The sequence below is a fragment of the Euleptes europaea genome, chromosome 13 (genome assembly GCF_029931775.1).
Source record: "Euleptes europaea isolate rEulEur1 chromosome 13, rEulEur1.hap1, whole genome shotgun sequence".
NCBI classification, from domain to species: Eukaryota; Metazoa; Chordata; class Lepidosauria; order Squamata; family Sphaerodactylidae; genus Euleptes; species Euleptes europaea.
In genome coordinates, this window is record NC_079324.1 from 60,256,078 (window position 1) to 60,326,237 (window position 70,160).

The 70,160-nt window shown below is 46.1% G+C and overlaps 3 protein-coding genes across 3 annotated transcripts; 2 read left to right on the forward strand and 1 right to left on the reverse strand.

The window, feature by feature from the left end:
* Positions 1-636: 636 nt before the first annotated feature.
* Positions 637-9,075, forward strand: CDK2AP1 (cyclin dependent kinase 2 associated protein 1). The gene is made up of 3 exons (XM_056859690.1): positions 637-743; positions 4,067-4,193; positions 8,993-9,075. The coding sequence occupies exons 1-3, from the start codon at positions 666-668 to the stop codon at positions 9,058-9,060; spliced, it is 273 nt and encodes a 90-aa protein (XP_056715668.1). The 5' UTR covers positions 637-665; the 3' UTR covers positions 9,061-9,075.
* A 2,010-nt stretch (positions 9,076-11,085) lies between these two features.
* On the reverse strand, positions 11,086-13,030 carry MTRFR (mitochondrial translation release factor in rescue). The gene is made up of 2 exons (XM_056859675.1): positions 12,752-13,030; positions 11,086-11,314 (listed from the first exon to the last, which is right to left on the reverse strand). The coding sequence occupies exons 1-2, from the start codon at positions 13,028-13,030 to the stop codon at positions 11,102-11,104; spliced, it is 492 nt and encodes a 163-aa protein (XP_056715653.1). The 3' UTR covers positions 11,086-11,101.
* A 2,022-nt stretch (positions 13,031-15,052) lies between these two features.
* On the forward strand, positions 15,053-50,947 carry MPHOSPH9 (M-phase phosphoprotein 9). The gene is made up of 24 exons (XM_056859666.1): positions 15,053-15,071; positions 19,798-19,930; positions 20,798-20,945; positions 22,335-22,424; positions 25,722-26,224; positions 28,542-28,662; positions 31,151-31,238; positions 32,371-32,474; positions 35,450-35,572; positions 35,897-36,357; positions 37,999-38,154; positions 38,776-38,863; positions 39,263-39,478; positions 40,842-40,889; positions 41,685-41,749; positions 43,058-43,159; positions 44,551-44,688; positions 45,096-45,277; positions 45,562-45,726; positions 46,096-46,219; positions 46,908-47,008; positions 49,308-49,558; positions 50,064-50,132; positions 50,340-50,947. Exons 2-24 carry the CDS (start codon positions 19,827-19,829, stop codon positions 50,439-50,441), a joined length of 3,549 nt encoding a protein of 1,182 aa, XP_056715644.1. The 5' UTR covers positions 15,053-15,071; positions 19,798-19,826; the 3' UTR covers positions 50,442-50,947.
* The last annotated feature ends 19,213 nt before the right edge of the window (positions 50,948-70,160 follow it).

Here is a 70,160-nt window from a genome sequence, read left to right on the forward strand (position 1 = left end):
GTGAGTTGATGCTTTAAAAAAAACAACTGTTGGGAACCACCTTGAGTGCCATTGGCCGAGAATCTGCAGGGTATATGTTTTAAAGTTTCCTGTGGGAGGGAGTTCCAAAGTCTTCACCCACTTCCAGAAGCAAGGCAGGTAAGCACAAGGGAGAGGTCTTTTTTTCTGCCACTATTCTAAGACTTGGGAACTCCCCTCCGCAAGAATTCACCTAGGCTCTGAATCTGCTGTCTTTAGGTGTTGGGCAAAGACTTTAATTTTTTTAAGTCTTTTTGCTTGGTTATGCCCCTCCTTCCTTTTGCCAGTTGCTCTGTTACCACTTTTACTGGTGGTTCTCTGGTCTCTGCCAGTTTTACTGCTGTTTTTATGGAAGTACTGAAACTTTGAACTACTGCTGTCTTCTTTCTTTTGTTAGTGCCACTTTATTAATGATCTTATTGCTGCTATTATTGATTTGAATGCTGCCAGCTTTAATTGTTTTAGTCTAATTGTTTTTCTTTCTGTATATTGTAATCCACCTCAGAAATATTTTCATTGGGAATATGGGATGGGTAATGTACATAACAAAACGACGACAATACATTATTCTGTAACAATCCTGACTTTCTCCCCCCCCCCAACTTTCGTTCTGCAAAGGTGGGAACGTCCACTCTCCATCCACTAGCATGGCCGGTTCTGGACAATACAGGCAGCTTATCAATGACTACGGACCCCCGTCTCTAGGCTACACACAAAGTGTGCAGGTAAAAGCCTCCTATTTGGTTTTAACCTTTTTTGTTGAAATTGTGAGGGGACTGCAGGATGTTGCATGGAGAAGCGGCCCTCCAGTTCATTGTGTGTGCTGTAAAGTCACAGCTGACTTATGGCAACATAAGAACATAAGAAAAGCCATGCTGGGTCAGACCAAGGTCCATCAAGTCCACCAGTCTGTTCACACAGTGGCCAACCAGGTGCTTCAAGGAAGCCCACAAACAAGACGACAGCATTATCCTGCCTGCGTTCCACAGCACCTAATATAATACGCATGCTCCTCTGATCCTGGAGAGAATAGGTATGCATCATGACTGGTATTCGTTTTAACTAGTAGCCATGGATAGCCCTCTCCTCCATGAACATGTCCACTCCCCTCTTAAAGCCTTCCAAGTTGGCAGCCATCACCACATCCTGAGGCAGGGAGTTCCACAACTTAACTATGCGTTGTGTGAAGAAATACTTCCTTTTATCAGTTTTGAATCTCTAAAACGATGACCCCATAGGGTTTTCAAGGCAAGAGACTTCAGAGGTGGTTTGCCATTGCCTGCCTCTGCATGGCTGGGAGAGTTCGGAGGGAACTGGGACGGGCCCAAGGTCACCCAGCAGGCTTGATGTGGAGGAGTGGGGAATCACATGAACACATGAAGCTGCCTTATACTGAATCAGACCCTTGGTCAATCCAAGTCAGTATTGTCTACTCTGACTGGCAATGGCTCTCCAGGGTCTCAGGCAGAGGTGTTTCACATCACCTACTTGCCAAGTCCCTTCAACTGGAGATGCCGGGGATTGAACCTGAGACCTTCTGCATGCCAAGCAGATGCTCTACCACTGAGCCACAGCCCCTCCCCCCAGTTCTCCAGATTAGAGTCTGCTGCCCTTAACCACTACACCACACTGGCTCATTAGGGGTTAAAATATAACAGAGCTTGCGCTGTGATATTTTAAGAGGTTGGGTTAAACTGTTAAGCGATTGCACAATCTAATTAATCAGTGTGGTTGGCGCAGATGCGAACGAGCGGCGTTAGAGATGCTTAGTCACCAAGCCTTCTGTTAGCACTGGCAACTGGTTTGACTGCCCCCACCCAATTATGCAGATTTACGAAAGGATGCCTCTTCTTTCGAACACTATTTCATGTAGCCCTGCCCACTACAGAAAGTTGCTGGATATACATATCTGGCTTCCCTACGTCTGGCAAGTTCTCCAGCAGTTCTGGCACACATCCCGCTCACATCTCTTCTCTTCCACCTTGCCCTTAAGGCACACTTGTGTTTCTCCTTTTCAGTCATCCCACCTGAGGTTTGCAATGCATTCGTTTATTTACGATATTTGCGCCCTGCCTTTCTGCCCCGTCAGGGCCACCGAGGCAGCTTACAGTTAAAGCAAGCATTATAAAAAAAATCATAAAGCAATTAAAGTCAAAAGGACATCTTTAAAAGCAAAAAAGAAGAGTTTATAAACATAGGGCAGGAAGGAGGGATTGCTGGGCAGGAGTGTGAGATGAAGCAAAAAAGTCTTTGCCTGCTGGCAGAAGACAAGGCCCAAAGGGGACAGATGAATATCCCTGGGGAGAGAGTTCTCTAGTTTTGGTGCCTGATGATCCTAGCTGTCTCCTATGCAAGTACCAACGCTGCTTAGCGTCCAAGATCTGCCCTGACCTCTCCTTAGAAGCAGATCAGATCAGCTGTGCCAGTGGCAGCCACAGAGCTATTTGCCTGCCTACTCCTTCTGTGACATCACAGCAGCACAGCCAATCTCTGGAAGAAGCATATCAACACTACTGCCACAAAGTCCCTTATAGTGCGTTAGTAACTTGGACAGCCCTAATAGGTGACAGTGATCGTGTGGGTTAAGATAAGTAAAACCTGGTCTTTTTTATTCTTTGGAAAGTTATTTCAAATGCATTCATTTATTTAGAATATTTCTGTGCTGCCTTTTTGGTGTCCTGCTCGAGGAAGCTTACAATTGAAAACACAGTATAAAAAACAAGCTGTTAGACAGAGGTATGTACATTCGTGCCATCAAGCTGCAACTGACGTGGGGATGTAGCTCAGTGGTAGAGCTACATGCTTTGCATGTATGAGGCCCCTGGTTCAATCCCCAGCATCTCCACTTTTAGGGGAGGGGCCATGGCTCAGTGGTAGAGCCTCTGCTTGGCATGCAGAAGGTCCCAGGTTCAATCCCCGGCATCTCCAGTTAAAGGGGCTAGGCAAGTAGGTGATGTGAAATATCTCTGCCTGAGACCCTGGAGAGCCGCTGCCCATCTGAGCAGACAATACTGACTTGGATGGACCAAGGGTCTGGTTCAGCAGAAGGCAGCTTAACGTATTCATGTGTGTGACTTTTGGTGACTGCAGCAAGGGTCTTTCAAGGCAAGTGGTGGTTTGCCAGTGTGCCTTCAGAGCCTTCCCATCCAAGTACTGACCCTGCTTAGCTTCTGAGATGTGACGAGATCGGGCTATACCCTCCTCATCAGACAGAAGCCGAGAGCCAGCGTGGTGTAGTGGTTGAGAGCGGTGGTTGGGAGCTGTGGACTCTGATCTGGAGAACCGGGTTTGATTCCCCACACCTCCACATGAGCGGCAGAGGCTAATCTGGTGAACTGGATTAGTTTCCCCACTCCTACACAGGAAGCCAGCTGGGTGACCTTGGGCTAGTCACACTCTCTCTGCTTCAACTACCTCACAGGGTGTCTGTTGTGGCGAGGGGAAGGGAAGGTGATTGAGAGGAGGTTTGATTCTTCCTTAAGTGGTAGAGAAAGTCGGCATGTAAAAACCATCTCTTCTTCTATTTAAACTGCCCATAAAACAGAGCAGACCGTTAAAAAACTGATAGGATAAACCCCTAACTAAAAGATTGGGTAAAAAGGGGTATTTTAGCCTGGTGCCTAAAACAAAGTTCTAAATATACCCAATGGGTAGCTGTGTTTGTCTGTAGCAGTAGAAAAGAGCAAGAGTCCAGTAGTCCCTTAAAGACTAGTAAAATTTCTGGCAGGGTATGAGATTTCGTGAGCCATGACTTACTACTTCAGATACAGCTATACCTGAAGAAGTGAGCTGTGACGAAAACTCCTACCCCACCAGGAATTTTGTGTCTTTAAGGGTCTACTGGACTCTTGCTCTTTTCTACCGAATATACACAGATTGTCTGACATTACACTTTGAATCAAACACTTTCCCCACACCAGGCAGCTCTGATTAAAACACACACTTTAAGTTGCAGTACATACGTTTATTGATCTGGGGCTGATTTGACGTTTGCTGGTCACTGGGACTTTTTGCCTAATTTGGATCCTGTGTCTTTCCACCCTGTCAGGGTACTAGTAGCAGTCAAGTTCCACAGAGCAAGTACGCAGAACTTCTGGCCATCATAGAAGAACTAGGAAAAGAAATTAGGCCAACGTACGCCGGAAGTAAAAGTGCCATGGAGCGGCTAAAACGAGGTAATCAAGCTAGTTCGAGGGGGGAAAGATATAAGAACATAAGAAAGGCCCTGCTGGATCAGACCAAGGCCCATCAAGTCCAGCAGTCTGTTCACACAGTGGCCAACCAGGTGCTTCTAGGAAGCCCCCAAACAAGACGAGTGCAGCAGCACCGTCCTGCCTGTGTTCCACCGCACCCAAAATAATAGGCATACTCCTCTGATACTAGAGAGAATAGGTATGCAGCATGACTAGTATCCATTCTAACTAACAGCCATGAATACCCCTCTCCTCCATGAATATGTCCACTCCCCTCTTAAAGCCCTCCAAGCTGGCAGCCATCACCACATCCTGGGGCAGGGAGTTCCACAATTTAACTATGCCTTGTGTGAAAAAATACTTCCTTTTATCTGTTTTGAATCTCTCACCCTCCAGCATTAGCAGATGACCCCGTGTTCTAGTATTATGGGAGAGGGAGAAAAACTTCTCCCTGTACATTCTCTCCAATCCATGCATAATTTTATAGACCTCTATCATGTTTCCCCTCAGCCGCCTTCTTTCCAAGCTAAACAGCCCCAAGCGTCTTAACCGCTCCCCATAGGACAGTTGCTCCAGTCCCCTAATCATTTTGGTGGCTCTTTTCTGCACCTTCTCAAGCTCTGCAATATCCTTTTTTAGGTGTGGTGACCAGAACTGTACACAGTATTCCAAGTGTGGTCTCACCATAGATTTGTACAAGGGCAGTATGATATCAGCAGTTTTATTCTCTATTCCTCATGTAATTATAGCCAGCATGGAATTTGCCTTTTTTACAGCAGCTGCACACTGGGTTGACATCTTCATTGAGGTATCCACTACCACCCCAAGATCCCTTTCTTGGTCTGTTGCTGCCAGCACAGATCCCATCAGTGTGTATGTGAAGTTGGGATTTTTTGTCCCAATATGCATCACTTTACACTTACATTGAATCTCATTTGCCATTTTAATGCCCATTCTTCCAGTATGCAGAGATCCTTCTGGAGCTCTTCACAGTCCGATTTTGTTTTAACCATCCTAAATAATTTGGTGTCATCTGCAAACTTGGCTACTTCACTGTTTAACCCCAACTCCAGGTCATTGATGAACAGGTTGAAAAGCACCGGTCCCAACAGAGATCCCTGAGGCACCCCACTGCTTACATCCCGCCATTGTGAGAACTGACCATTGATTCCTACTCTCTGCTTCCTATTTTTCAGCCAGCTCTCAATCCATAAGAGGACTTGTCCTCTTATCCCTTGACTATGAAATTTGCTTAGCAGTCTCTGGTGGGGGACTTTGTCAAAAGCTTTTTGGAAATCCAAATACACAATATCCACAGGCTCATTCCTGTCCACATGCTTATTGACGCTTTCAAAAAACTCTTAATAGGTTAGTGAGACAGGACCTACCCTTACAGAAGCCATGTTGGGTTTTGCCCAGCAGACCTTGCCCTTCTATATGCTTGACAATTGTATCTTTAATAATGCTTTCCACTAATTTACCCGGAACAGACGTTAAGCTAACTGGCCTGTAATTTCCTGGGTCCCCCCTGGAACCTTTTTTATAAATGGGTGCTACATTGGCCATTCTCCAGTCCTCTGGTACAGAGGCTGATCGAAGGGACATATTACATACCTTTGTTAGAAGTTCAGCAATTTCCCATTTGAGTTCTTGAAGAACTCTAGGATGAATACTGTCTGGTCCCTGTGACTTGTTAGTTTGCCGTTTGTCTAGACCAGTGGTTCCCAACCTTTTTTTGACCAGGGACCACTAGGACTTTTTTGTTTGGTGCAGGGACCCCAAGGTTCAAAATAAAAATTCTGAGAATTTGAAAATAAACTTTAATCATAACTGTTAGTTAAACATTAAACTTAGAATAATATTTGAATATATATTTTTATAATAGAGAACTTTTAATTGAAAATATTAATTTATTATGGGTTTATAACTTTGTTTCGCAGACCTTAATTTAGTTCTCGCGGACCCCTGGGGGTCCATGGACCCCCGGTTGGGAACCAGTGGTCTAGACGTTCTAGGACTTCCTGCCTTGTTACCACTATTTACCTCAGTTCCTCATTTTCCCCTCTCCAAAATCTCTGTTCAGGAGAAGGAATCTGCCCTGTATCTTCAACAGTGAAGACAGATGAGAAGAATTTGTTTAGTTTTTCAGCAGTCGCTTTATCCTCCCTTAGAGTTCCTTTACTCCCATTGTCATCCAATGGTCCAACTGCTTCCCTAGCTGGTTTCCTACTCCTAATATACTTAAAGAATTTCTTATTGTTTGTTTTGATGTGTTTAGCAATATGCCCCTCAAAATCTTTTTTTGCATCTCTAATCTGTTTGCATTTCCTTTGTGCAAGTTTGTGTTTGCTTCTGTTTGCCTTGTTTGGGCAAACTTTCCAGTCTCTGAAGGAAGACTTTTTTTCTCTAATTGCTTCCTTTACCTTACCCGTTAGCCATGGTGGTGACCTCTTGGACTTATTACTACCTTTCCTGACCTGCAGTATACAAGCTAGCTGAGCCTCTAGTAATGTGGACTTGAGTAACCCCCAAGCCTTTTCAAGAGATTTAACCCTCCTAACTGTTCCTTTCAACTTCCTCTTTACCAGTTTTCTCATTTTAGAGAAGTTCCCTAAAGTCAAAGTTAATTGTGTGAGATTTCCCAGTCACTTTCCCATTTGCATCTAAATTAAATTTGATGCCATTGTGATCACTATTACCAACTGGCTCAACTACATCCACATCCCGCACTAAATCACTGGCAGCACCACAGAGTATTAAATCCAGGATCGCCTCCTCTCTGGTAGGGTCTATGACCAACTGTTCGAGGGCACAGTCATTTAGGATGTCTAAAATTTTTATCTCTTTGGCTTGACTGGAGCATACATTTATCCAATCAATATGAGGGAAGTTGAAGTCTCCCATTATTACTACTTCATTACCTTTACATTCTTCCCTAATTTCATTCTCCATCTCAAGATCACCCTGAGCCATTTGGTTAGGGGGCCGATAGAAATTAATGGAAAACACGGAATAAAGTATTTAACTTCGCAAGATACTGGGGAAAGCTCGAGGAGAGGAGAACTGGCTCTTTCTCCATTTTTATTCTGTCCTCCAAAATGCTTAGGATAGCATATGTGGTTCGCCCTCTTCCGTTTTGTCCTCACAACAGCCCTGTGAGGTAGGTTAGACTGGGTGACCAGCCCCAGAGAGCTTGATGGCCAAGTGGGGATAGTCCTGATCCGACTCAGGCATCATGCGCATGGCAACTGAGGAGAACCTGCAGTTTACATGTGACTGTTGCAGAAGGTGAGGGACCCCCAGATCCAACCTGTACAGCGTAAGGACATGAGATGGGATCAGATTTGGCTCCTGCTGTGAATGTGCCAGGGGGGCTTAGGTACGCCACTAATCTTTCTGTCCCCTACCTGCTATATGTATGTAAATGCCATCAAGTCACAGCCGACTTCTGGCAACCCCAGCAAGGGCTTTCAAGGCAAGTGAGAAGCAGAGGTGGTTAGCATCATAGAATCATGGAAGGGGTCACCAGGGTCATCTAGTCCAACCCCCTGCACAATGCATGAAATTCACAACCACCTCCCACACACACACCCAGTGACCCCTACTCCATGCCCAGAAGTTGGCTAAGATGCCCTCCCTCTCATCATCTGCTTAGGGTCATAGAATCAGCATTGCTGACAGATGGCCATCTAGCCTCTGCTTAAAAACCTCCAGGGAAGGAGAGCTCACCACCTCCCAAGGAAGCCTGTTCCACTGAGGAACCTCTCCAACTGTTAGAAAATTCTTCCTAATATCTAGACGGAAACTCTTTTGATTTAATTTCAACCCGTTGGTTCTGGTCCGAGAACCAATGGTTGGCCATTGCCTTCCTCAGCAGAGTCATCCGTGGTGGTCTCCTTTCTAAGTACCACCCTACTGAGCTTCTGAGATCTGACGAGATCAGGCTATACCATGCTGCCTTCCCTCTCACCTGCCTGCAGTATGGGTGTAATAATGCCAACCTTAGATGCCTGTTATAAAGAATACTTGAAATTTTTTGAACACTATACAAATGTCAGCCCAATTAAACATACAATGCATTTATTTATATCCCACTCTCCTCCCCATTTGAGACTTACTGCTTTTAGAACATTGTTCTTCGCTCCACCATTTTCCTCACAACAACCTTGTGAAGTAGGCCAGACTAAGAGATTGTGATGGGCCCAAGTTCACCCCGCGAGTTTCCATGGTAAATGTGGGGATTCGAACCCAGGTGGCCCGGGGTCCTAATCCATCACTCTATCAACTGCACCACATTGGCTCTCAATCTCCATCCGTTTCAGTATCCTCTACTTCAGTTTGCTGACAACTCCCAGGCAGAGAAAGTTCTTTCCCACTTCACTCCGACAATTTTTAGTTTTGAGATTATCAGGGAATCGAACCTGGGACCTTCTGCATGCAAAGTGTGTACTCTGCCTTGGAGCCACTGTCCCACCTCTTTATAGAAATGTTGTGATAGCCACAAAACAGTTTCAGTGGATAATTTTCTTTAAAAGCTTAAGATAAAATGATCCCAACCAACCAAAGTGTGTCTAACAAAGGCTCACAAACACAAGTGATCCAGGCTAGTCTTAGTGGGACAGAGAATCTCTCCTGCATGAGAGCATTTAAACATGGTTTGTGCAGGAGAATTCTATAGTGGCTGGAATTTTCCTTGGCAAGAACTAACATCCTCACCTATTTCCTAAACGTGGGATATTTTTAAAGCCAGTCCAAACCGATCATATGTATCTGTTTTGCAGGCATAATTCACGCTAGAGGATTAGTTCGAGAGTGTTTGGCAGAGACCGAGCGGAACGCAAGATCCTAGCTCACCCTCTCAAGAGGCAAGGTTTTCCATCGCTTTATGAACAAGACAGAATTCCATTGGAGATGACGGAAATGTTCAGACAAATCCCTTAATTTGACTGTTCTCCCCCTCCCTTCTGCCCTTTTCAAGAATGTGGGCTGGGACCCAAAGAGCTACTTGAGACGCACCCGAGGGCTTTGTGTGCCCGGTGGAATGTTCAGACTTTTTTTTTTGCTTTGAGTAACAGATTCTCCCCCCGCCCCAGCCTGTTTTTGAAACTCCACTTTGTTTCAGAAGCAGATCGGCGTCCGACGACGAAGGCATCTGGGACAGATGCAAAGTCCAAAGCCCCCTCTGGCCACATGGAACTTGTGCGGTTCTTTGGATCCTGGCTGTAAAGAATGAGATTCCTCCTTCCTCCCTTTTAACAAGGAGCTGGCAACATTTCAGTTTGGTTGGACACTCTCTGAATTTGTTTGGGATATTTTTTTTTTTATAAAAAAAATTGCACTCGGTTTACTTTTCCTCTAGTCTTATTTTCTTGTTTCTTAATGCATTTGTTTTCAAGCAGCATTCCAGGGAAGCCCCAAAGGTTCCTGGTGGGGGGGTGTCAGTAAAAGCAACCTGCCCATGAAATTTATAGCTGCAGAAGTGTTTGGTGAAAACGCTGTAGCCTGTACCATGTCCCAGAATCCTTTGCAAAGCAATGGGATTCCACAGCACATGCACGGGGGGGGGGCTTTGTAGCTGGGCCAACATGGAAAAGGGTCCTTCAGGTTAAAGTCTGGAAAACACTCCCCTAATCATCTGTATGTTCACCTTCCAAGGAAGGATTTTATGTTAAGGACCGAGATAATTTCCCTCCCCACCGTTAAGCTTCCTTATTCATGTAGTCTGATACATAAACTCCATTTAACCCCCCCCCCCATCCTATTTGTTTTTGCATGACTGTCCTTGTTTCAGAAACCATTTAAAGTGCATGAGTTAGAACGCAGTCTATTAAATCCTGTCAGGCCCCCCCGCCAAAAAAAACACTAACCTGATTTCTTCCAAGATTTAAAACGGTAACTTTGCCAAAAAAAAAAGGAAAAAAATCCAAATGGGCTACTAAAATTTATTTGCATCTTTGTATGTATTTATTACTTGATGTAATAAAGCTTATTTTCATTAACAGTCTTTATTATTAAGAAGTGTGGACAAATATTTGTATTATTTTGCAATCCTGCAAAAGTATCTTGTGTGTAAATAGTTCAGGGGATCAGAGATCCCAGCAGAGGGCAGCAGAGGCACAGGAACAGAGCCGCTGAATGAAAATTAGGGGCCTCTTGAATTGCCAGTCCTTGGGGGCAGGGGACCTCTTGGGTCTCCTCCCAATTCCAAGTGGAGCCACGGCTGTCTTGTGACTACTCCCAGTGTTTGCATCAACACCTTTCTTCTGGTTTGTCAGCTGACACAAGGGGCACAATTGCAAGAAATAAAGCAAGGGGTATGTGTTTTGGCTGCCCACGGTTCTGATTGTGGCCCCCTCTGCCCCAGAAATACCTAAAAAACTGCGCCGCCCTGAAGAATGGGGGAGTGGTAGGAACCTCCTTACAAGTTTCAACTCTGCTGTGAAGTGAACCAATTCAGAAAACAGTAGAGGTGCGGAAGTCCAGCCCGCAATCTAGCCACAGGTCTGGAAAGCATGCGGGCATCCTAACAGCATACTCAGGCAACCAGACCCAGGGCCTTCTATACCTTTTCAGTCTAGAAAAAAGATGTCCAAGGGGAGGATATGACAGAGGTTTATAAAATTATGCATGGGGTAGAGAAAGTAGGAGCATTTATTTATTTATACTTTTATCCCGCCCTCAACCAGCCAGCGTGGTTTAGTGGTTAAGAGCGATGGTTTGGAGTGATGGACTCTGATCTGGAGAACCGGGCTTGATTCCCCACTCCTCCACATAAGCGGTGGTTGGTAATCTGGTGAACTGGGTTGGTTTCCCCACTCCTACACATGAAGCCAGCTGGGTGACCTTGGGCTAGTGGTGGGTGGGACACATCACAGGTACCTAAATGCTCCTTATTTGTCCTCCAGTGCTTTCAGTTCTTTCAAATGCCTCTTCCTTTCAAGATTCTCCTTCGCCTGCTGCCTCTTTTCTTGCTTCTTCTTCTGCAGTTCCTTTTTCTCTTTAATAACCTCGCTGGTATCCCCTTTGTAGAAGACATCCACTTTCTCCTGCAGGATTTCTCTGGCTCTCTGGCGGTTCTGCTCTACCGATCGCGTTTGATGACACTGGTGGGGAGAAAATTCATTTATTGGAGAGGCGGCAGCTGGGCCTGGCCTAGAGGTTAGATATATTTCTGCAGTTCTATCAGGATGAGAAATATGAGGTTATTACTGGCAAGAAACTTGCCCGGCTACAGTCCTGGAGGAAAAGGACAGATAAGAAGAAGCACACAGGGACTGCAGTAGCCAGAGACTATTTATAGGAGCCAAGCAAACAGAGAGAAGAGTTGGTTGTTATATGCTGACTTTCTCTACCACTTAAGGGAGACTCAAACTGGCTTACAATCAGCTTCCCTTCCCAAAAGACATCCTGTGAGGTAGGTGGGGCTGAGAGAGCTCATAATAGAACTGTAACTTGCCCAAGGTCACCCAGCTGGCTTGGTGTGTAGGAGTGGGGAAACCAACCCGGTTTACCAGACTAGCGTCCGCCGCTCATGTGGAGGAGTGGGGAATCAACCCATTTCTCCAGATCAGACTCTACCGCTCCAAACCACTGCTCTTAACCACTATACCGCGCTGGCTCCACAGAAAGAAATCCTGTGGATATATAAAGGGAAGGGGTTACAGGTAGAGCATGTCTGCTTTTCATCCCTTTCCTAACTTTGTTTTCTTTGGGGAATGCAAGTAATTAAGAAAGCCAGAGGGTGCAGCAAGAGCTAGTGCCTATTCTGCAAAATGCTGGTGTACTTTGGGGAGGGGCTGTGGCTCAGTGGTAGAGCATCTGCTTGGCTTGTCATGCACAAGGACCCAGGTTCAATCCCTGACATCTCCAATTGAAAGGATCAGGTTGTAGGTGGTGTGAAAAACCTCAGCCTGAGACCCTGGAGAGCCACTGCCAGTCTGAGTAGGCAATACTGACTTAAATGGACCAATGGTCTGATTCAGTATAGGGCAACTTCATATGTTCATGTAGAGTTGTACACTGTAGTCACTTCCTTTGAAATGCAGCCAGACTGTTGCACTCCATTAACTTCATAACAGTTCAGTCTTTTATATGCCGACTTTCTCTACCACTTAAGGGAGACTTAAACCAGCTTACAATCACCTTTCCTTCCCCACAACAGACACCCTGTAAGGTAGGTGAGGTTGAGAGAGCTCTAACAGAGCTGTAACTTGCCCAAGGTCACCCAGCTGGCTTTGTGTGTAGGAGTAGGGAAACAAATCCACTTCCCCAGATTAGCCTCCACCACTCATATAGAGTGGGGAATCAAACCTGGTTCTCTAGATTAGTGTCCACCACTCCAAACCACTGCTCTTAACCATTACACCATGCTGACTAGTTCAGATGCCCACAAGTATTTGTGTTAAATATTTATGGGACCACAGCTTCTGGACTGTGATTTTTATTCACCACTCATGATAAGGGGGCTATTTAAAAACATGCACTGCGCTAAATTTCAGATTATGTGAAGTGACATACAACCATGTGAAAAAAAGTGTCACCTTGACCACAATCCCAGAAGGAATATGCTTGAGGACCACACAGTTGCTACTTTTATTTGTCGCCTGGCCACCGGGTCCAGAGCCTCGCACAAACTGCTCTTCCAAGTCAGCTTCATTGAGAGGCAGGAGGTCTTCAGAGCTCTTTTCTGCTACAAGGAATAAAAGGCCAGGCCGCCGAGGCAACAGAAAACGGTGCCTCCCCCAGAGTCTCGGTGCCTGAGGGACACCACTTAGTTTAATGAATGAATGCGTGAAACACAGTAAACTTGAAGGAGGCATAGAAAGCTGGAGACGAGGACTCTGTCCTGGAAAAGAAGGCCATGAAGACGCTGATTAGTGCCGTTCCATAAAACCAGCCACTCTACGTTCAATACATTTTTCAGGTTTGTGCGCTTATGCTGTGGGGCAAGGGGGCAGACCAGCTTTCTCTGGCTACTCTCGTGCAATGCAGAAGGAATGTCAGCTGTCTGCTTTTATTAATCCCCCCCCCCTGCATTATGCAGTGGCATTCTGCTGTATCAGGGACAGATTTACTGTCCAAAGCAATTAGAGAATGTCTGGTGGTCTAAGTCCCACCCATAACACAACCAATTCTGCTGCTTTGCCTGCCTATGCTGCACATCTTGTGCTGTGTGTGAAGCCAGAGCTGAGCTGCGTCTACTGGACAGCTTTGGCATTAGCTCTTGCCAAAGTCAATCTTCCCCAAGCCATGTTCTTCACTCTCCCCATCCCAAACAGAAAACCGGCATGTTACTAACCAGCAGAAGAAGGTGTTTTTCCAGTGCTCACTGCTGCATGTCTTTTATTGGTAACAATTCCACAGGGATACATACACATGACACATGAAGCTGCCTTCTACTGAATCAGGCCCTTGGTCCATCAAAGTCAGTATTGTCTACTCAGACCGGCAGCGGCTCTCCAGGGTCTCAGGCAGAGGTCTTTCATATCACCTACTTGCCTGGTCCCTTTAACTAGATGCCGGGGATTGAACCTGGGACCTTTTGCATGCCAAGCAGATGTAGCCCTGTTATTTCTGTTATCACCAAAACAAACAAACAAACAAGGGTTTTGTGGCCCCTTTAAGACTAGCCACCCCTTGATCAGTTGCAAGGTGGTGATGAAGGGGGGCTCTGTAGGTTAAAGTTTGTGCTAGAATAAACATTTCTTATTCCTTAAAACGCCCTGACCTGAATTGCCCAGGCTAGTTTGATCTCGTCCCCCCATAGAAGCTATGGAGAGTCAGCTGTGGTTAGTACTTGCATGGGAGACCACCAAGGAAGTCCAGGGTTGCTACGTAGAGGCAGGCGATGGCAAACCACCTCTGCTCATCTCTTGCCTTGAAAACCCCACAGGGTAACCATAAGTCGGCTGTGACTTGACGGCCCTCTGACCTGGATGGCCCAGGCTAGCCCAATCTCATCAGACCTCGGAAACTAAGCAGGGTCAGCCCTGGAGATCAGTTGTAATAGCAGGAGATCCCCAGCTAGTACCTTGAGGTTGGCAACCTTATTTGGAGGATTCACAGCGTCGCCATAGGTTCGAAGCGACTGGGCACCCAGAGAGGTCAATTCCCCTGGAGGACAGGGCAGCTTCATCCAGTGGGCTCTAGGGCGTCCTACCCTGCAGGGGCGTCTTCCCCCCCCCCAGAGTCCACCTTCCAAATCTCCAGGAATTTCCCACCCTGGAGTTGGCAGGCCTCTTTTCTCGAATAGCCCGAAGGCCTCCGATCTATAGCCGAAGGGAACCCCCGCAGCTCCGGGGACATGGGCCCTTACCTCCTGCGGGCCCCTGTCGAGACGCCTCGGAAAAGGCTAGGCCTTGCCGACGACCGTCCTGCGCATGCGCCCCCCCATGTTTACTAACCAAGCACGAGCGCGCCCTGCCCCCAAAGGGAGGGAGGGAGACCCGCCCACCGTCCAATCGCAGAGCAAAACGGCCCCCTTACGCAACGCCCGTTCTTCCTATCTCAGCCCAGGATGCCCAACGGCGCGCGCCCGAACGGCCCAATGCCCCGGCGGCCTTCCCCCCGCCCCTTCCCCCCAGCCCCGAGCAGCCAATCGCGTCACAAGGCTGCCCTGGCCGCGCGGCCCTCGGCAGCCAATCGGCCGGCGGGGTGAAACCGCCTGTGCGAGAAACCCCTTCGAATCTCAACCGCCAATCCGGTGCGGGAGGGGGGGGGAGGAAGATGGAGCCCGCGTCGCTCGAGTCTGTTGTTGACAGTTTCTCAGCCGCCTGAAGCAAAGGAAAAGGGGGGAGGGAAAAATAAATACCCGTTGGCCAGCCCCTCCCGCCTCACTCGGACCCGCAAGCCGAAATGCAGGTAAGGGCCCGGAAGTGCGGCCGTTACTGCGACGATGGGGGGTGGGGGGTTCCGCCTGGGCTCGGTCGCCTTCGCTCGCACCTCTCAAAACAGGCGAGTGACGTTCCCTGTAGCCAATCGCCTTCCGGCTATGCTGTCAATAATTCGAAAACGACGGGACGGGCTGTCCAATGACGGGAGGGGGCGGGGCTTGAGAACCGGAGGGAATGGAGGGGGAGGGGAGGACCCCAAAGCGGGGCTTTAAAAATAAAAGGAATGAAGTTGGCGTCTTTAAACGACGACGAGGAGAGCCTCGGGCTTTTATACACTGCGGAGGAGCCCCGTTACCCGAGAAGTGCCTCAGAAATGAAGAACTGTATGCACGACAAGTGCCATTCAAAGTCAAGAAAAAGGAGAATGGGTTTAAGAGGGAATAAGGGTCGCCGTGAGTGGGAAGCGACTTGACGGCTCTTAACACACACACACACACACACACACACACACGCAAGGATGCTGAGTATTTGTGTAGCGTTTTCAGTTATCCAAAGTGATCCTGTTGCATGCATTAGTGGTGTGATTTTGCAATGGCAGCCCTGCAAGGTAGGCCGGTACTGTTATTCAAAGAATCATAGAGTTGGAACGGACCACCAGGGTCATCTAGTCCAACCCCCTGCCCATTGCAGGAAACTCACAACAACTTTCCCCACACACACACCCCTAGTGACCCATACTCCATGCCTGGAAGAAGGGACCATGTTACAGGAGGGGATGGTGGCTTTCATAAGAACATAAGAAAGGCCATCCTGGATCAGACCAAGGCCCATCAAGTCCAGCAGTCTGTTCACACAGTGGCCAACCAGGGGCCTCTAGGAAGCCCACAAACAAGATGACTGTAGCAGCACCATCCTGCCTGTGTTCCACAGCACCTAATAGGCATGCTTCTCTGATCCTGGAGAGAATAGGTATGCGTCATGACCAGTATCCATTTGGACTAGTAGCCATGGATAGCCCTCTCCTCCATGAACATGTCCATTTCCCTCTGAAAGCCTGAACATAAGAACATAAGAAAGGCCTGCTGGATCAGACCAAGGCCCATCAAGTCCAGCAGTCTGTTCACACAGTGGCCAACCAGGTGCCTCTAGGAAACCCACAAACAAGATGACTGCAGCAGCGGCACCTAAGACTGTGGCACCTAAGATAATAAGCATGCTCCTCTGATCCTGGAGAGAATAGGTATGCATCATGACCAGCAGTCATTTTGACTAGTAGCCATGGATAGCCCTATCCTTCATGAACATGTCCACTCCCCTCTTCAAGCCTTCCAAGTTGGCAGCCATCCCCACATCCTGGGGCAGGGAGTTCCACAAGTGAACTATGTATTGTGTGAAGAAATACTTCCTTTTATCGTTTTGAATCGCTCACCCTCCAGCTTCAGCAGATGTCCCCACATTCTTGTATTATGAGAGAGGGAGAAAAGCTTCACCCTTCCCACTCTCTCCTTACCATGCAAAATTTTATAGACCTCTATCATGTCTCCCCTTAACCGCCTTCTTTCCAAGCTAAACAGCCCTGAGACCAATAAAGTGAGCTTATGGCAGAGGAGAGATTTGGACTTGGGTAGTATGTAGATTGTCTTAGCTAGTGATCTGGCTCTAAAAGATGAGAGAATGCTTGGATGGGGACTGTTGAAAGGGGAATTTCTGAGGGGAAATGTGGAAAGAATTTTCTATGGTTTTCACACGTATTACCTTACAATAATTCTGTAAGGTAGGTCAGAATCTTGATCCCAATTTTGCTGATGGGGTTTTTGCCTTATTTATTTGTTTACTTTGTTTATACCCTGCCCTTCTCCCCAATGGGGGCCCAAAGTGGCTGATATGGTTCTCCCTCTGTTTATCTTCACAACAACCCTGTGAGGTAGGTTAGGCTGCGAATGCAACTGGCCTGAGGTCACCCACCATTCTGCTGTGACTGAGTGGGGATTTGACCGGGATCTCCCAGATCCTACTCGGACACTCTTTTTGAGTCACAGTGGCATTCCTAAGGCCATGTAGTTCATGGCCGAGGTGAGCAGTAAGCCCCACTGAGTTTGATGGAAGGGCCTGTGGCGCAGTGGTAAAGCATCTGCATGGCATGCAGAAGGTCCCTGGTTCAATCCCCGGCATCTCCAGTTAAAGGGACCAGGTAAGTAGGTGATGTGAAAGACCTCTTCCTGAGACCCTGGAGAGCCGCTGCCGGTCTGAGTAGACAATACTGACTTTGATGGACCAAGCGTCTGATTCAGTATAAGGCAACTTCATGTGTTCATGTGTACCCAGTTCACTGGACGGTATGGCAGCCTCAATCTCTTTGCTGCTTTGCTATGCTAACTTTTAAGACTTTTTTAATAGACCCTGCTCCTGTGCCTTTAACAACACTTTCACAGGCAGCAATTCAGTAGGTGAATCATTTCCCATCCTTTCTGTCAATGTGCCAAAAGAGAAACGGTTCCAGATATTTTTGTATCAGGCTATTGCTAAAGGTGCTGGAAGAAGACCAGTAAAACAGTGACCATCCTAATGTGGAGGGCAGGCCTCTGCCTAAGGAATGGGTTATATTTTCTCCCTTGTTCACGTCACAGGGACGATAAACTATATTAGGAATTTCTTGGTTAATCATTTTTAAAAGAAGGGTTCTAGAAGGCATCACTGCAATTTCTTGCATACACGTTTTGTTTTCTCGTGCTTTCTTTCATAGACTGTTTCAGATAACATTTATCTCAGATACCTAAAGCCCAGACTGTATTTCAGCCTGTTGGCTCTCATATAATAAACATCCCCCCCCTTAGCTTCTCTGTCCAATAATGACTTGGCAATTTATTATCTGTCTTGTACAGCTGGGCTGTGGGTATGTGTGTATTTGGAAGTATAGTTTCAAAACCCTTTGAAATGAAAGGAAGTAGCAAAACAGGTATCTTTCCTTTGTTATGGTTAAATTATCTTCAAGGATCTTCCTGTTATTTCATTCCTTGCTCTTTTCCTTTTTTGAGTGGGGTGGGGTACATGTGCTTTATATTTCAATTTCTTCAAAGACCTAACTAAACTTATGTTGAGCGATATTTTTATGTACGTTTGGCTGGGAAAGAACAAGCGGCAAATGTTTCTGCTGGGAAGTGCTGTGGAAAAAGTAGGTTGAGAATGAATTGCAGATGTAGTACAAATAATTCATGTGCAAGAAATTGTGGAAGTGAAAAAGTAGGTCAGGCATAATGCACTAGAAAATTGGTATCTTCTTTTTTTTTTTTAATTGGCTCTCTTTGATTATGATGTGGAGGGGGAAGGAGGGCCCAAAGATCAGACATAAAGCTAGCAGAAGGCTTCAGGTTCCGTCTCTGATATCTCCGGGGTTTGCTTTAGCAATCTAAAGTAGCAATTGTTGGGAAAGATTCTGCTTGAGAGAGCTGTTGCCAGACAGAGGAGAAAACATTGACCTAAATGGCAAACCACCTCTGTAAGTCTCTTGCCTTGAAAGCCTTACAGGATAGCCATAAGTCAGCGGTGATTTGATGGCACTTTACACACGGATGGGCCAATAGTTGGACGTGATATGAAGCAGCTTCACATGTTCATGTGGAGTTTATATGTAAAACACTGACAAGGGAACAGCAAGTGGCCAATATGTTTCAGATATTCACATACTCTGCTAGTCTAATTTGGAAGCTATAGCATGCTCTTTAAATGGGACTGATTTGGAAAGGCCCTCAGAAATGTAATTTAATCCAAAATGGGTTTATTGTCAGGGCTAACCACCATGATTATATTGCACAAGTTTTCATTCAACTTCATTTGCTGCTAGGGTTGGCAGGTCCTCCCTGGCCACCGGCGGGGAGTAGGGTTGCTAGTTCCAGATTCAGGAACTCCTGGAGATTTGGGGGTGGGGCCTGGGGAGGACAGGGACCTCAGTGGGTTACAGTGCCAGAGCCCACCTTTGAAAGATCAATTTTCTCCAGGGGAACTGATTTCTGTAGTCTTGAGATGAGCTGTAATTCCAAGGGATTCCCCGGGCCCCACATGGTGGCTAGCATCCCTACTGGCTGCCAGTTTGTTTCTGAGAACAATTTAAAGTGTTGGTTTTGACTTTTAAAGCAGTACATGGTTTAGGATTATAGTTCCTGCCCTCTGCAGCAGGAGCCTGCCTGGACACTTGTGTCGACTGGTGAGGCGTCACTTTCAGTTCCACCATTGTTGGAAGTTCAGCAGGCAGTAACATATGACAGGGCCTTTATAGTGGTGGCATCAAGGCTACAGAATGTGTTCTCCCGTGAAATACAGCTGACACCTTTCTTTGTGATCTTTCAGAGTGCTGCAAAGACCAAGTTTTCTTCCAGGCTTTTAGATTAGTGTGAGATTGTCTCTGCTGGAGTATTCAGGTGTAGACTTTTTTTTAAATATTGGCTGAGGCTGATTTGATCAAATGTAGTGGTATAATCATTTACTGCCAAACTGTTGTTTTGTGTATTGTTTCTCTCTGCTTTTACTGTTATCATGTATTTTTGTTGTGTTTTTAATGTTTTTACCAAACTGTTTTTGGAGGCAGTTATTCTTAAAAGGTAGGATAATTTTTACAAATTAAAATTCTGTTTTGAAGTTTAGATACAGAAATTTCCCTTAGGTAATAGGGTAGAATGGTTCATCAGATTTTATTTCAAATAGCGAATTCAAGTTACCAATGTGAAATTTGTGTGTCTGTGGTTTTTTTTTATTTTTAGGATAACATTATTTTCCGTGAGCATGAGATATGGAAAATTTGGGATTGGTGAAAATTGAGCAAGACACCTCTTCTGCGGATACCAGTGTCAGAAATGCTCTCAGCTCTGTTGGCTGTGACTTGAGTAATAACAGGTAAACATCTGCCACATTCTGATTCTACAAATAGGTAGCAGTATGAGGTAGGTCTAGCTTTTTACCCAAAGTAAATATGTGAAATTATAAAACTTTATATGATAGTTTAATTTTCAGCACCTGTTCAGCCTGGGAAATGTGGATATTTGTGCATTCTTCCCTTCCTCCCCATTTTTAGCAGAAAAGCCGAAGTGGGGAAGAAAGAGAAGCAGGATAGACAGAGCTCCATACAGTGCAATGCTAAGCAATGTCATACCCTTCTAAGTCCATTAAAGTCAATGGGCTTAAAAGGGTGTAACTCTGTTTAGGGTTGCACTGGTCTTTGACCAGGTAGTAGGACTGCTTTGTTTTGCCTCCTAACTTGAAGAAAGTTGAGGAGTATGGAAGGAAAACTGCAGCTCTTTGACAGACTCTGAAAACAGTCTATGTACTTAACCGTCCCTGATTTTTGGGTCTCTGGAGATTGGCTACTAAGTACATCATGTCACTTATTGGCTATTTTTATATGCCAGTAAAGGCTTGTGTTGTGTTGTGTGTACTGGCTATTTTCCTTATTTAAAAAAAGGTCATCTCTAATAGATATTACTAATGGATATTAGTAGCACTGTAATACATTTTCATATTGGATGCTGTTCCACATTCCCATTAAGCAAGGCCGTTGTTTTTTTGCTGAGTCTGCAAGGTAAGATTTGGGTAATCCTTGAGCCTCGGTTGTGACAAATGTGTCCTTGTCTGCTTTCAGCATAAAGCAGTTCAGAAATGAAGGATTAAATGTCAAAGATGTTTCTGTTTCTCACAAAGCGCTTCCCTGTTTGGTTAGGCATTGTGGCTCAATAAATAATTCACGTCCTTTTCTCCCTTGAACAGAAGCGGTCCCTCTGCCAGCCCAAATGGCATCTCCAGTTTCTCAGGGAAAGCCAGCCCTGCCGTAATACCTGGCGAGGTTGATCTGCTGGCCTCTTTTTTGCAAGACACTGAAAGGTGTGGTGACTCTGAAATATTGAAGAACTGCGAGGTACGTCATCTTTTTTAAAAAATTAAGTTTTAGTGTAATAACCTCATGAAAGCCTTACATTATGAAAACTTATGCAGTAAGCTACTCAGGTGCCTGTGGGGTTCAGTGTATGGATAAGTAATATCCCCCCTCCCCAAAAAAATCCAAGTTGCAGTGTGTTGATGTGACGCAATAAACCCGTGCAGCCATACGAAGCGGCCTTATACTAGTAAGAATCCCCCCTCCCCAAAAAAATCCAAGTTGCAGTGTGTTGATGTGACACAATAAACCTGTGCAGCCATACGAAGCGGCCTTATACTAGTGAGAATCCCCCCCTCCCCAAAAAAATCCAAGTTGCAGTGTGTTGATGTGACGCAATAAACCCGTGCAACCATACGAAGTGGCCTTATACTAGTGAGAATGTTGATCCATCTAGTCTAATATTGTCTCCTCTGATGGAAAGTGTTTGTTGTTGTAGTTTTTTTGAAGCCTTGGGCATATGGTTATCTCAGCCCTTGTTCCCAGAATTCCAAGAAGTGAACTTGGGGCCTTTCTGAGCTTCAGCACAGGTTGCCAAGTTCCAATAGATCCAAGCAGGTGTGCAGCCCAACAATCCCCAGCTCCCATAGAAAACACAAAATATCTGGTGGAGCTTATGTGTGGACTAGTGGTTAGGAGCTGCTGTCAGTGCTCTTGGTGGTTGTGGCAGCGTTGCTGGTTATTTCACAGCCCATCCTTGGGTACAGCTTCCTCTGCTGGGGTGCACATGCAGGCCACATCACTGGAGTTGTGGGTTGCGCTATATACATCAATTGAGCCAGGAAGTTCCACCAGATGTTAGGCCATGAAGTAGAACACAAAATTCTTCCATATCTTATGATATTAGTGTACCACACTGTAAGAATTTGAATGCATGAAGATGTGTTATACTGAATCTAACCCTCAGTATGCCAAGGTCGCTACACTGACTGGCACCTGTGCTCCAGGGTCTCTGGGTCTCTTTCCCATCATCTACTACCTGATCCCTTTGAAATGGAAGTGCAGGGGATTAAATCTGGGACCTTCTGCATGCAAAGCAGATGCTCTGCCACCGAGCCTCCTCTCTGCCGTTTTGATTTGGCATCTGTTGAAATGAAGGAAAGGAAACAAATGGTGCAGAGGGAAATGAATGTTTAAATTATTTTTGCAACCCCTATGCGTTTTGAGTGCAGCTTCTTCAGGGAGAATCTTTCAGGTTCTTTTTTAGTAACGTCCCCGTGCATGCATGGGAATATTACTAAAAAAGAATCTGAACTTCTGCACCATTTGTTTCCTTGCCTTCGTTTTGCCTTGGTGCAATTCATCTAAGATGAATTGTGCTAGACACGGATTTTATTTTTGGTCTTTTTCAAAATAACTGTTTTTTAATAGGCGAGGTGGTTACACTTCTTCAGGCTGGTGGGAAAGCAATGCCAAGAACAGATAGTTGCCCAACAGAAACACTTTTACCAGCAACTCCATGTAAGTATTTTTATTTCCTTGTTTGTTTTTTAATTGTTGCAGTAGTTAAGTGCAAGACATACATGGGTTAGCGGCCGATAATGCGAACGTTTCTCCCTGTCCTTTCCCAATACATCTGATGTGTGACATGGTTTCTAAGTTGGTGTGTGTGTGTGTGTGTGTGTGTGTATCTGCCAGTTTTGAATACATTCATGTGAGAAAGTGGTGTTTATGCACAATAAATTTTTGTGTTATTGTAGTATACACAGCTGAGTGACCCATACTCTATTTTTTTTGATGCAGTGAGACCGTAGCCCAGCTACATAAGCACTTTTCTTCCATAGGTTCTCAGAGCGTCTCACTTTCTTCTGTGGGTGTACACAGTTCTTCACCTTTCTGTGATTTTTTTGCTTTTTTTCCCCAAAGAGGGAGCTCTGCCAAGTGCACTATTGGTGTTTGTGCTGGTAATAGAGAGAGATATTCTTCTCAGTCTTTTCTCAGCCAAGAAGTCTACACGCAACTTCATCCAAACTACTGCTTAACTGTTTTGTTTGATGTTTTCAGATCTAACCAATTCTGTGTATGTATACAGGTCCTGCTAATTCTATCAGTGTGCTGTCTTCTGTGTATGCTCTAGAAAGTAGGCGATGAGTGGCATTAAATATTGTGTGTTGCAATATATTTTATTATCCAAATGCTGTAACACTTTCAAAGAGGGAAGAACTCAGCTGGTATTTTGGTTTTGAATTCACTGTGATGAAAGACCAAATGCGTACTACTGACATTAAGCGGTAGGATCAAATATTTTCCCTGTAACTTGTTTCCGTTCTTTGCAGTCTTTCTCATCTTGATATCCTACAGCTGCAAGGATTGCCTTGCAAAGTTTTGGGAGTGCAGACCAAGAATAATAGGGGAGGGTTAGCTGATTCTTTGCACTGGAACAAGGGCCCAGAGAAATGTCTTCTTGGAATCTACAGGACCATAAAGTCCTGTCCCGAGAACTGTGGCACAGCTCCAGTTTCAAGTGTTTCTGCAGCAGTGTAGGACAGTATGGAGTGCCATACTCTACAGCTGCCTTTGTATTAATCCCAGGAAGAGTGCTTCAGTTTTGAGGTATTAATATCGAATGTTTGGACACCAGTTTCCCCCCGAGTTTGTAGACACATCTCAGATTCCTCCATGAAAGCATCAAACTGTTTTGAAGCTTGGGATATTTCTTGTTACGATTGTGAACGGAGTTTTATGCTTGACACCAAATATTTTTAGAATTTCAGCTTCTCCTTATTTCACAATAAAAACCACAAGTATATGTGATAAAATGTGTTTGATACATTTGAAAATAGATTTGGTACATTTTAATATTTACATCCTTTTGGTAATTGTTTTTGCCTCCCCTTTCTTGACTCTGCACTAATAGTAGCCAACAATTGCTGACAGTGAAACAAATGCTAAGAGGTACTGTTATTTTCTTCTCCCCACCACTTCCTCCTATTTTCTTTCTTGTTACTGTCTTCCTGTCACACTTTTTTCATCCATGCTTTTCTTTGTGTATTGACTTCTATGGTCATATGTTGGTATGGAGAGGCTTAACTCATTGAGTAACACTTGTCAGAGTTGCTCGTTTTCAGAATTAACCTCGAGGAAGGTCTGCCATTTCCAAGGGTTGCCTTATCTAGGTTTGGCGTTTGTTGTACAAGTTCATTGTGGTTCTTGGCATTATCCTGAAAAGTGCTGGTCATGTCTGATCAGCATTTCTTGGGATCAGAGCCTGGTTCTGTTTTGGCAGCTTTTTTGGAAGTTTTTTTGGCCTTGTGGCAAAAAAACAAACAAAAAACATTGGGAGAGTGATAGCATGTTGATTATGCTGAAATTATATGTTTGTACTTTGCTAATTCCACTGAAGCTATGTAGGTAATCAGTTTTAAGCACGATTGATTTGCAGGATGTTGTAGAAAGGAAGGAAAAAACACGAGACCATAAAACTAACTCTTTGGCTGCTAAAACAAATGGCTCATTAAAAAAAGAAAACATCTATATTTATTTCTAAGAATGAACAAGAATGAAACCCTTTTCTTTGTCTAAGGCTGCAAACCTAAGTGAATCTGCTAGGGTGTCAATTCCACTAAGTTCTGTGGGACTGAGTAACCATATTTAAAAGTCAGAGTGGACATATAACGATCAGCTTCTGGTGATCAACAAACTCAGTTCAAACCAGTGAATCCAACATGAGACTTCTGTGTCCTGGTGGCAACTCCTCTTCCAAGATGGGCTGGGTTTCGAGGAGGTGGAGGCAGCCGGGCCAAATTTGTGTCTTGGCAGGGGGCTCTTAGGCTGATCAAATTGAGATTGGTCCATGATTTTTGGGTCCCTCCACATTTGTAGCACATCTAAGGCTAAACGTGATGTCAGAAAAGCTGGATGGCTCTGACCGACATTTATTTATTTAATTAATTTCATTTAACTTATATCCCACTCTCCCCAGCAAGAAGCCAGGTTCAGGGCTGCTCACACAGGTACAAATCGTACAATAAAACACAGTAAAAACAATAAAACCATGATTAAAAACCTGTTCCATAAATCAATAAATAAAGAACTATTCCATATCTCAGATGGTGCACTTTGTGATATATCTTCCCCAGTAGGGCCTGACCTATTCCAACCCCCATAAAAATATACTTTTGAAAAAAGGGGGGTAGGGCAGAGTAGGGAGGCCAGCATGTGATGGAAAAGGAACCGTAGCTGGCCTCAACTGTAGGCCTGTTGGAATAGCTCTGTCTTGCAGGCCCTGCAGAAACCCGTAAGGTCCCGCAGGGCCCTGGTCTCATTAGAGAGACTAATTCACCAGGCAGGGGCCAGGGCAGAGAAAGCCCTAGTCCTGGTTGAGGCCAGCCAGACACTCTTTGGGCTGGGGACCACCAGCAAATTAGCATTTGATGATCCTGATGTTCTCTGGGGAGCATACCATTCTGTTAGGTCAGCTTTGCAAGGCAAGTAGCCATTCTTTCTGGGTAAGTAGCTTGCCTTGTTCTGTTCCCGTAAGTACATCTGGGAGGGTGGGTGGATTCAATGCTGTGTTAGATGTTTAGTATAGCCACCCTGAATGTGCACTCAAGCAACACTGAATAGGCACTCATGTGTTTTAATGGCTGAAGCAGAGCAACTCTCTGGTGTTCATTTGTCTCATAACACATTTCTGCATGTTATGTCTCTGTTGAAAAGTCTTGCAGGAGTGAACGTTAAAAATAACAGAAGTTCACTATTCTTGTGCAAGTTCCATATTACTCTTTTTTAAAAACTTGCTCCTGCTTTATTTTGTAGCACATACAGAATGAGATCCGGCACTTGGTGAAAGTGCAACACCAGAATGCGTGTTCATGCGCAGACCGAAGCTCTCCAGCCAAGTGTGCGAACACTCCTTTTTCGCTAAAAACCCCGATGGGGTTACAGTCTGAAACCTTTGAAAAAAATGAGCTCTCCGTCCATCAACTTAAAGCGAACAAAGCTGAGAACCAGCTGGAAGCTTCAGAGTGTCGCGCGAACAGTGTTTCGATGAGCAGCGGGTATGGCACCTGTTCCGCTACAGAACTGAGTCCTGACAAGGCTAAAGACATCCGGGCGTGCATGGAAAATACAGGGGGGATCACCAGCGGACAGGATAGCGTAGCATCAACGCAGAAGGCATTAGTCACAGCCGTAGTTCAAAATAAAAAAGAGTTTGCACACTCAACTGTAGAACATGGTTTACCACTGAAGGACACTATCGCTTTACTTGCTGAATCTACGCTTAAGATTAGTGAAGGTCGGTATGGAGGAGCAGGCTGGTAAGTGACCAACTTTGGAGTCGTTAGGCTTATCTTCATCTTTATAAGCTTGGCATGTCGCGCTGTTGCTTTTGTAGGCTGCACTGTCTTGATAGGAAAGGCATCACATTGTTAGGAGTGATGATAACTTGCCATGTTTCCAGTCAGGAGTCCCTAGCCAGCATGGTGTAGTGGTTAAGAGCGGTGGTTTGGAGGGTGGACTCTCATCTGGAGAACCAGGTTTGATTCCCCACTCCTCCACATGAGTGGTGGAGGCTAATCTGGTGAACTGGATTGGTTTCCCCACTCCTCCTCATGAAGCCAGCTGGGTGACCTTGGGCTAGTCACAGCTCTCTCAGCCCCACCTACCTCACAGGGTATCTGTTGTGGAGAGAGGAAGGTGATTATAAGCCGGTTTGGTTCTTCCTTAAGTGGTAGAGAAAGTCGACATATAAAAACCAACTCTTCTTCTTCCCCGCCTTTTTGAGTCTGTGGACACCTTCAAAGGAGAGGGGGTGGTGAGCGCCGACTTACAATGCCTGGTGCAGGAGGCAGAGCCAAACCCAAAATGCCTGGTGCAGGAAGCAGAGCCAAACACTACCCCTTTCCTTGGTGGCAAAAGACTCAAAGAAGGGGAATAAAAAGAAATGAATAAAAGCCTGGGGGAAGGAAGGGAAATGGAACCAGAAAACCCTTTGAATCAGGGCAGCCAATAACATGTCCTTCCTTACAATGCCATCCTCTTTCTGAAAAGCTCAGAAGGTGCCTGGGGAAGTACTGGCAGGCACCATGTTGGGGAACCCTGTTGTAGGAGACTGCAACTTACAGTGTATAGTCCTCAGTAGAGTAACTCTTCTCTAAGCCCATTTATTTCAGTGGGTTTGAGCAGGAGTAACTGTGCACGGGCTTGCCCTGCTAATAGTAGTAGCTTAGAGTATGGATGCTGAACAGCACCTGAGAGAAAAATTTGAGCTGTGCAGTGGACAGAACTGCTTAGCGGTCCTCTTAGAGGGTTTGAAGTCTAAATGGGAATTAAGATATGCTGCAGAATTTCAGCCTGTTCAGAAGGGAGGAGATAAATGTAGAGCCTAGATATGCTAAAACGAAATGTTTCTAGAAGATTATGAAGGATCTGGAGAAAACGGATGGAAGAGTGTGTGTTTTTTCTTCTCCCACCACTGTAGAAACGTGGGCTTGCCCAGTTAAAGCAGTATAAAAAAAGAAAGGACTTCTTTGCACAACACTTAGTTAACCAATAGAATTTCCAACCGGGAACTATGCTGATTATGACCACTGCTTAGATGACTTTAAAAAGGGACTAAGCACATTCATGGAGAACAGGTCTGTCGCAACCCAGGAACAGTAACTGTCACCTCCATCTTTGAAGGCAGTGTATCTCTGAATGCCAGATGCCAAGGAATAGATCAAGGGGAGGGCTGTTGGCTTTATGGACCTTCCTGGCAGCCTCTGCCAGAAACAGGAATCCTGGATTAGGTAGTCGAGTCCATCACAACTGTTCTTTTGAAGCAGTAATACTCTGTATTTGTGCATCAGTCTCAGCTCCTATTGACAGTTATTCACACTCAGCTCCCAAACTGATCTGGATTGGCGTAACCTGTTCATCAGTCTAGTGAATTGCCTTCTGTTGTTTTGGTCATTATCACACATTGTAGTGTGGCTCACAGCAGTTTATCTCTAGTCCATAATGCTAATGAACAATGCTCAAAGGTTTGGGTGCATCTACCAGTTTAACTGTCCTTTTTCTTTTGCTTATGGGACATGCGACTTGCCCCCAGCCATGCTCTAGATTCCTTCTGAAATTATTATCTGTTTTAAAATAGATTTATTAGCTTGCATGGAGGGCTGCCGTTCAAAAACCACAGGTCCAAGACCCTCTTGGGAATATTGAATTAGTCATATTTTGGGGGGAACCCAACCATTATATTATTTGGGTCTGGTATTAGTGATTCTGCAAATCTTGTACATACTTGTGTATGAATAGCTATTTGAAAAATTATGAATTACCAGAGCAGGGTTTGAAAAGCTAATAATGAGTTGTACCTTCTCTGCATTTCGGTACACAACTTATTTTAAACAAGTTTACAAGCTTTATGTGTTAAGCTCGTGGGAGCAGTTCCATTCTTGCCAACATCCTTGCTGAAAATAACAGTGTGGAAAATCAATTTTATATCCAATTTCTTTTCCTGAACAACGAGTGTTCAATCTATATGGTACTAGGAAGCCATAACTAAGAAAAAAAATACTTTCAAAATAAATGGAACTTTGTATTGCTGTAGCAAAATCGTTTCTCTGTGTGTCCTCCTTTTCCTTCTGTCAGTAAATCTTTAACATCATGGGCTCAAAAGCTTAAACAAACCCAGCTGAAAAGAACAAATGCAGAAGAAGAAGTGCATTCTGCCGATGGGAAAGAGCAAACAAAGACTCTACCATTTGAGATTGTAAGTGATGTATTTTTCCTCTTCAAATTATTTCACAAGAAAATTCGATTGTGCTCATTCAACACAAAATTCAGTTTAGTCAGCCAGGATCCAAAGAGCTCCTTTTTGTGAGCCCAACAACTTGTGTGTGTACTGTGGTACCTTTAGAGTTTCCTCCCTGTTGAACAGCCCAGAGAGCGATTCCCACACCCCACATGCCTTGTCACAGACATTTTGTGAAACTGTATTTGGTTTCAAAGGTGGTTTGCCAAGTTGTGTGGGGTGCTGCTGTTCCAGAAATACAAGCCAGCTGCAAGCCCTCCTTGGGCGCACCAAATTATTGGCATGGCCCTGTGCCTCCTGGCTGTCCTCTTCATTCCTTGGCCAGTGGGGTTGCACGACCACTTCTGTATGTGCCTGTGAGGAGGTGGAGCCTTCTAGTGGATATAAAAAAGATTCTGAATTGGCCTCCCTTGTTATATGAATCACTTGTCTTGATGCAAGCACTTTGCCTATACGTAATCTTATGTTCCCTGGTTCCAGAAAAAAACTATAATTTTCACAAACAATAAAGTGTATTGGTAAAAACTCCTACTGAAAATTATTCGCTTGGTGGGTAATTGCAGAGATTTGGGACTCCTAACAGTGTGATCCTGTGCGTGCCTTCCTGGAAGTAAGTGCTTCCATGTTCAATGAGACTTGCTGCCAGCTAAATGTGTATACTATTGCTGCCTTAATTGCCTCTTATGAGCCTGGTTTTTCTTAACCTGTTCTTCTTGTATTGAAATTTGCATTGTGTTATGTTTCCTTTTTTGGTTGTGTATTGAAAGCAAAATCATGCGGTGCCTTCAGAATAACATGCGGTGCCTTCAGGGTTTTTATTGCCACTTCCCATTGAAACGGGAATCTGATGTTGCTTTCTAACGTCAGCACGTGTTTTCAGCATGACAGTAGTTTCAGAGGGTAACCCCATGTCGGTCTGCAGTAGAACAGCTGGATTCGAGTCCAACAGCACCTTAGAGGCCAACAAGATTTTGGGGGTTTAAGCTTTAGAGAGTCAAAGCTCCCTTGTCAGATACCGTATCTGTCAAAGACATTGTACATTCTATTGCTGCCACTGGTCCCGCTAGAAAACTCAAAGGCCAAGTTTCAATATGGCTGTCCCCATTTGCTAGGTTAATACATGTACTTCTACCTGTCATTGTTGGGCTTCTCGCAGGATGTGTTATTAGATCTTGGGAAAACTGAAGCTTTCGCCAAAATTAAAAAGCCCATTAAAGAGCTTGATTATAACAGCACTACTTTTCATGCTCGCTGCATTTGTTCATCTCAGTTTTTCGGAATACCACCACCATGCGGTTTGCCCGCTTATTATCTGACAACTCCTCGTCTTTGTAGAGCCTTCTGCTTAGCTAGACTGAATGCTAACCCCTCTATGGTTATGCAGGGCAGAATTCTGAATATACCCTACCCAGACAGGACCTGTCCTTGCTCTTCTGGCTCTATTGATTCATTAGCTCATGCCCTCTTGGAATGCCGCTTTTATGAGGAACTTCGATCACGTTATAGCTCTCCCCTTTTAACATATAAATCTAATGCCTCTGTGTCTGACATAATGCCTTTTTTATTAAGTGACAGGAATACCAAGGCTTCATTGTCAGTGGCAAGATTTATTTCAGTCCTTATATCCCTCAAACATTAGATGTACGCTGCTCAAGATCAATGGATCAAGGAGCTTCTAAGGGATAAAGGAAAGGAAAGGAACTTCTACCTGAATGGTAGTACCTCTGTGCTAAATATTTGGGATGTAAATAACAACACCTCCAGCACAAAACATATAATCACTATGTACATCATCACAGCATCTGGTATGTCTTACTCTATCTAGCTTGTGGTAGTGCAGCAAGTCTTGGTTCAATCTGCCTTTCCAAAAAAACAAAAATAATAATAATTAAAGCAGAATAAAAAGCCATTCAAATGCTTCATAAAAGCAGGTTTACTGACTCTCAGCATTGCTTCTACCTAGCTGAATGGTAGTACCTTGCAGGATTCTTGTGGGGAGGAATGGGAACTCCTGCGCTGAGCTCCTTTTAGGAAGGGTAGGATAAAAATATGGCATAAGGTAGACAGATGCAGGTAAGAACTAGGGGAAGGGCTGGATGGCTTGGATACAGGGGAGAAAGGGAGATTGCATGGCAGTGGTTTGGTTTCATAAAATTTGAGAGGCTGTATATTAATCTCTACATAATGTGGGTTGAAAATGCATAAGCACAGATGTTTAACCTGGTGTATTTTATTTACAGCTGGCTGTTGTAATTGGCTAGACATGTAATGGGCTCCAGAGTCAACTTTGGTTAATGGCTATGTAAAAGTTTAACGTTTCTCAGTATGATTTTTGTGGTTGCTGCATGCTTATTCTTTCTGCTTTCTATTAGCCATGCAACTTTTATTTATTTGTTGGTCTATACAACTTTTGTGTTTCTCCCCCCCCCCTTTTGTGGGATTCTAGACTAGTCCTCCTGCCGCTGTTCCATCATATCCTTTTTACCTCAGTCAACCAAGTGGAAGCCAAAACTCTTTAGTGTCTGACATTTCAGGTACCAGTAATTGCTAATACTTTTTTGTTTTTTTTGTTATAGTGGTGAAATGTTATGTGCGAAGGTAAAAATGTGTGGTGATCGCCTTTGTGCGTGTGAACTTTTGTATTGTATACTGTATGAGATCCCGAGGCCTTAGGTGCTTTCGGATCGCTCTGATTTCAGGGCATCTGTAGCACAGTTCTATGCATGTTTGAATGAGAAGTAAGTCCTGCAGATTCAGTGGGACTTCAGGGGTCCACAAATCTTGGCAAGGCTTGAACACATGAAGCTGCCTTATACTGAATCAGACCCTTGGTCCATCAAGGTCAGTATTGTCTACTCAGACTGGCAGTGGCTCTCCAGGGTCTAGGGGAGAGGTCTTTCACATCACCTACTTGCCTAGTCCCTTTAACTGGAGATGCCAGGGATTGAACCTGGGACCTTCTGCATGCCAAGCAGATGCTCTACCACTGAGCCACCGCTTGATAGGCAACTGTAGTTTCTAGTAGCCAGCAGATCTTGGGTTTCTTGCTTCTGCCCTCCAAAGGAGAGCAGTAAGTACATCCAGCAAGAGTTTTGTATGGGGAAACCAGTGGGCAGATTGTGTGTACGTAGTTACCTCTGACCCTGTGTCCCGATACATGGCCCAGAACCATTTTGAAAGAGGTAGTTTCCATCTTCCCATGTTGCTGATGGTTTTTACACAATCGGTAAAGTGTACTGGTGGCTTCCTATCCGAGTCACCATAGTAGCATGTTTAGTCTCTGCTGGCAGGCTGGCAACAGTATTTGTGGACCCTAACAAGTGTGTGTAGGACTGACACCCAGCTTTCTTTAGATTGCCCTCTTACAGATAGCGAAGATGGATTTAAATGGAGGTTGTATTGATATACTGTTAAGTACCAATATTCTTATTACATTCTTGACTCCAGTTTCCCCAGAGTTCTCTGCAATATTAATATGTTACCTTTATCACTGTTTCATGTCAAACCCTGTTGTTGTTAAAGCTCAGAAGCCTAATATTTCAGACATGAGGATTTCATAAGCTTCTGAATTTATGCTTGCAATGTGAAAATTGAAAAAAAAAGTCATGTCAGCTTCACATATCCTTTTAAAACAGAAGTAACTTTGAATTTTTCTTCTTCTTTCAGGACTGACGTACTGGAAACTAGATGAAAAGGAAACGTACCTCTCTTTGCCTGAGAATTTTGGGAATGAATTTAATACATATCCAGCTACGGTGTCCCCAGAACAGGTATCTTTTTGTTTTGTTTTGCTGGCTGCTAGAAACTGCTTATTTGCTCTTAGGTTCATTTTGCTGTTCACATCAGTTGCAATGCTTTTACTGCTGATGAGTCATTTCATGGAGTCTGAGGACCAAGCCTCCTTCCTCTGAAATATACTGTCCCCCTCCCATGATTTTGGGCATCTGAAAAGGCAGACTGCTAAATTTTGAATGTTCTATTACAATGATTTTTATGGTATCTTCCTTTTAAGTGCCATTTTCAGACTGAAAGGTGGGATTTCCCAACTTGGTCTCCTAATATTGTTGGAGTCACCAGCTGATAAAGGCTCAATCATCCAGAAAATTGATCCTAGCAAGAGTGGGCTTTTTTGTTATTGTTGGGCATTTATCTAGTATTGTCAGTTGCTAGGTACTAAACAGAAAGAAGGGACCGCCTTTGCTTAGAGGAACAGAAGCTGGCTGAGACAAGAGTTAAGGGACCAAGTCCAGGCTGGACAAAATGGTAGCCTAGAGATCAAACAAAGCTTTGTTTAAGATGAGAATTATGGCTTTAAAGGAGTTCATGGAAGTGACTAAGTGGAACAGGGAAGATGTGAGAGCCAGAGGTGAGAGCCATAATGAAAACACAGAGCTGAAATAACTTGTGCTGACACAGAGAGAATGAGGGGGAGAAATGGGAGACATGTAAACACCCCCATGCTAGAAGTGGTTGATTAAAGTGACAGGGAGTTGCCCAGTGTTGAGACGCAAGAAGATCACCTCCTTCCGTCTTCACAGATGTTTCCGAGAATGTCATGGTTCTTTGTAACTGAGTATCTTTATCTGCAACAGCTCTTGTGCCACCATTTTATACACAAATCTGTGATTCACGTTGGCTGTTGCAAATTGTTCTTGTTGACAGGAGGGCTGGATGCTGTCTGGAGAGGTTCTGTTTTATACAGCTTAGCTGCCATCTTTCTGAAATCTAAAGCCAGTAATATAAAGGCAGGGAAGAAGATTCCTTCGAATAATTGCATTCTGACTTCAGATAATAAATCAGAAAGCCTGTAAAAAGAGAGAGCCGAGAGTGCCACTGAATCTCTGTATCGTTTCTGTGATTTACAATGTTATTATGTTTACCTAGCTGGTCAAATAAGGTTCAGTGCCTGAAAACTCAAGGCATAGGGGAAATTATGGCTTTTCTTTTAAAAAGTAGAGCGGTTGTGATTTGGAGCATTTGCACTTGGAGCATTGTCCTTCTGTCCGTCTAATTCTGCCAGTCCTATTTCTCCATGGATGATAGCAAAGTCCCATGTTCCAGTCTGCAATTTTGTTGTGCATTATGTGCTACTGACTTCATAGGCTGTCAGCAGGAACTGTAGTGGTAAGATTGAAGGAACCATTCAGATCTCTTCTGCCATTTGCCTGAGAGTGATTTCTGCCTCCCTTCCTTGGTTTTCAAGGAGAAGCGGCACAAGCACCCGTGTGGCAGAACTCCATTCTCCAGGGTGACTTTTCAGTAGAATTTGATGGGAACATCTGGTGGAAGCTGTCACTTATCCTTTATTTTTTATAACCTCTTCAGAAAGGGGGGGAGCTGCTGCCATTAACGATGTATGGAGCCAGCCCTGTCCAGAGATTCTTGACGGCCACATAATGTCAGAATTGGTGTGTGTGTGTGTGAGAAGATATCTGTTCTGGAAGGGGAGGTATCAGAAGTCAATGTGAAACAGCAGAGGGTTTTAAGCATGTTAACCTAAATAAAGGTGTCTATATTTAATTTTAATACAGTTTGAATGTGATAAAACTCTTAAAGCACCTATGTCTATGTCCATCCTCTCCAGGATCGGAGGAGCATGCCTAATATATTAGGTGCTGTGGAACACAGGCAGGAGAATGCTGCTGCATTCGTCTTGTTTGTGGGCTTCCTAGAGGCACCTGGTTGGCCACTGTGTGAACAGACTGCTGGACTTGATGGGCCTTGGTCTGATCCAGCAGGGCTTTTCTTATGTTCTTATGTTCTTGTTGAGTATCTGACACCTATGAGACCACAAGATGGAGGGCGTCAAGAAACCAGATACCCCTAAAATGTGCCTGTATTCCGTTTCAGCGGAGCATTCTCTTCCCCAGGGAACACTTGCACTAAATGTTAATGTCATTTGTATCTGTGTGCTTGTTGTTGCTGTAAACTACTGGGGGGGGGGCATGGAGCTTTTGCTTGATGGCAGAGCATCTGCTTTGCATGCAGAAGGTCCCAGGTTCAATCCCTGGCATTTGCAGTTAATATGATCAGGTAAGAGGTAACATGAGAGACCTCAGCCTGACACCGAGGCGGTGCCAGTCTTCCTAGATAAGACTGACCTTGATAGACTAATGGTCTGACCCAGCAGAAGTCAGCTTCCCATGGGAGCCAATTTTAGTTGAAACGTGAGATTAAAAATGTGCCTTTCCATTGGCTAGAACACTACATGGTAGTAATAAGTTTCCTACTAACCATCAGTGTTGAATACCTGCCGTATGTTGCTTATATCTCCATAAATGAAGGAGCTCCTGGGCCTGTATTGTCTTCTTCACTTAAAGTTGAATATTCTAGGGAAAGGGAAGTTTTGGTTTTTGATGTATTTTATATATTTTATTTTATGTACTTTATCTCTATTGTAAGTTGCCTTGAGCTCCAGATGGAAGAAAGGCAGCTAATAAATGTTTTAAATAAATTTTAAATAAATTCTAGGCCTAGGATATTGTGAGGTGGCCAGGCCCCCTACTTCCCCTTTCCCAGGCTACGGCCTTGTGGGGCTTCTCTGCACACAGGCTTTCCTTCAGTTGCCGGAACAGCTCTGGACAAAGGCCTCCTTGTGTATCCAGAGCTGTCACTATTGTGAAAGCCCTTTTTAATACACAGGTTTAGATTAAAGGCATAGCAGTCCTCCTCCCCACTGTGAATAATGGAAGCTGACCAACACCTTTTGACTGACACTTATTGTTGTTGTTATTGTTGTTTTAAGTCTTCTTCTGGCGATGAAGTGAAGCCCTCCTCCTTAAAGGAAATTTATCACAAGAAACAAAGGGAGAGCAAGCAGCTTGCTGACTGGAACTTTTCGCCCTCGCAATCCACCCACCCTCCTGAGGTAAGGATTGGTGCTTGGTAGCCCTGGATGCTTCATCGCGCTTTGGACTGGCAGTCCCATTCCAGATTCCCAAACACAGCTGAATGCTCCCTTGGCACAAGTCTGAGCAGCAGCTCTTGACAGCAAACTAAATTATGTTCAGTGTTGCACTAGTCACAGTGGTATCTGATTGTCCTGTGGTCTCCCTTTTTCTGATAAGATCCAGAACATAAGGCGAATAATGTTTATTTCATGTATCTTGTGTATTCCATTGTCACTGCCGCCATGAACTGCTTTATGCATCACCACTGTTTATTTGGTAAAAACACCATGTTTGTTTTGCAGATCCTGACGCTGGACCCAACGCTGCACATGAAACCAGGCCAGCAGAGTCCCGGACTTGCCCCACACGGCTTTTACAGGACCCCAGAGGAGGTTCCTTTTTCCCCAGACTCTATGGCAGATCCTGCTTTTTTCATTCATTCCGATCCAGATTCATTTTCGCGCATGAGTTCCGTAACATCTCCTCAATCTGCCGATTCTCCAAAATATGCTTCTAGTACAACTGCTTTTCAAGTGGACCCCTGGAACGGTTGTGCATTCCAGAATGAAGCGGAGGGCACCAGCGGTTTTTACCCAGTGGCGTTTTCTCACCCAAGTCATCACATTTCAAACACCGAGGATGAAGACAATCTAACACTAAAACCATCTTCAGCTGCACAGTCCCAGCTTCCCTCTGGTGGCAATAGTTTGGCAGGTTACAGTGTTTCACTGACGTGCGCGGAAGACCCTGTGATGCTGTCCAAGTAAGACTATCATCAGTAGCTTTTCAAATAAGGATTGCTATATTAAAACAGTGCTAGTTAAAAAGATGTTTTCTGTCCTTTCTTGAAGGCTGTTTGCTGAGTAATTTACAAGGACATTTATTATGGGCTTGTAAACAGCTGTTTCTGCCTGTAATTAATAAGAATTGCCTAAAAATAACCAGGCAGGAAAGCTTCAAAGTGATTTAATAGGGGTTTCCCCTTTGTTTAGATCACAAATAACTAGCCAAAAGTAAGTGTAGGCAGATGGACTGGCAAAAATATTTGTGGGCTAGTTCGTTTAGGAGATGTACTTGCAAGGTTGCATTACATCCACTTTACAAAATGAAAATAATTTAGACTCAGACTGGCTTCTGAGGCCATGTTAGCAGATATCAGCATGAGGTCCAATCTAGACATGATGGCTGTAGACCCTTTGATTGGTGTATAGTGTATTGCTCTTCCAAGCCCTTGAATCAAAGGGAGGCTCAGCTGACTCCTCTTTAGCTGGCAGAATGCCCTGAATAGAACAGCTTGATACTCCAAAGAGGGATATATGTGCCTTTGTTTAAATTAAAGAATGTTGTATGATAGGAAGTGCAACCTGTTCTTGCTGTTATGGCTTTTAGTCTCAGTGTGTCTGCTTTTCGTGGGTATACACAGAAGACCTTAATTAGAGGTCTTTCACATGTCCCTTGTGCTACTGATACCTTATTTTCCCCTGCATGTTACAATACAAAAGAAAGAAATAAGTGCTTGACTTGTGAGCAGATATTTTCACATGAAAATACCCAGACGGACAGATTTGGGTAATAGGAACTGTAGAAATTCCTTTTGCTCTGTATTGTCAGTGGGTTATAGTTGGAGCCCTGTTATAGTGGGAGCCCCGTGGCACAAAGTGGTAACCTGCAGTACTGCAGTCCAAGCTCTGAGTTCGATCCCAACAGAAGTTGGTTTCAGGTAGCCGGCTCAAGGTTGACTCAGCCTTCCATCCTTCTGAGGTCGGTAAAATGAGTCCTTCCAAGGTCGGTAAAATGAGCCTGCTGGGGGTAAAGGGAAGACAGCTGGGGAAGGCACTGGCAAACCACCCTGCAAACAAAGTCTGCCTAGTAAACGTTGGGATGTGACGTCACCCCATGGGTCAGGAATGACCCGGTGCTTGCACAGGGGACCTTAACCTTTTTTTAATAGTGGTATCATATCCATGGTGCCTACTTCAGAGAACTGCAGTGGAGCTTCCAAAAGCTTGAATATTCATTGTGGGTTTTGACTTACATTCTTTGATCAGGAGATCCTCCCCACCACCCCAGGTGCCAATACAGAAACTGCTGTTGGAACACTTTTCAGTTCCAATAGCGATTTGCTGTACAGGAAGGGGGGAGGGTGCTGCCGTTCAAGGAATCCCACCCCACAGTCCGGTTGGGCATGCAGGTCTTTTTCAGGCAGTTCTCTGGATCCTGACCCCTTTATATATTAAATTCCTCGGGAACCATCTTTGACCTCTGGGTGTAGTCAGATTTTAATAGATGGACTTCACTGTTGGTGTAGAAACAAAAGCCGTCTGGGTGTTTTGTGCCTCACAACTATGGCCATCCAGTAGAGTGCTAAGGTAGTATATGATGTATTTTTAATTTCAACAAACAGGATCAGGCAGAATTTGAGGGAAAAACACGCCCGCCACATCGCTGATCTACGAGCTTATTATGATTCAGAAATTCAAAGCTTAAAGCAGCAGCTGGAGACAAGCCATAAACTTCCTTTCAAAGACCTGAAGAAAATTAATCAAAGTCTTGCTGACAGGTAATACTGGAGGAGTTTGGAACAGCATGCATATTATTTTCCTGTCTCTCTTTTTTTTTAAGCTGTAGACTTGAAACCACCCTTATTATAGATCACTTGCTTCAGGTTTTAAAGAAGCGGGATGCATATTGATGGCTACATGAAAATGTAGCAGACCCTTGCAGGGGAAACCATGAAATGCCACTTGGTGGGGGATGGGTTTTCCATTTAAAATGAGTAGTCTGAACTGTTTTCCCCCCAAAGAGCAGTGTTTCTTGCTCATGTACAAACACAAAAAGCCCCATGTCTTATATGTCTTTTCAGTATTGCCTTATCTCTGGGAGCTTGGTAAATTCCATGTTTGTTGCGCTGTCCTTAGGCATATATTTTCTCTCACCTTCAGGGATAGAAGCAATGGACCTTTGGAAATCAGCATCCAAGTTTAGGTTCTAATTACTTGACCCAATTAGTTTTAATGTTTGTGTTAATCCAAGAATTTTTTGTTAAAGCTGTCCTGATAACTTTCCATTACAGTTTTGGCATCTATCTGGTTGCCTAGCAGGGCAAATTTAATATCTTAACAAATTTTTCCAATATCATCTTCATCATTTTTAATGGTATTTTTATGGTTTATTTTTTTAGATGTGATCAGTTACAGGCAACGTTGAACGACACTAATAATCGTATGCGAGCCCTTGAAAATAAGAATAACGCTTTGGAGATGGAAGTGGTAGGTGCATGGCAAGCAGTTCAGTTCAGCGAATGGTTCTCTAGCGAGAAGGCGCAAGTCCGATCTGTCCATCTGAGTTGTATGTTGATGCCAATATGTGGAGTTGTGGTTTGAATCGGAGCAGATATTACTTGCAAGGGGTACTATGTGTGTTTCTCTGAGCACTCCTTGGTTTCCCCCACCAAAAGACCAAATGTAGGTAGCGTCATTCTCATTCTATTTGGGGGGGCGAGAATCTTCCAAGCAAGAATAAGCCCGGGGAATGTTTTGGCAACCAGGTTTTCTTGAAAGTGTTATATTGCTGATTGTGCTCACTGTAAACTCACTCCCACTTATGCTTTCAAAGTGAGTATCCATTCAGTGCGTGCTGGCATGACCCTTGGCCTCCTTGTGCTTCAGACAGACTGGAGGGAGCGCTTCTCCATTGTCAGCAGCACAACCAAAGCTTTGCGAGAGCAGGTTGAAGAGGTGCGTGCTGGCAGCAAAGAGAAAGACAACACCATCAGCCGTCTGAAGAGGAGGCTCAAGGACCTGGAAGAAGCATTTGAAAAAGCCCACAAGCTGTCAGATAACAAAGACGCCAGGCTCAGAGCAGAAAACAACATGTTTCAAAACGTAAGTCAGAAAGCACACGATCATGCTGAATGCCTCTGGAGAGCTGGTGTGGTGTAGTGGTTCAGAGCAGCAGACTCTAATCTGAAGAACCGTTGATTCTCCGCTCTTCCACATAAAACCTGCTGGGTGACCTTGGGTCAGTCACAGTTCTCTCAGAACTCTCTCAGCCCCACCTACCTCACAAGGTGTCTGTTGTGGGGAGGGGGAAAGGGAAGGCGATTGTAAGCTGCTTTGAGACTCCTTAAAGGTAGAAAAAAGCAGGGTATAAAAACCAACTCTTCTTCTTCGGAGTTCTGAGTGAGTTCAGCAGATTGCTCTCTTTGTGCCGCAGAGCGGAATTCCGCTATTCCCTGGAGCTTGGTGACAGGGCCCTTTTATGGCCATTGGCAGTCTGGCTAGTCCTTTCACTGCACTTGTATGTCAGTTTTCCATGCTAAAACAGAAACCCTTTGTAGGAGGCAATTTTCGAAGAAAGAAAAGTATTGACTCTTGGAGGCATTATGGGAAGAGGAGTATTCTGTGGAGCTCCAGATGGCGAGGTGTAGATTTTCAGCTGGAGGAGACAAATCTCTGGCATCTTCTCTGCCTACCCCTGTTTCCTTTTGGGGAATTATTTAATTGTTGTCGGCCTTAAAGTCAGTACTATTGATACATAGGGAGATGATCTTTTGCATGCATTAGTGAATGACTTTTATGTAAAACTGGGTCCAAGGTAGAATTGTGATACCATCTTGCGGAACTTGTCTGTGGGACTTGCAAACTGAAATGGTAATAGAACATGTCCACACAACCACAGCTGGTTCACTACATGCTAAATTTTTATTGTAAATGGATCTTTCTGTCATTAATGTTAAATTAATTGTGGGAGAATGGGAGGCATGGATGACATACTGCGAAAATGAATTATATATGGGAGAATTTAAAGGTTATACATTGTTCTAATCCAGTTTTGAATATAATAGTATCAATGTGGAGATTTTTATTTTTAGGGGTAGTTGAATGTTCATTTAGATTACCATAATAATTAGAAATGTATAAAAGAAAGTAATGAAGGTTACTATAGGTAAACTATAAATGTATATTAATATTTTTACTTATAAAATTATTGGGTTATTTTTTTGGATTAGAAATTAAAATACAAAAGGGAGAACTGGTATATCAAAATGATAGAGGAGTGGGGAGGGGAAGTCCTTATTGTTATGATTATTTATAACTTTGAAAGGATAATGTTTATGTTATAAATATATGACATTTGATTGATTGAAGGATATGTTGTAATTAGAAAACAATAAAAATTTGAGTTAGTTATTAATGTTAAAAAATAACTTCAAAATTGACTACAACATGATTTTCCTTCTTTTAGCTTTTAGGAGAATACGAGTCCCTTGGGAAGGAACATGAAAGAGTTAAGGTAAGGGGAAACACACACACACACACAGAGGGTGCTAAAATGTGGTAGTAAGAGGTATTAGAATGGGGTGGACCACAAATGGAGGACATTTTAGAGGGTCAGAGCTCCACACTTCTAAGGGTGGCAGATTTGTAGTGTGCAATTAACTGGTGGGTGAAGTTGGGAGACAAAGTATGCAATTGGTTACTTCCTAAAAAATAAACCATTGTTGTCTGGATGATCTTTTAAATGGATCAGGAGTGTTGACACCCCGAAGTCACTAATCTAGCTGTCTAAAGCAGAATTTTGTCACACGCTAGCCTAGATCAGGCGAATTCTGGCGTATTGCATGCAAGAGACCCGCAGCCCAAAAGGCATGTGCTCTACACAGCTGTCCAGAAGCAAGGAATCCTTGCGTAAAATAGGCACCTTGAGCAAGTGAGCAAGGCAGTATGTGGAAGGGTGGAGAGAAAATCCAAGCCTACCAACCAGTTGAGTGTAGCAAAATTCTTCTTGATTCAGTATTGCTCACTGATGAAGGGAGCTTTGGCCCTTGAAAGCTCATACCCCAAAATTCTTGTTGGTCTCTAAGGTGCTACTGGAGTCGAAGCCAGCTCTTCTACTGCAAACCAGCCCCCCCTCCTGAAACATTGGTCACTATTGATGAAGTAAAACCGTCCGCTGAATTTTCACAAGTAATAGTCAAATTGGATCCAAATATCCAGCTAAATGGAAGATCTTCATTGTAATCTTTCAGTTCTGTGTCTATTTAACACTTTCTGTAAACCTAATGCCATTTTTCCCCCCTTCCCCCAGGACACGTTAAATGTAACTGAGAATAAGCTGATTGACGCACATGCTCAGATCTCTGATTTGAAAAGGTAAATGTGCCATTTAACTCTCAGCAGGAAAAATATCACCATTTGAGAGTGCACCGAGATTTCAGAGAGCGTAAAACTGCTGTTTTCTGCAGCCTTGCAAAGACGCCCATGAAGATGACTAACTTACATTGGCCTGGAGTGGGTGGGGAGGCAGGGGGGGCTCTGTACAATTTCTTGTTATTTGATTGGTAGAACCATGAATCAAAACGGACAAATTGCTTTGCGTAAACTGATCTGATTTGGGAAGTTCCTCTAAGGTCTTGGGTTTCCTGGTGCTGTTGGAGAAGAAGAAACGGTATTGCAGGACAAAGCAGCGAGAGCTGTGCACTAGCAGCAGCTGGGGACTGTCAGACCATCTTAACTGAGGACTGAAAGCTGACCAGCAAAGTTGTTAGGTCAAACTTCTGCCCTCCAAGAAAGATTTCTTCCCTTAGTTTTGTTTCTGGACAATGCTGTCGGCTTGTTTGGGCAGCAGATACAATTATGTCCCAGCAGACACCAATATCGGTATATGTGAGACCAAGGGAGGGTTGAGAATGGAACCTGCTGCGTCCTGTTCTGCCCTCTCTGTAGGAATCCCAGAGAGAGATTCCTCCCATGCCTCTGCTTAGGAGTATAGTTGGGCTGTTGGATTTTGAAAAGTTTTGCTACCTTTCTGATTAAGGATAGAAATGACACCTACAAGGACCGTACTTCTTGCAGTAGCAGTTAGGAAAATCAGAAGCGGTTCCTGTTTATCCCTCAAACGTGCCCTAACAAGCTTAAAGGTATGGGTAGTCCCCTGCGCAAGCACCGGGTCGTTCCTGGTGACATCACATCCCGACGTTTACTAGGCAGACTAAGTTTACGGGGTGGTTTGCCATTGCCTTCCCTGGTCATCTACGCTTTACCCCCAGCAAGCTGGGTACTCATTCTGCCGACCTCGGAAGGATGGAAGGCTGAGTCAACCTTGAGCCGGCTACATGAAACCGACTTCTGTCAGGATCGAACTCAGGTTGTGAGCAGAGCTTGGACTGCAGTATTGCAGCTTACCACTCTGCGCCACGGGGCTTTTGCATAACAGGCTTGGTATGATTTTTTTTTAGAGGCTCCGTGACCGTTGCAGTCTGTAAATAGAATGCTCCAAATTAGCCAATTGGGCATATGTATGGACATGAAACACTTTGCGCATATTTGTGAGGAATGTTGTTCTGCAGTGACCTCTGGTTTTAAGCAAACAAGTGGGACTGAGCTACCCTGTCAGAGTTGTTAGATCAAACTTATTTTAAATAGTTTTTTTGTAAAAGCATGTCTCTCTCCTTTCTTTAGAACAGTCTCCAAACTGGAAGCTCAGATCATGCAGCTGGAACACGAGAACCTACAAAAATTTCGACACCTTGCAGACAGTCACGTAAAAACACCTTCTGCCAAGTAAGTGAATACCCGAGCCCTTGACGCTAGTGTGACTTTAAAAGGTGCCTGCTGATTAGCATTCCTGTGTGCAGAAGAGCAAGTGCAGTGTTCAGAAACAAAGAGCCACTTTCTCTGTGCTTATGGAAGAAGAATCAAAGTTCCCTTTGACTGTCATTATGTAGGGTAAAGCCTGCTTTGGGTGGTGTGTGCAAATTGCTCCGGATGCCTAAATTGTGCTGTAACTAGGTGGCAGGACTCCTCAACAGGCATAAGAATATTTACCACTTCAGCTTGAATATACAGAGAGAGAGAGTGCATTCAGTCACATGCGGAGATGCCTTGATAATGCTCTCTTGTTAAGTCGATTCATCAGGAAAATGCAGAAAGGTCTATAAAAGACCTTGGCTTTCAGAGTTTAAAAGACTCCTTCAGTAGTCCTAAGTAATTAGCCCGGGAGTGCCTTGTAGGAAGGTTGAGTGCAGAAGGCAACTTTGAATGACAGCATGAGGACATCGAAAGCTTCTGGTAGAAAGCAGGGATCTGAAGCATTACAGGGCACACACCTTCCTAGGGCAGGTAGGGGATTTAATGTTCAGAAGCATGTCAGAATGTGAAACCTAAGCTGGCTCAGTGGTAGGGAACTCGCTTTGCATGCAGAAGGTCCCAGGTTCAATCTCCGGCATCTCTAGTTTAAAACGATCAGGCAGGTGGTGATGTGAAAGACCTCTGCCTGGGAGCCCAGAGAGCTGCTGCTAGGCTGAGTAGGCAATACTGACTTTGATGGACCAAGGGTCTGATTCAGTATAAGGCTGCTTCAAATGTGTGTTCAACTCATGGAAGAGGCTTTTTGGTTTTTTAAATCCACGATTCTCTCTTGGAAATGCACAGCTGATGCTCTGTTTACTCTTTGAAGGCCCTGGTGTCTAAAATGTATGTTGTCAAATTGGGTAAAGTCTCACCTGCTATCTGCATATTCAGAATTACAAATGCAAAAGAGATAAAGAAGAAACACAGTTAAGGAGATAAGACATTTTGGGATGTCTGTCACAATGGGGGTGGGGACTCTTAACAAGTATTGCTGATATACCATAGTGTTGTCAAATCTATAATGTGTAACAAAATGAATCTGAGAATGATGAAAAAAATTATAATTGGCCTCCAAGGTCAAAGAAGCAAATGCATTTTGCTTAAAGTAGAAGTTAAATGTCTCCTTAAAATCGAGTTTTCCCTTATGCTTTCTTTTATGTTTGCCAGAGGGGTCTGCTTCCACAAATAGCTTTATGGTGGTGTTGGTGTTTTGGGGTTTACGGTGGTTGTTAACTAATTTTGTTAGTCATCTAATGCCAGCCTGTACATTCCAAAAACAAAGTGTGAGATTTTCGCTAATACCACATTTTCTGTCCCAGCAGCAAACGCACAAACTCTGATGTCAGCAGAAGGAAATGGCTGATACCTGGTGCAGAATATTCCATCTTCACAGGCCAGCCTTTAGAAGGTGATGAGAGCCCCAAAGATAACAGGCTAGAAGATGCGTATGCTGCTTACAGGTAAGGGGAGGGACTGTTCTTCCACTTCCAGTGTTGTGGGAACCAAGGACCGTTTGCCAGTTCGGCCCCTACTGCTGGTGGACCCTGTATCAAAGGTCATAGAATAGCCCCAGTTGCTATGATCTTTTTCATGCGCCGAGCTGGAATCTGGAAGAAGATTCCTCTGGCCCTCAGCTGCTTACGTTTAATATATTTGAAGTGTGTTTCTCCATGACAATACTCTCTTGTGGCACCTTAAAGACTTACCAATCTATTGTGCTACAGCTCTCTTTGTTTTGGCTGTCATTGGACTAATACAGCTACCCTTTTGGAATTCCTCCTTGAGCGCAACTCTTGGGTCTTTTTTAAAGGTGGTTGTGGCAATGCTGAATGGGGATGATTCCCTCATGTGTTTTGTTTTGTTTAAGGAACCATTCTCCTCCAGAGAAGGACTCCTCTCCCGATCCCTCACTTACAAATGAAATGGAGAAAAAAGAAAGGGAAATGCCAGAAGCACCCATATTAAAAGCTGTTAAAGAACTTGAAGAAAGGAAGGCATCGAAAAGTTGGGGCACACAGACAGAAAAAGAGGGGGCGGCTCCCACCAACAGTAAGTTGACGTGGATTTTTCTGGGCTTCCTGAGCCAAGCTCTTTGGATAAACTTGCAGTTGCCCTCAATTGTAGGCCTGGTGGAATAGTTCCGTTTTACAACCCCTGTGGAACTCCTTAAGGTCCCGCAGGGCCCTGATGTCACTAGGGAGACTATTCCACCAGGCCGAAAAAGCCCTGGCCCTTATTGAGGGAACAAGCAGTGGTTTGGGGCTGGGGCGTTATCTGGGAGCCGGCAGCGGCTCACACGTACATCCATGTTTTTGTGCTACTGCTTGTTGCAGAATCAACCAGCCGTCGTCTGACCGTTGGATTTGATGAAGCCTCGCTCGCTGCCAGTCGGTCCCCAGAGAAAGGCAAAGACAGGCACAAAAGATACAGCTCGCCTTGTGGCCAGAGGTCCTCATCTCTCCCCCCTTCCAATAGGAAGTCAAACACTCCAAGTAAGAGTTGCAGGAGATCCTGTTTACAGGCAGGCTATTTATTTGTGAAAATGGTTGTGTGGGAGAGAGTGAGGACGCAGGTTGTGCCGTGTTGATGGGCACCCCCATATGACAGTGGTCTACCCAGCGAGTTCTGTTGGAGGTCTATTTTGAGGGTGGGGAGACAAGGAGGCCCTAGTCCCCAAAGAGGACTTCCTCTGCATGCTGTCTGCAGGTTGTGGGGGGGGGAGCTCATACTTCTCTGGGGGCTGCATTTGGACCAGGGGCTTCCTCTTACTGGCCTCTAAGCAACCTCCTTGTGACGAAATACACTTAACCCAGGAAGACTGAAATGCATACGGTACGATCTGAGTTGTAACAAGCCATTTCTCTCAGCAGCAAGGAGAGAGATAATGCTGGCTCCAGCTGCTGTGACGTGCAGCCCGAAACGGTCTCCGAAAGAGAACCTGTCTCCAGGATTTAGTTACTTGCTCAGCAGAAATGAGAACACTGTGACAAGGTAACCGTCCTATCAATACAAGCTTGGGTTGGGGGCCCTTGCCTGCATGTGCAGATAACCGTGTGTTCCAGATTTGCATGGATAGTCCCATAAAAGCAAGCTGTGACCAAGGGAATCATGGGAGCAGCAGCAGAAGGCCACCCATCCGCTTTGGAATAGCCTCTGGGCAGGCTGCTGCCTTGTGAAGGGGTACCTCTGTGAAGTCTCTGTCCCCTGCTTAGGATCGATGCAGTCTATACAATGCACACGGTCCTTATGGGCATTTGGTGGGTTAGTGCCAATCAGTCGTTCCTACCTGAGCATGGAGGGGTCGTGGCTCGGGTAGAGCATCTGCTTGGCATGCAGAAGGTTCCAGGTTCAATGCCCGGCATCTCCAGTTAAGGGTCTAGGCAAGTAGGTGATGTGAAAGACTTCAGCCTGAGACCCTGGAGAGCCGCCGCCGGTCTGAGGAGACAATACTGATTTTGATGGACCAAGGGTCTGATTCAGTATCAGACGGCTTCATGTGTTCATAAGGAAGTTTAAGCTGATAGTTGTGTACGTTATTAAATCCAGCGGGGAAATTACAGTAGACTCCTTCCATCTAGCAATTTCCTGTGCTGGCAAAGGGCGTTATCTGGTCAGCATTCAAAGATGGGAGAAGGAAAAGCTCTTGACAAGAACACTCTCCTCCCCCAAAAAACTCTAGGTTTGATATCCTCCTGGATGAGTTGGAAAATGCTCCACCTGCCTCACAACACAGCAACCCACGGAAAAGGCTCCAGTTTCTTTCCATAGGTGACACAGAAGGTAAATTTTCACCGTAGGTGGGTTCTGGTTTTTGTTTTGTAAAATAAATGAATAAATAAACAATTGTCAATTTGCCATGTCAGAACATTTTGCATCGATGAGGCTGGGAGTGTGTGTGTTAGCGTGTGTGTCTGTCTTCATAATGTGCACGTTTCATGGAGCTCCCAAAAGCCATTAATGCTGATGTGCTCTTTCTAAAATCCCCCCTCCCCACATCTGAATTCTTTGCATGGCAATCAGTAGCTGCTGTCCTGAAGTGCTGAAATTGTTGGGCGCTTGCTGTTAGCTTGAGTGGAATCAAATATGCTGTGGAGTAGCATAAGATCGGTTTCTAATTACAGTTGTGATAAACCAGCATTAAACCCTGCTGTGTGGGATTCAGCAGACTGTTATGCAACATGGCAGTGCACAGATCTGAGACTGTAAGCTCCTCGGGGCCAGAGTTCTTCTGCTCTGTAAAATGAAATGCCCATTGATGACTAAAAAAAATAGTAGGGGTCTCCCCCTGGGTTCAAGTCCTGCTTAGCCATGATGTTTACCTGGTGACATTTGGCCAGTCACAAACACTCGACATAACCCAACCGCTCACAATTGCTCTTGAGGCAAAATGGGACAGCCCCCATGTGTGCTGTCCTCTGCTCCTTGGAGAAAGGGTATAAATGTACCCTGCAGTGTCTCCCACACAGCAGGGTACATTTAATGCATCCCATGCTCAAAATGTGTGTGGATGCAGTTTTTCTTTGTAAACAACCACTTTAATTTTCTAAGCGTGAAAACAGAGATTAGCAGCTAGCTTGAGTGTTTTAACATTATGCCAATTAATCTTTCCAGATATCCATTTCTTACTGTAAGTTGTAATTATTTTGTTATACAATATGCCCTCGCATTTTGCTGATTCATGACTTGTTATATCACTTATCTGTCGTCCATGGTCCTGCTATCTGAAGCAGCCTTCAGCCTGTTATTACTTCCATCATTATAACCATTATAATGTTTTGCAAGAAAGTTGGGCTGGTGTTTGGTACTGGGATGTAGCAGACCTCTTCCCTCTCTCCCCCCCCCCTGCAGTGTTTGCATATTTTGCCATTTTCAGTGATCCCAGGAATGGAACCCCTCGAATGGCAAAAGTCTATGAAAATACCGTATATACTCGGGTATAAGCCGACCCGAGTATAAGCCGACCCCCCAAATTTGAGGCCAGAAAAGGGAATTTCTTATTGACCCGCGTATAAGCCGAGGGTCAATAAGAAATTCCCTTTACCGGCAATGCTGCGCTCTAAAATGGCGACCGCCATTTTAGAGCGCAGGGCCCCTGCCCCAGGTCGCCCTCCCGCCGGCCTCCCGGGCCCTCCCAACCCACCCCAACCCACCCCGACCCCAGTGCCATCCAAGGGGAGGGGGAAGAGCACCTGAACCCCCTACTTACCGGGAGACGAGGCGCCTGAGCGGCGGCGGAGCGGCCGGCAGGGGCCTCCTGCCAGCCCAGGAAGGCCCCTGCCGGCTTAAGGAACGTGCCCGGCCGCGTGGGTGGCGCAGCGCGGCCGGCAGGGGCCTCCTGTCGGCCCAGGAAGGCCCCTGCCGGCCGGAGGAAGTCTCCCGGGCGCCTGAGAGCCGGCGGAGCGGCCGGCAGGGATCTCCTGCCGGCCCAGGAAGGCTCCTGCCGGCTAAAAGAACGCGCCCGGGTGCGTGGGCGGCGGCAGCGCGGCCGGCAGGGGCCTCCTGCCGGCCCCTCCAGGCCCCTGCCAGCCGGAGGAAGGCTCCCGGGCGCGGCAACAATGGCGGTAAGTTCCCCCCTCCCTCCTCCCTCCTCCCCCCTCCCCTCCCGTATTGACCCGCGTATAAGCCTAGTCCGGCTTTTTCAGCCCTTTTTTTGGACTGAAAAACTCGGCTTATACGTGAGTATATATGGTAAGACAAGGCTGATATCCTGTAGCATGATATAATGAGTGAATTTGGAGTTGCTTGTCTTAATTTTAACTTTTTTGACCATTTTGTGTCATAAAAGGTTCAAAATAGACATGCCGTATTATTGTACAAAGGACTTTATTGCAGGTAGATTAAGGGTTTTGAATGTGCACAGAATGTGCATATGTACGTGCTGTCAAGTTGCAACTGACATGGCGACCCCAGAAAGGGGCTTTCAGGGCTTCTGAAGTGAGCTGTGACTCACGAAAGCTCATACCCTGCCAGAAATTTTGTTAGTCTTTAAGGTTCTACTGGACTCTTGCTCTTTTCTGTACTGTTCACTGACCCATAGAGAGCTGATGACCCTGTGTTTCCTTGTTCTATTGCTGTCTAGAAACGCAGCACCACAGCCCAGGCAAAGACGGCCGTGCAACGTATCCCCCTCGCGCCGATTCTTTGCATGCAGGAGCCGAGAGAGGCGCGGTGGGGCCAGTGAGGGGAGAAGAGATCTCTGCACTTGTGAGCGAGCCCATCCCACCTTCAGCGGTACCAGCTTATACGGCAGATGTCAAATATGTTTCAAGGATCAAGACTTTGGCGGAAACGGAGAAGCTCTTTGACGAGCTCACGCATGAAAAACAACAGGTAGAAGCCAAGGGCTTTGGCAGCAGCTTCTTTTCTACATTTTGTCGTTAAAGCTACGGCGTGTTGCCAGACTAGGCTGTCCTGCCTTCTTGATTACCAGCTACTCTTGTCACTGAGGGCTGGTCACACATCCCACAGTTTGCAGACAGGTTAAAAATCCCCACCCCCAGAGAGACAGGCAACAAGTCTGTTAAACTTCATCACAGATGCTATTAGCCAGGTGGGCAGGTTCATGCATTTGATGCAATGTCACTAGAATTCCCCTATCCCCAAATCTCTCTCCTCTTTTCTTCCCCCTGCCTGACTGTGGAATCTCATTCAGAACTATTTAATGGGGAAATAAAACTTCCAATAAATAACAAAAAGGGATCCCTTGATATGGGCAGATATATTCACACGAGACAGGATGGTACTGTCCTACCCTGAAAATGGTTCCTGGTTTTCTCACAGGCACTATCACATTTAGGTTTATTCTGATTCTTGAATGTTTCCTACTTGTTACTAGATTGAGGCGCAGTTGAGCCGGATACCTGGTACAGGAGTGAGAATGACTCTGCAAGCAAGGTTAAATCAGGTAGAAAATCTCTTTTAGTTACACCTTTGAGGGTTGTGTGTATGTCTTTCAGTCTTGCAGCTGAATCCCAAGTGATATATGGAAGGGACCCGTCCCCGAGAAAACTGGTGAAAGGTATTGTGTAATCCTGGCATTCCATTTTAAAAGGACGAAGTCTTCCCTTTCCCAGCTCCAAAACTAAACATTGTGTTTTCTTCTTCTCTTCAGGAAGCCTTGGAAGATCGCTTGGAAAGGATCAATAGAGAACTGGGGTCCATCCGCATGATCTTAAAGAAATTCCATGTTTTGCGCACCTCTGCAAATACCTGAAATGTCTTTATTTAAATTCCAGATGTCCTTTTGTTTGCACTAAAGCATAATAATTATGCACTCTGGAAATGCAGCCCGTTTTGTATTTTTGTAAAAAAAACAAAAACCCTCCAGCCCTTATGCAATCATGTACCCCTTTACACACAGCAATATTTTGTATTGAGTCACATATATTTTAAGACCTATTTTTCTTACACCTGAAGGAATCAATCTGTCAATTCTGTATTTTGCTACTTTTTAAGAAGTGTTTATAGTTTTCCCCCCCTGAAAATGAGGGACACGAATTCTTTATAAGAATCAAGAAACAAAGAGACAGCTTCTTTTCAAAGGATTATCATGTTGAAATCGTTTTTGGCAGTGACCTCTGCTCATCATTTTTATAGAGCAACAAACCTGTCTTGTAAAGTAAGATATGACAAAGTATTGCGTTTTTTATTCCCACTGAATATGACACACAGCTTCTTGTGACGTGAGCGCCAATGTGACATTCACATTTTGTAACTTGTTTCACAAACACCTGTCTTCCGTTTCAGTATTTTCGAGAGGAAAGCCCGTTTTAAGTATTGCGTACATGAAATGAAGCAACTAACATTATTATTCTCTCTTCCTTTTTAAAAAGTATTTTTATTTTGCATGTTCGCTGCAGAAGCATTTCATTAAAACGTCATTGACTAAAGTGAAAAAGTCCACGTTGTTTTTCAATCCTGCGGTGAACTTGTAGGGTTCTGGCTTCATGATATAATCCAGAAACTGTGACGTCCTTTTGCAGGCAGTTTTTCTGTGAGAAGTGGAGAGGGGGTAGCCATGTTAATTAATGCAGCCAAACAGCAACAAAAAAAAAATTGTGGCACCTTAAAAATAGATGTATATTGTGGCACAAATCCTTGTGCATCTTTCAAAAGAAGACATGAGAAGAAGAGTTGGTTTTTATAAGCTGACTTTCTCTACCACTTAAGGGAGACTCAAGCTGTCTTACAATCACCTTCCCCTCCCCACCACAGACACTCTTGTGAGGTAGGGGAGGCTGAGAGAGCTCTAAGAGAGCTATGACTAGCCTGAGGTCACCCAGCTGGCTTTGTGTGTAGGAGTGGGGAAACTAATCCAGTTCACCAGATTAGCCTCCGCCGCTCCTGTGGAGGAGTGGGGAATCAAACCCGGTTCTCCAGATCAACCGCTCCAAACCACCCCTCTTAACCACCACACCACACTGACTCTCCATGTGGGGAGGAGTTGTGGCTCAGTGGAAGAACCTCTGCTTTATAAGCAGGTCCCAGCTGCAATCCTCAGCATCTGCAGTTAAAAGGACCTAGGTAGGAGGGGATGTGCAAAACCTCTGCTTGAGATCCTGGAGTGCTGCTGCCAGTCTGAGTAGGCAAGAATCACCTTGAGGGACTGATGGTCTCATTCAGTACAAGCATATGTATCCATGTTGACAAATGCATAGAAGTTTTTGCATCAGCATATTTGTGAGTCTTTTGAGATGCCGTAGGGGCCTTTTTCAGTTTTTCTGTTATTGTCTGTAGAAAAATGCCACTCCATGCGTACCCTTCGCGCCTAAAATAGTAGTGGAAAATGCTATGCGTGCACAGGGCCAGTTCAAGACAATCAATATAGGCTGTTTGGTCTTCTTGATAGGAAGCTTTAGAATCACACTGAGCATCATCTGAGCAATTTGAATCACGTTGACTGTGAAATTCAGTCTTCTCTTTCCTCCATAAATTCAAGCACCTGGTCAGGCGAGGCAGTGTCTATCTGTAATTCAGGGCCTAGTGCCTCATGACTAGTAAAAATGGATACTAGTCATGAGGCATACCTATTCTGTCCTGGATCAGAGGAGCATGCCTGTTATATTAGGTGCTGTGGAACACAGGCAGGACAATGCTGCTGCAGTCATCTTGTTTGTAGGCTTCCTAGAGGCACCTGGTTGGCCACTGTGTGAACAGACTGCTGGACTTGATGGCCCTCGGTCTGATTCAGCATAGCCTTTCTTATGCTCTTATGAGGAAAATGTGGCTTTTCCAGGCCCACTGCAGTTGGAGAGGAAATCCCTGTTGGTTCCTTTGCCACTTCCAATGATGGATTCCCTCCTTAAGTCTGCAGGAAGAGAAGTCCTTGGTGTGTGTTTGCCTTTGTATTTGCTAATTAAAGACTCCACCAGGGCTCATTCAGAAATGACTATCCCAGTAATCATTTGTTGTTCTAAAAAAAAAAAAAGTATAATAGATTCTTTCCTTGGTGAAAACGTTCTGCTCTAGCAGGTGGCACCTAATATCTGCATTTGTCTTCATAAAACATAATTAAGTGCCCTCCCAAGTGCGCTAATGTTCTCTCTGCCCTACCCTTTTTAACATTAATGTCCCAGCTGCTGACAAACTGAATTAATCACTCCGACTATAATCCTGTACTCACTAGTCTCTGTGGGACTTTTTTATGAGTAAACCTACACACATGGGCTGTTTGTTTTTCAGGGTTGTTTTCCCCCTCCTCTGCAATTTGGCTGCTGCCTCTTAACTGATAGGGGATGGTGCCGTGGTGGTTTGCCATGGAGAGGGCTACCCTTCTCTTCCCCTGGGTTCCTAAAGAGGTCCCAGAATGCACTGGGCACTTGAGGGATGCCAGAAGAGAGATCGTGGACCCAATTCTCCCTGATCCCTTAACCCAGAGGTTCCCAAACTTTTTGAGTCATGGAGCACTTTTCAGGAGAGAAATTCATCACGGAGCACTAATTTTCACCTAGCACTTATATACTAAACCGAATGACAGTAGTATTTTTCTTTCCAATCTCTTCATGGAGCACTAGGAGATGTGCCGCGGAGCACCAAGTGCTCCACGGAGCACAGTATGGGAAACCGGCTCCAATTATGTGGAGATTTTCATGACTGCTAGTTATGATGAGCAGGGAGATGCCCCATATCCCTTTGTTGTTACTGAATACATTCTCCCCCTGCCCTTTAAAGGTGTAGTGGAATGCTACACCTTTGGGTGATGATTCCAGCATTGAGCAGAGGCTTATGTGTGTAGGACCGTCAAGACAAAAAGAGAGAACTCTCTCATACGACATGGCCTGCAATTACTTTCAGCGGATTCCATTCCCACGTTCAGCTGAATGTGAAAAAAACACACCAGTGATGGACAGAAAGGTGTACTCTGAACCAATGAGGCCAATGTAACTGTGTGTGCTAGTAAATATTTTGGACCAGATAGTACGGGAAGGAAAAGGACCATGTTCTCTCCCGTCCTGCCCATGAAGGGTTCTACTCCCACGTAATGAGCAAGGCTATTTTAGGAGTTTGAGGGCTCTGCTTTACACAGGGTGCTTTTAAGTGCTGAGGATGGTCTCCGTAGCAGCGTGGATGGAGCTCTTTTCTCACCCTCTGTTGGCACAGTTATATCCCGAAGATGAGCCTTTTTCTACTGGAGAGAGATCTCATAACTTCTTGATGTTTATGAATCCCAGCATCAACAGTCTGCTGGAGCCTGCTGTATGTATGATCGAAGCTGCCTCCTCTTCCTTTCACAGGTTTTAGCATCTTTTGTGTCTTTGGATTCCAAAGAAGACAAATCTTCACTCCCGATGACCTGTCTCCGCAGTACATTCCCCCCTCTTCTTCAAACGACTCATTCTTCCTCCATTGTGGGCCTCTGTCTAAAGCCGGCCTTCCCTTTTGATTGGTCCAGTAGCTTTCCGCTTTTACCTGTGGGTAGACACACTTCAGAACTACTTACAAAGTCCAGCGGCCAGCACTTCTAGTCTTTTCTCTATAATTCTGGAGGCCTGGAAGTGGAACACGGGTCTCCGAGTCCCTCTAGGCATCCGGGTTACACTGCAGCAAAGGTTTGCTCACACTTTGCTAATGAAGGACAAATTGCTTAAGGATGAAGCATCAATTATGTGTGTTCACAGCTTAGCTGGAACTGAGTGCTGGATCAGAGATAAGTCGCGGCTTGTCTCTGTTCTCAAGAGAGTGCCTATTTCCATGCAAGAAAAACACATTTTATGTACATTGTAATTTGTTTCTTCCCCATGGAGAAGGCTTTTTCAAATCAACCTTTTTTTAAAAACCAACAGTATTTTTTTTCTTCCACTGCTGATTAATTGCCTCTTACAAAGTGGTTTGGAGGCCATTCACAAACCATTTGTCATGACCTACTTCCTTTTAAGCTGCTTTTCTCCCAGGTCTGCTAATGTATTCAATGTAAGGATAGGGCAACTGTCAACAGTGTAGGACCACTCTGGTCAAACATATCGGCAGGGTTCTTCCAGAAGTGATAGTTCCTGCAGCAGATTGAAGGATAGAACCAACTTCCCTCTGCCACCTTTGGGGTCATGGAAGAGGAGAATTAGGAGCAGGTCCAACAGTTGTTTACCAAACATGCTGCTTTCATGCTCTCTTCAACTCTTACCAACCTAAAAACCACCACCTAACCTATCTGAAGGACTGTCTCCTTCCATATGTCCCTGTGTGCCAACTACGGTCATCAGCCAGCCATCTGTTGGCTTTCCCACCACTTAGAGGCCAGTCTGGCATCAACCAGAGCCCGGGCCTTTTCTCTCGTGGCTTTGGCTCTGGGGAACGGGCTCCCTGAAGAGGTGAGGGGACCCCCCCTCCTTGGAGATCTTCAGGAGGCACTGCAAGACCTACCTGTATGTCAGGGCTTTTGAGGGGGCTTTGAATTGACAGGCATCTCTTAAGGGTGGGAGAGATTTACGGTTTGTTATTTTTGTTTTTAAACTGAACATATTTTAAACTATTATTTTAAGCTGCCTTGAACCACGAGGAAAGGCAGGATACAAATATTTTAATAACAAATGAGAGCACTTGGGCAATAAAATCAATTGCCCAAGGGGATGATTTCTCTCTCTGGTGGTTTTCAAGGAGTGACTGGACAGCCACCACCAGGGGTTCTCAAGTTTTGGATTTCCTGGACTGTACAGAGGGTTGAAGCCTGAACAGCCCTAGCTAGCCCAATTTAGCATAAGCTGGGTTGGCCCTGGTTAGCACTTGGATGGGAGACCAAGGAAGTCCAGGGTTGCAATGCAGATGAAACAAATGGCATAACACCTCTGTTCACCTCTTTCCTTGAAAGCCCCATGGTCTTGGGTCACCATGAGTTGGCTGCACCTTGATAACACACAATTATAATTATAATTACAGGGGGTTGGACTGGATGGCCTTCAAGACCTTTTCCAGCTCTGAAATTCATTCAGCAATTGAGAAGAACATTGATTGGGAAGTTGCCCCAGAAGTTAATCCAATCAGATCAAAAGCAGAGTTGGAAGATAAGGTATTCCAACCTTGGACGATGGGTAATCAGCCTTTTAACTGGGGTCCTTGAAGTGTAAGCCCTCTTGCCAAAGGTAGGAGAGTTGACAGTTATGTTACAGAGATCCAGTTGCTTTAAACCAAGAACAGGAAGAGAAAACGGATGGAGGAGGATTCGTAATCCCCCCCTGTTGTGGGATAAGAAAAGGCTACTGTGCTCTGAGGAATGATATACATGACCAGAAAAGGAAGTACAATAGACTACTTTTACACAAATATTCTCATGAAATGATGCTTATTTCAAGGATGCCAATTTTGGTTAGGGTTGCCAGGTCCCCCTTGGCCACCAGTGGGCATTGGGGGGGTAGGATTGCCAGATCCAGGTTGGGAAACTCCTGGAGATTTGGGGGTGGATCCTGGGGAGGACAGGGACCTCAGTGGGGTACCATGCCGTAGAGTCCACCCTCCAAAGCATCCATGGTCTCCAGGGCAACTGATCTCGCTAGTCTCGAGATCTGCAATTCCAGAGGATCCTCAGGTCCCACCTGGAGGCTGGCATCCTTTGTGTGGGTAGACTCCTGCTCTGTAGCTCACTCAACATGCAAGGGTTAGCCCCGCCCTGGTCACCCTGAGGCCTTGGGAAGTCCATCTCAGAGTTCTTCCACCCCAAGGAATCCATCTTTGGCTTGGCTGGTGTTCCGTTTCAGCCAAGCGCCGCCTCCTCGATTTCTGCAACCTCGTTTGCTCCCGCCGGTTCTTTGCCAAGTCAATCTTCCTTGGATAATTGATGTGTAGTCTGGTTTCCAGTTTCAGATGTGGCATCACCTCTGGCGTGCCCTTCATTTCAGGGCTAAATTTACCTCCATCCAACTGGTTTGTTTTTTTAACTGTTTATCGTTGTAACTGATTAACCTCCAGGAAGCTGAATCCTGTGCTAGAGGGGATCCCTGCACCCTCTTGATCTGCTTTCACATGACCAGATGACCACCACTACTCTTAGGTTAAAAAAGCAATTAGGATTGTTCATAATTGTTGTGCAATTTGCCCATTTCTGTGCAGTGCATGATGGGAGGGGCAGAGAGAGCTCGCAAACCTTTGGATTTCCTGGCTCATCCTCATCATGAACAAATTCAGGATTGCTTGTAATCTCTGTGTGCCTTCAGACTCAACCCCCCACCCAGTTCGCATTTTCTGAAATCAGAGGTGCCGGGACTGAAGCCTCCAGGACTTCTCTAGCCTCAGGTGTCTGGGTGGTTGTTACAATGGCTCACTGGTGCAGGAAAGGCCTTGGGTACATGCTCAAGGATGCTCTCTCTGATTTCTATCCAGATAACTGCTTTCTGAACCTGGCCGTGTGCCGGATCAGACTGAAACCCTGCTCACTTTCTGACTGGGCACTGGAATTGTCACATGATCTGCCACCCCAGAAGCCTTTGCTTCTGACACACAGTCCTCTCCCAAGAATGGAACAGTCATGAAGAATAGCTAATTTTTTTTTCAGTTTTGCAAACTCAACAAAGTAAACAAAGAAAGGAACTTGCCTAGACAAGTCTTTGCTATTCAACGAGTTCTCCAAACAGAAGCCATTTTTATCCCTTCCCCGCTGCCCTTTTGGGTAGCCTCTAATTTGCTACATTATCCCTTGACGAAATCCATTTTGGATGTGTTAATTAGCTGGACCCACCTTTTGGGCAGCTGGGGCGGGGAGGTGGTTGTGAAATTCCCGCACTGGGCAGAGGGTTGGACTTAATGACCCCGGTGGTCCCTCCCAACTCTATGCTTCTTAACCTCCTCCAAACGTCTCCTGCGTTGAAAACCCTACTGTGTTGCCATACGTCAGCTGTGACTTGAAGGTACTTTACACCAGTGGTTCTCAACCTGGGGCCATATGCCCCCCCCGGGGGGGTGCTCCAGGATATTCCAAGGGAGAAAATTGCTGTGTGCATTTTGTAGGGTTGCCAACCTCCAGGTACTAGCTGGAGATCTCCTGCTATTACAAGTGATCTCCAGCCGATAGAGATCAGTTCCCCTGGAGAAAGTGGCCGCTTTGGCCAATTAGAGTCCAATACTGGCATTGAAGTCCCTCCCCTCCCTAAACCCCGCCCTCCTCAGGCTCTGCCCCAAAAACCTCCCGCCAGTGGCAAAGAGGGACCTGGCAACCCTAGCATTTTGTGTGGGTGTTTATGCTTCTTTTTTCCTTGGCTATTTACAACATTTAAATAGCCACCTTTCCACCGGTAGGACAGGGGGGCCACAGGAAGGAAACAAGGTCAGAAGGGGGCCATGGTTGGAAAAAGAACCACTGCTTTACATGCTGGCCATAATTAGACGAGGAATAGAGAATAAAACTGCTGATATCATACCGCCCTTGTACAAATCTATGGTGAGACCACACTTGGAATACTGTGTACAGTTCTGGTCACCACACCTAAAAAAAGGATATTACAGAGCTTGAGAAGGTGCAGAAAAGAGTGACCGAAATGATTAGGGGACTAGAGCATCTGTCCTATGGGGAGCGGTTAAGACACTTAGGGCTTTTTAGCTTGGAAAGAAGGCGGCTAAGGGGAGACATGATAGTGTTCTATAAAATTATGCATGATTTGGAGAGAGTGGACAGGGAGAAGCTTTTCTCCCTCTCCCATAATACTAGAATGTGGAGTCATCTGCTGAAGGGTGAGAGATTCAAAACAGATAAAAGGAAGTATTTTTTCACACAAGGCATAGTTAAATTGTGGAACTCCCTGCCCCAAGATGTGGTGATGCTGCCAACTTGGAAGGCTTTAAGAGGGGAGTGGACATGTTCGTGGAGGAGAGGGGTATTCATGGCTACTAGTAAAACTGGATACTAGTCATGCTGCATACCTGTTTGCTCCAGGATCAGAGGAGCATGCCTATTATATTAGGTGCTTTGGAGCACAGGCAGGATGGTGCTGCTGCCGTCGTCTTGCTTGTGGGCTTCCTGGAGGCACCCGGTTGGCCCCTGTGTGAACAGACTGCTGGACTTGGTGGGTCTGCGTCTGCTCCAGCAGGGCATTTCTTATGTTCTTATGTACACACACATATATATATGATTCACAGTGGGTAGCCGTGTTACTCCGTCTGCAGTAGTAGAAAAGGGCAAGAGTCCAGTAGCACCTTAAAGACTAACAAAAATGTTTTCTGGTAGGGTATGAGCTTTCGTGAGCCATGGCTCACGAAAGCTCATACCCTACTAGAAAATATTTTTGTTAGTCTTTAAGGTGCTACTGGACTCTTGCCCTTTTCTACTAATGTAAGTGTGTGTGGGTGGGTCGGTGGGGGGGGTCCTTGATCCCCCTGAGCCAACGATGTGTAGCGGTTAAGAGCAGTGGTTTGGAGTGGTGGGGCCTGATCTGGAGCACCAGGTTTGATTCCCCTCTCCTCCCCAAGAGCGGCGGCGGCTAATCTGGTGAACTGGATTTGTTTCCCCACTCCTGCACACAAAGCCAGCTGGGTGACCTTGGGCAAGTCACAGCTCTCTCAGCCCCACCCACCAGGGTGTCTGTTGTGGGGAGGGGAAGAGAAGGCGATTGTAAGCTGGTTTGATTCTCCCTTAAGTGGCAGAGAAAGTTGGCATAGAAAAACCAACTCCTCTTCTTCTTCTCCTCCTCCGCTCGGTCACACCTCCGCAGCGAGGCCAGCAGGGGGCGCCCCAGGGCCGCCGGAGTGCGGGATGCGCGCAAAGGAGAAGGAAGTCGGCGCCGCCGCCGCTGCTGCTGCTGCTGCCGGAGTCCCGAGCGGGGAGGCCGCGCGGGAGCTGCGGAGCCGGGGGTTGCCGCCGTAGAGGGGCAACGGGGGGCGGCCGCCGACCCCCCCAGCCCCGCGCCGGGCATTGCATTGCATTGCATTGCACGGCATTGCATTGCATTGCATTGCATTGCACGGCATTGCATTGCATTGCATTGCATTGCACTGCAGCGGCCCCGCTTGGCAAGCCCGCCTCTTCGTCCCCCTGCCGCCCGTGTTGCATGGAGCGGGGCCGGGCCGGGAGCCCCTCTGCTGCCGCCGCGCTCGCCTGGCCCGGGGCTCGAGCCTCCGCCGGGGACGAAGGCCACGCCGGGCCGGAGGGAGGGCATGCCCCCGCCCTAAGGTGAGTCCGCCGGCGGAGGAGTGGGGAAGGGGGGCCCTCTCTCCGGGGAAAGGCGCCGCCGCGTGCTTCCTCGCTGGGAGCGTGCATTCTCACGTTACGCGGCCGCACACGCGCGTCACCTGCCAGCCTAGCCGGCCCGTTGCGGCGCGAGCGGGGATCAGTTTCCCAGGTGGCGCGCGAGGGGCTTGGCCCTACCTTGCGGGGCTGGCTGTGGCCGTTGGGGGGGGGGGCTTGCCGTTGGGGGAGTCAGGAGGCCATGCCCCCCCCCCAGCCTCTGGGGCGATGCGGGGTCTCCTGGGGGATCTGAGACCTTGCCTCCCCCCCCCTCCCCGGCAAAAGGTCCAGGGTTGATTTTAGAGTTGGTCGGGATCCTTAGCATTTCTGGAGCACTTTCAGGAGTCAAAGCTCTTGGTGCACTTACAGCCCTGTAAGGTAGGCTGGTGCAGAGGCTGAGAGAGAGGGGCAGAAATGCGACTGGATCTGAGGACCGGTTTCTTCTCTCCTTCGCTCTCGTGCTGTGCCAACTTGGCGCTGCGGCATCTGCCCAGCATGACCAGTGGCTCTTGCCTCGAAAGAGGCGCGTCTCAGCTGTGCCAGGGGAGAACCCGGGCATTGCGCCCCATCCGCCGCCCGCTGCCGTGGGTCAGCCACTGGGGGGCTGGCACCCTGGAAGGCACAAAGCCGGGGAGCCGGAATTGCAGCCTGGAAATCTCTGCAGCTTTGTGTGGGATCTCAGTGAGGCCTGGGATCTTGCACTCTTTTGCTGCCCCTGAAAAGATTGTAGTGGCGGCTAGCTGGCTGCCTGGGTAGCCAGAAGGGGTGGTTTGGGGTTGCCTTTCCAGTCCCTGATCAAGCGCATTGTGAGGAACAATGCGCCCCTTTTGCTGTGGGCCACTGAGCCGTTCTGCGTTATGCCAAGCCCACCATCCTGTCTGAAAGCTCCGCTTGCGTGGTTATTAGGATGCCCGCTTCTAGTACTAACTATGGCCTCGTAGGAGCGTCTTTTCCCACAAGGCGTGCTTCTTCCCTTCCTCTTTGGAGCGGGACCACACATGCCTCTTCAAGGCATGTGTGATCCTGCTCTGAAGAGGAAGGGAAGAAGCACGCCCTGTAGAAACAGAATTGGGTGATGCCTTGTGCATGAGGATGAGCCGTTGCAGATACTCTCGTATTGTAAGCTCCTTGGAGTGAGCTGCCGCTTATCTTAAGCACATGGTGTAAGTAATCTATAGTTATACCCCACCCCTGGTTCTCCTCATATTTCACAACCCTTCTGTTTGCACTTTTGGCAGTGAGTCATCAGGTACTCAAAAAGTTGCTCACATACTCATAAGAACATAAGAAAGGCCATGCTGGATTGGACCAAGGCCCATCAAGTCCAGCAGTCTGTTCACACACGGCCAACCAGGTGCCTCCAGGAAGCCCACAAACAAGACGAGTGCAGCAGCATTGTCCTGCCTGTGTTCCACAGCACCTAACATAGTAGGCATGCTCCTCTGATCCTGGAGAGAATAGGTAGGCATCATGACTAGTATCCATTTTGACTAGTAACCATGAATATCCCTCTCCTCCATGAACATGTCCACTCCCCTCGTCAAGCCTTCCAGGTTGGCAGCCATCGCCACATCCTGGGGCAGGGAGTTCCACAATTAAACTTGGGATTGTGTCTACTTCTCGCATATGTGCAAACCTCTGGATTTCCCTACATTTTTACCAGCAAATGGACATGTGCAGGTATTTGCATTTATGTATTTATATCCCACCTTTCTCCCCAGTTGTGATTCTGAGCAGCTGAGAACATTGTTCTGCCCTCCTCCATTCTCTCACAACAGCAGCCCTGTGAAGGAGGCCAGGCTGAGAGTTTGTGAAGGGCCCAAGGTCATCCTGCGAGCTTCCACGGTAGAAGTGGGGATTCAAACTCAGGTCGCCCGGGGTCCTCGTCTGCCACTCTTTCCACTACACAATGTTTACTCTCCAACGGCTAAGCTGAAAAGCATTGGGCTGGAAGTAGGGAAATGGTACGGAAGTCCTGCTTCCTGGAGCATAGTTTGGGAACCGCTAAGCATTCCTGACAAGTGTTTGTCCAGGTGCCGCTTGAACATTTGCCAGTGAGGGGGAGCTCAACACCTCCCTAGGCAGCCGATTCCACTGCTGCTATAGATTACTTACACTTTTACGTCGGGATGGACTAGATATGTCTGTGGCAAGCCTCTATGCCACGGCAGACGTGTGAAACCCCGACCCAACATGGCAAGTGTGGGGGGCGGCTGTGTTCAAGATGGGTGGGGAGGAAGAAAGCAGGCGGGGCAGGGATTCACTTCCCCCCTTCTACCTACTCATGTTGGGTTCTAAATCCCCCTCCCTTTACAAGGGTTTGGTATAACCTGGTTAGGTGATTCCGCTAGTTGAACACATGAAGCTTCCTTCTACTGAATCAGACCCTCGGCCCATCAAAGTCAGTATTGTCTAAGACTGGTAGCGGCGCTCCAGGGTCTCAGGTAGAGGTCTTTCATGTCACCTACTTGCCTAGAACCCTTGAACTGGGGATGCCGGGGATTGAACCTGGAACCTCCTGCATGCCAAGCAGATGCTCTACCACTGAGCCACAGCCCCACCCTGAGAGACCCAGCAGAGGTCCCAGAGGCCTTTGTTTGCAGAAGCCACCTTGGGTTGAAAGGAGAAGTGCTCTTAGCCGGCAGGGAAGTAAGAAGAGCTTGCATTTATTTGCCTTCACAAAGTGTCATCTCCATCAGTCATCTTTGCACCAGCCCTGTAAGGTAGGGCTTATTATACCTGCGTAGCAAATGCAGGGTTGAGGGTGTTGGGGTGTTTCCTGAGGGAACCTTACAGGATCATGGCCAAGGTGCACCTAGGACAGGGGTTGGCAAACTCATTAGTCAAAAGAGCCAAATATCAACAGTACAACGATTGAGTTTTTTTTTGAGAGCCAAATTTCTTAAACTTAAACTATATAGGTAGGTACACTGTTTATTAACTTAATAAACTTTAATTAAAGTTTTAAGTCCTAATTAAACTATAGGTACACTGAATAAAACTTGATATCATACTTAATAGTGATCTTATTTATAGATAAAAATTAAATTGTAAGTCCCTGCCATTTCCCCCTCCCTGTCTGGAGTCCTCGTCTGGAGGCCTGGTCTACCGCCATTAAAGCCTATTGGTAGACCTGGCCTCCGGCTGAGTCCCATTGGGAGGCCAGGTCTACCCATTGGCTTTCTTGGCAGTAGACCTGGCCTCCGGAGGCCCATAGAAGCCAATTGGTAGACCTGGCCTCTGAAGGGGGACTTTTTCCCCCTCCTCGGAGTCCAGGTCTACCGCCAAGAAAGCCAGTGGGTAGACCTGGCCTCCCGATGGGACTCAGGTCTACCAAAGGAAGCCTGCCCCGCCCAACAGCTGATAGGCGGGCGGGTGGGGGGAGGAACCACCGAGCCGCCCGCCTAGCAATCACGGCGCTAGAGGGGAGGGGAGGCTTTAACCTCCCAACCATTGAGGGCAAGGGAAAGGGGGACCTGGCCATTCTCCACGGCGAGGCGGGGGGAGGAGAGACAGCGCTCCCGCTCGCCTTCTCTCTCGCTCTCTCTCGCTCTCTCTCTCTCTGGCGTGCCAGCTCCGCAGCCCGGCTGCCGGTGCGAGCGGGCGCGAGAGCAGGGGCTCCGAACCAAGTTCGGAGAGCTGCACTCAACGGGCCAAAGAGCTGCATGCGGCTCGGGAGCCGCATTTTGCAGACCCCTCACCTAGGACGTCTAGTCCCAAAGGCCGCATCATACGTTACCTTTTTAAAAGAAGGTGTGCAGCTAAGACGTTCTCACTGATTAAACCAATCTCACTTATTAACCAATTCGATATGCGATAATGTGCCCATGGGAATATAGTAGTGCTAAAGAAAAAAATGCTTTTAGAATAATGCATACAGGTGTTGAAGCTGGAGGCTTTATAGAAGAGGCATTCTCCCCCTCTTGGGGAATGCATCTTCCGAGATGGTGCTTTGCCCCTTGTGGGTTTTCACTGGTCGCTCCCACTTTGTGGAACTGCCTGCCCAAGGAGGTCAGGAAGGCTTCCACTAGTCTGTCGTAATGCAGAATGTGAACAACCATAATGTTCAAGAGGGTTTTTAAAACAACAAACAAACTTAGAATTGTAGTAGCAGCAGGCAGCCCAAGAAGGCACTTTTATGATGGAACAGGATTGTGATCCACTGCCATTCAACCTGTACTTTTACTGCATTGTCTTTACCTTGTAATCTACTCTTCGTTTTGTTTATAGGATACCTGCCTTAGTCTATTGTTCACATGGCTCAGCAATTCAGCAATTCTAATTCAGCGATTCTAGTCTTATTGCATTGCTTATTGGTCATTTTATGCTGTTTGATAGTCTTGTTTATATCCTGCTATCTGCCTTGAGTCTTAACAAGAAAGGTGGACTGTCAGTAAAATGAATAAATAAGTACTTGGATTAAAAAAGAATGCAAATCTGCTGTCCTGGCTACCCAGGGTTTGGATATTTTTTGTCAACCGGTTTTAACATTGCGGCCCTAATCAGGAAAATGTCGAGCTCCCGATTTGCAGTTCACCGTCTTGAGCTTGCAAAGAACAGGTTGTGCAGGGAGCCAGGGGCCGGTTGTGGCACCCTTTGGGTTGCTGTTTCAGCCCCAAGCCCCAGTTTCCCCGTGTGGCATACGCAGCGGCTCTTCTACTTGGGAAGAATCCGCAGAGGGGCAGCCTCAAGTGTGTACCATCTATTGATGCCTTTCCTTCTCTTTGCCTTTTTCTCTTGCAGCACATGCTGCTGCATTCAAAAGTTCTGTTTTCTTTGCTCATTTTTGGCAAGTTTACAATTCTGAACCTTTTTGGCCCTTGGAATGGGCAAGAGAATTACCGGTCCTGTGCCCCTCCATTTCTTTTTGTTCCCAGGCTGGCTTTCAGCCTTGCCGGCTCCCTTAATTATTAACAAGGTGGAACTGGGCGGGCAGGGGGAGCCAGCCTAGTGGGTTGCTAAGAGATGCTCTCCTCTTCAGGGGAACTGGGTGCCGAATCTTGTGCGAAGGGTAATTTTGTGGGCCCACTTGACTGTCGCCTTGAAGGACAAAGGGGTGCTTTTCAGAGCCGTAGGCTGCCTCTTGGGAATTTACTCAATGCCTGGCTGAGAGAGAAAAGGTTTGCTGTCCTCTTGGAAAGAAGGCAGATAAGGGGAGACATGATCGAGGTCTATAAAATTATGCATGGTATGGAGAGAGTGGACAGAGAGAAGCTTTTCTCTCTCTCTCATAATACTAGAACGCGGGGTCATCTGCTGAAGCTGGGGGGTGAGAGATTCAAAACAGACAAAAGGAAGCGTTTCTTCACACAAGGCATAGTTAAATTGTGGAACTCCCTGCCCCAGGATGTGGTGATGGCTGCCAACATGGAAGCTTTAAGAGAGGAGTGGGCATGTTCATGGAGGAGAGGGCTATCCATGGCTACTAGTCAAAATGGATACTAGTTGTGATGCATACCTATTCTCTCCAGGATTAGAGGAGCATGCCGAATATATTAGGTGCTGCCATCATCTTGTTTGTGGGCTTCCTAGAGGCACCTGGTTGGCCACTGCGTGAACAGACTGCTGGACTTGATGGGCTTTGGTCTGATCCAGCAGGGCTTTATGTTCTTACGTTCAGGGATTGAGGCCCAGGAGGTGAGAGAAGGTGACAAAATACTTTGAACCATCCCCGCTTTAGCTCCTGCCTCCTTTCTACTGAGTTCGATGCTAACAGTTCCTGCCTCTGTGAAACAGCCTGTGCCGGGCAGCCTTCCCGTTGGCAGAAACAAAAGGGTGGGGAGGGCAACCAGCTGAGCCCCCAGGGCTCACACGTAGTTCCTCCGCATGCCTCCCCCGTGGAAGATCGAAGCGGCATCCCGTTAGTTTTCACGAATCGTATTTAAGATTTCATAACTTTTTAATTAAATGCCTGATCGATGCTGCCCTGATGAACATGCGTGCGCTAGGCTGTCTTTTGGGAATAAAAAATGTGTTTTGAATCTGGCACGATTCCCGTTATGATCCGTCTTTGCTTCTGCGGCCGTTCTGAGCAGCGTTCGGTAGCAGCTGTTTGCTTGGGTGACTATTTTTTTTCTTGGTAATTGTAACTCACCCCCCTCCACCCCACCCCGTCTGAGTGTGAGAATTAAGAATTGTGTTGTAAACAGCTCCCTTTGCAAAGAGGCGAACGAGAGGCACGTGCCGGGGAGAGAAGGCTGTGTTTACAGGAAACACTGTGGGCTTATTACCCGAGGCCGGGCATCTCGGAGGTGGCAATTTTAAATGTCCATGGAGGTGATGAAGGGAGGTTTTATCTGAATTAGTCAGCTTTATGATGAGGCAGGCTTAGAAGCAAATTCATGTCCCTTCTGCTACTGCCTGCATACGGAAAGAAGTGTTTTGTGTTCGGGGAGCGTTTGATTCATACTTCGGGGGTGATGAATATTCGCCTGGTTCCATGCTGCGTATTTCTCAAGGCTTTGGGTACGTTACTGCAAAACCCCAAGAAGCGTCCTGTCTGTGATACTTTAGAGCAGGGGTCCCCAACTTTTTTGAGCTTGCGGGCACCTTTGGCATTCTGGCCCAGCGTGGTGGGCGCGGCCACAATATGGCTGCCATACAATGGCCACTGGCCGCGGGAGGCGGAACCAGCCACAGAATGGCTGCTGCAGCGTGGCTTCAGTCAAGCAGTGAAGATCCGTGGTGGCAGCTGCTGCCAAAGCAATGTTTTTTAAAATCTGCACAGCCAATCAGAAGCCTTGATGCGTAAAAGCCCCTTCTTCCCCTGCCCATTTTCTAAAAATACTTGGTTGGTGCCAGGAAAAGTGTTGGGGTGTGTGTGTGTCACGGGCACCCACGGACACAAAGTTGGGGACACTGCTTTAACGACTAACACATGAACACACGGAGCTGCCTTATACTGAACCAGACCCTTGTTCCATCAAAGTCAGTATTGTCTACTCAGACCGGCAGCAGCTCTCCAGGGTCTCAAGGCAGACGTCTTTCACATCACCTACTTGCCCGGTCCCTTTAACTGGAGATGCCGGGGATTGAACCTGGGACCTTCTGCATGCCATGCAGATGCTCTACCACTGAGCCACAGCCTATGATTCTCCAGGGTCTCAGGCAGGGGTCTTTCACATCCCCTCCTTGCCTAGTCCCTTTAACTGGAGATGCCAGGGATTGAACCTGGGATCTTCTGCATGCCAAGCAGATGCTCTACCACTGAGCCACATTTTTTTTGTATTAAGCTTTCTGTGGGTTTAAGCCTTCATTTCCAGACACAGTCACTTGACAAAACAGGCTAAGTCCGCAGCAGTTTCTGCTACATTAACAGTGCATTGCTAAAGAGAGTTAACGCCAGTCTAAGCCCAATGAAGTCTTGAAGGTCCCACTGGAATTTTCTTTCATTTTTGGTGCAATAGGCTCACATGGCTGCCCAGCTGGTTATTGCAAAATCCCCTCAGCTTCTGAATGCTGGGGGTGAAAGAGACGCTTATTGTTTTTTGTGAACTAAAATTGGGGACCAGTTTTGCTCCTGCGTCTCAAAAGGTTCGCTTTTGCAGCATGCAAGAAGAAGGACTGCAGATTCCCAGACGGGCCCGTCTTCTTGCTTGTCTGCGTGATTCACTGTTCTTAGCATACCCTCTCTGATAAATCTGTCTGCGTGACTGCATCAGGAATTATCCAGTGATCAAATCACATCTGATCCACAGAGACAGTTGGGTTACCTGCTCCCAAAGGAGGCAGGCTGGAAGGAAAGTCTGTGGCAGAAATAATAGAATCATAGAGTTGGAAGGGACCACCAGGGTCATCTAGTCCAACCCCCTGCACAATGCAGGAAATTTCACAACTCCCTCCCCCCCACGCCCCCAGTGACCCCCACTCCTTGCCCAAAAGATGGCCAAGATGCCCTCCCTCTCATGAGCCGCCTAAGGTAATGCAATCAGGCAGAGTTGCAAGAGCAAGCTTCCTTCGGCATGGTACGTTGGCATAATGGGAGACTATAATTTTAGAGTTCAGGGGTGACTTCTGCTGAATGTTGCCCAGATTTCAGATTCTAGATGGTTGGGAGTACCCTGACATGTCTTGATAGCCCCATGAGTTAGTACTGCACAGTAAGTATCAACTTAGGGCTGTTTAGCTTAGAAAGAAGGTGGCTAAGGGGAGACATGATAGAGGTCTATAAAATTATGCATGGTATGGAGAGAGTGGACAGGGAGAAGCTTTTCTCCCTCTCTCATAATACTAGAACGTGGGGTCATCTGCTAAAGCTGGAGGGTGAGAGATTCAAAACAGATAAAATGAAGTATTTTTTCACACAAGGCATAGTTAAATTGTGGCACTCCCTGCCCCAGGATGTGGTGATGGCTGCCAGCTTGGAGGGCTTTAAGAGGGGAGTGGACATATTCATGGAGGAGAGGGGTATTCATGGCTGTTAGTTAGAATGGATACTAGTCATGCTGCATACCTATTCTCTCCAGGATCAGAGGAGCACGTCTATTATATTAGGTGCTGAGGAACACAGGCAGGACAATGCTGCTGCAGTTGTCTTACTTGTGGGCTTCCTAAAGGCACCTGGTTGGCCACTGGGTGAGCAGACTGCTGGACTTGATGGGCCTTGGTCTGATCCAGCATGGCTTTTCTTATGTTCTAACTTGCAGGAACCAAAGGCAGATATTCAGAGAGCTCGAATCTGTTTCTTGTTCTTCCCCAAGAGCAGAGACACCTTTTGACTGAAAGCTTTTTTTTTTTTGTCACACAATTTCAAATGTATTTTGGGTTCTGCTTCTCGCAGCATGTTTTCATGTGTTCGCCAAGGCTGTGCATCTAACAGCCCAAACGTTTACTGTGCTTCTCGCCATCTGGTATGTGGGTGTTCTCATACGCTTCCTAATTTTAGCCAATAGCAACTGCCTTAGTTGGGAGGGGAGACTTGGTGTTCAACTATTAAGAAGTTTGCTTGGAGGGGGAAATAAAGTTAGTTGCAAACGGAAAGTGGCACGTGGGTCACGGGCCGATGCACCGCTTCATCCTCTTTCCCGTTGGCAGAGCGGTCCCGGAGGATTGAGCGCTAAAAATTCTAAGCTAAGGGAGCAGAGAAAGGCAATTTGTAGAATCCTTTTTGTGCAGCTAATTGGATTAAAAAGCCCCAGGTGCGGTCAGAACCAGCTCACTGGCTTAGAGTGATAGAAGAACTAAGCACATCCCCTCCACATTTCACAGGTAAACAGGTCTGTATTGTGCGCAGTTCTGGAGGCCTCGCTTCAAAAAGGAAGCAGACAGGATGGAGCGGGTGCAGAGGAGAGCGACGAGGACGATCAGGGGCCTGGAGACCAAGCCCTACGAAGAAAGGCTGAGGGATCTGGGAATGTTCAGTCTGGAAGAAAGAGGAGGTTGGAGGGGGGGACATAATCACTCTCTTCCCTCCCCTGCCCTCCGGCCCTTGCATTAGCTTTTCTCTCGAGGAATGCTATTGCTATCAAGGAAAGAGTATCCTTCCCTTCCCCTGTTCCTCTTAGTGTGGCTTTTCTGCCCTCGTGTTGCTTCTTGTAAGCCAGGGGCACAGCTCCGTGTGACAGGAGTCGGCCTGTTTTTCCAGGCTGTGCCATGCATCATTCCCGCTGTTCTCTTTGGTGCTTCAGTAGGGTTTTTAGCATTCCTCTCGAGTTCCTTCCTAGTAATTACTTTGTACCAGAAACAATGCAGCTCTCTGAAGAAAGGCTCTTCCGAAGCCCTTGCTTCGTGTTAACAATCCTTCTCTTTGCAGAGAGAGTGTGTGTGTGGGGGGAATGTATTTTAATTTTCCCTGGTGGGAAAAAAAATTGAAACTGTTTGCATTTTTCAGCAATCTACGTTTCCGAAGAGCCTTTGTGCTTTCTCGTTCTGAACACCATGCCTTCAGTAGTGCTAAATGGAAGATATGGCAGTTTACCCTACCCAGAAAGACTTTGCCATGTAATACGAAGAAAATCGATACGCTCTCTCATATGATGTTGGAGTGCCCCTGTTTTAAACTCCAGTGTGACCAATGGATCACTCCTATTTTAACTAAACTACCTGCCACCCTAACAGGTGATAAGATAGTCCCCTTTTTGCTGATGGATAGAGACCCAAATACAAAACTGGCAGTGGCCAAATATCTCTCCACCATATTTTCCTGAAATAAATAGGGGGAAAAAACCCTCTCCATTAACTGCTCAAGACCTGAGGGTCATGGGAGCTTGAAAGTAAAGGTTAGAAATTTTTTTGCATTAGCTTTCCTTTTCTTCCATCGGATTTCACAAATGGGGCATTCTCCTCAGCAACCGT

Excerpts from the sequence above, each read along its gene's own strand:
- CDK2AP1 (XM_056859690.1), top strand. The coding sequence starts at position 666 with ATGGCCGGTTCTGGACAATACAGGCAGCTTATCAATGACTACGGACCC. Across the intron at positions 744-4,066 it reads GCTACACACAAAGTGTGCAG|GGTACTAGTAGCAGTCAAGT; the intron begins GTAAAAGCCTCC and ends CCACCCTGTCAG. Across the intron at positions 4,194-8,992 it reads CATGGAGCGGCTAAAACGAG|GCATAATTCACGCTAGAGGA; the intron begins GTAATCAAGCTA and ends TCTGTTTTGCAG.
- MPHOSPH9 (XM_056859666.1), top strand. The coding sequence starts at position 19,827 with ATGGAAAATTTGGGATTGGTGAAAATTGAGCAAGACACCTCTTCTGCG. Across the intron at positions 32,475-35,449 it reads CTACGGTGTCCCCAGAACAG|TCTTCTTCTGGCGATGAAGT; the intron begins GTATCTTTTTGT and ends TGTTGTTTTAAG. Across the intron at positions 41,750-43,057 it reads CAGATCTCTGATTTGAAAAG|AACAGTCTCCAAACTGGAAG; the intron begins GTAAATGTGCCA and ends TCCTTTCTTTAG.
- MTRFR (XM_056859675.1), bottom strand. The coding sequence starts at position 13,030 with ATGCCTCCTTCAAGTTTACTGTGTTTCACGCATTCATTCATTAAACTA. Across the intron at positions 11,315-12,751 it reads CTTCTGGGATTGTGGTCAAG|TGTCATCAAACGCGATCGGT; the intron begins GTGACACTTTTT and ends TCTCCCCACCAG.